This window comes from Ammospiza caudacuta, chromosome 1 (assembly GCF_027887145.1).
Source record: "Ammospiza caudacuta isolate bAmmCau1 chromosome 1, bAmmCau1.pri, whole genome shotgun sequence".
In the NCBI taxonomy this organism is placed as follows: domain Eukaryota; kingdom Metazoa; phylum Chordata; class Aves; order Passeriformes; family Passerellidae; genus Ammospiza; species Ammospiza caudacuta.
The window spans coordinates 5,671,442-5,728,683 of NC_080593.1; the positions used below are offsets into that span (position 1 = coordinate 5,671,442).

Consider the following 57,242-nt stretch of genomic DNA (forward strand, 5'->3'; position numbering starts at 1 on the left):
GTTTTGAAAAAATTAATCAATATTTCCTTTCCTATATTTTTGAGGCTGTGACACCAAAAGAACAATTTCCCTCACCTTGTATAGTGAGATACTGCTTGAGATTTTTAAAAATACTTTCTCTGCTATCTGTTGGAGTGGAGATTGAAGCATCTTTATAGCTTTCAGCAGCTTGTGCATAGTCCTGGTGCTGGTGGTGCTGGACATTAATCGGTGCTGCCAAATTCTGCTGGGAAGGAATTGGTCCTGGCTGCTTTGAAGGGTCAGGGTTCTGTGTTCTCTGCTGTGTCTCAAAAACCTGCAGCAACAAAGAAATGTGCAAAAAAATAAAGTAATAACCACAACAATTCCTGAAAGTTTTTCAGAGCAGTTTCATTTGTCTGTGTGAAGGGGAGGGCACATTGAAATCTCCTTTTCCTGTTCCAAACCAGAGCACTCAATTCAACAACTGGCTGTAAACTTCTCTCCCCAAGCTCTGAGGTGACTTTTCCCAAAATCCCAGTGATCCCAGAGTGCTGATGGCTGCATCACTGACTGCTGCCAGCCCAGCTGAGCAGCTCCTGCATCCATCCTAAAAGCTGGAGCATTTCCAAGGGCTCTGTTTGCACAGGAAATACCTTTGTCTACCAACCCAAGCAGCTCTGATAGCACCAGGACAGTGTAAAGGAGACTAAAGAATAAGCTGGGGAGGCTCTGCAAGGCTTTGCCATGAGAAAAATCAGATGTGAAACTCATATAATGCTCTACACAACTGCAATGAATAGAGCTGTACCACAACTTCCTTTACCATCAGCATCTTATTTCTATGAAATGGAAATTCTGTTTTGTGAATACAAGAGGGAGCTTGAAACACACCTGAACAACAAAATCCACAAAAATGGACATGGCTGAACCTTTGTCTCTGCCTGGCAACTCTTGAATGTAGAATTATTTTTCTTTATGCTTCTCCAAGGTTAAAAGATTCAATGCTTTACAAGTTCTGAAGAGGTGATACTGTTAACGAGGTGATATTGTTAACAAGGTGATGATAATTTAAATTCTTTATGTATGATGCATATATGAAAATGTTGTCTAATCACTGTTAGAATTCCCACTTATGAGCATCCTGTGCATGCCTTCCAAGAGGTATAAATAAATCTGACTGAGGATTGTGACAGATTTATTAATATTTAGCAGTGAAGTGGATAATTCCATCAGATACATAATTGTTCAGGACTAAATTCAGTTGTTCACATGATAAAGGTCCTGCAAATAATCTGCACAAGTGGAAGATGAAATGAATCTCCTTAAGAAAATGCAGTTGAAACTGGTTTGGTCTATGAGGTGCTCTTCCTTTTAATTTTGAATAATGACTTCCTGCAAACATTATTGTCCTCTGTAATGTTGACTTCTTACTCCCAGTTATTTTTACCACAGCATTTTTTAGGGTCAACTTATTTCATAACCCTAAAATTTATTATAGGTGCATTACTGCATAAATATTTTGCATTGATAATGAAGGAAGAACTAATATTCTATTAATATTTTTCATAATTCTTAACTAATGAAACTCATTCACAGAATTTCTCTCTGTATTTCAAGTTTACTTCTGAAGCTTACTGATTTTAGACAATCAATATTTGAAAACACGAATCCTTTGAGATTTTGAATGTTATTCCTTTTTAATTTCTGATGAGTTCTACAGTAAAACATTTCTGAAAGAAGCCAAAATCTTTCTACTACACAATCCTTCTGCCATACTGAAAAATTACTTGTACAACGGGCTTGAGAAATGTTTAATAACAGCTACAGTCAAGAATTGCCTGTTTTTTCTCCACAGACTGAAAAAAAAAACCTATAACAAGCTCAGCTGCAGCTTTTTATATTGTATCTACAGATCTAAATGTAGAGCAGCCAGCACACATTTCACATTTACATAGGAACCTTTAGAAAATACTGATATTGCAGGCAAGCTGTAAGTGCTAAGCACACAAAGAGCTTTGAAAAATAAGCATTTAAAGTGTGCAGCTCTCTGCAGGATCCGCCAGCTCTGTGTGACATTGTTTTATTTCCATTGCCATGAATGATAAATGACATTTCTTTCAAAATTCAATACCTGCAAAAGCAAAGACCTGATGTAGATATCATTGTGTGGAAATGACACAACACTGAAGTATTTGTAGTGGTTAAAGCCCTGTAACAACCACAATATATTTCTGATTTCTTGCTAGTTGTTATGGTTCTAACCTTGCATTGCCAATTACCTGGTTCTTATAATGACTGATTTTATTATAAAAGGAAAATCTTCCGTGGACAAACTCTTTTGGAGAATGCCTAAAATATTAATTTTAGCTATTTATTACCAATAATACAATTCTATTTTCACTGTCTAATACACAATTAACAGAATAAAATTTTAAAAAGTTAAATTTCAAAAGTGTTTGCTAAGAAATTTGGTAAAAATTGTCAGCAATCAGTTAAGGATTTACCAGTTTTTATGACATGAATGTGCCACCTTTGTTCAGCGTCACGGGGGACCAAAAAGTCTCCTTTGACCGTTTTCAGAAACTTTTTAAGATGCTAAAGCTTGAGCTTTTAAATGCAGACTGTTTCCTGTACAAGACAACTAACGAGGAAAGAATAATTACACACACAAAAAAAAAAAAAAAAAAAAAAAAAATCCCAACAAAACCCAAAAAGAAAGAAAAACAAACAAAAACCCAAAGGAAGAAGAGGCTGAAAAATCCTAAAGTCCTTGCACCTTTTTGTCACTAGGTCAGGATTTGCCTCTTAGTGGAACACTGAGTAAAACCTGTTCAGAAAGCTCTTTAATTCCAGCTTCCTTGCCTCTGGCATATAATTAAATCAAAATAATTCCTAAGTTGCAACCAAATATAAGTAGATGAAACAGTGTTAACCCCAACCACGACTTTATTTTCCTCTACAGAAAGAAATAAACTTCCTTCCCTGTCTGAAAAAGTTTTGAAATAATATAGAAATATTTACCAAAAAAAATCAATTAATAATCCTGGATTTTATAGTAAAAAAGAAATGCAATCTAGATAATTATAAACTAAGGTACAGTATACATTAGATTTTGCATATTTATACTTATTCATATTTGGCTAAAAGTCCAATGATCTCATTTTACTTTTTAAATAGTGAGGCCTTCTGCCTTGCTATGGGTGAAATACCATTGATACACTCCCTCTCAAGATCCAGGAGACATTTTCAGCCTTCTGTCAAGTCCTTCATCATTTTTATCCATTAGCTATAAAAAAGTTATTGTATAATATAATTAATTAGTTCCCACATTCTTCCCGTTTCTTTGATTTTCCAGCTCTAAATCATCCTCAAAATCCAAAACTGAAAATATTAAAATTCTAAAGACTGAACCAAAAATGGGCTAAATGTGAAAAATTTTGAGAAGTGAGGTAACATCAACAAGACTCAAACAAAGAAAATCCTCCCAACGCTTGAAACACACATGCATGCTTCTCAGATTGTGGTGCTGAAAGGAAAATTGTTCATCATTTACCAGATTGGAAAGTAAAGCAGTAAGTTTTCTCCTTTAGAAAAAATATTTTTAAAATTTAAATATTTTTGCAAAAAAAGTCACACTGATTATACAACATATATATTCACATACATATTATATATATGTCTCCACTGACAGATCTTTGTTTTCCCAAAATTTATTACCTCTAATGGCATAAATAACTTTCTTCTCTAGTGCCTGAAACACTCTTGTGCTGATGTTTCAGGAACACCCATGCAACCATTTAAAATAAATCTTTAGTGCAGCACAGAATCATCCTCGAGGGAGCCACATGAAAATAAAACTTGATTTCTCCCTATGAGAAGACATAATGTGTCGCTACAAATCCTGCTATGCAATGCTGCTCTTTAATAATTTATTGGAGTCTCTTTGCCCCGGCTAAGCTGACAAATTTAATATGGAAGTGCTGCTCAAGTGTTGAATAAACATGAGCTAAAGTATTTTTCCAAAAAAACAAAACTGCTGCAGAGGTGTGGCACGGGGCAGATTAGTTTTTTTTTCCATTAATTTATTGACAGCAGCACTATTTTTGGGGCTAGTTTCTTTAGTAAATTAGATAAAATACTACTTAAAACATGCTTACATTTACCAAATCACCCCTAGATTTCATTTGTTCTACAGCTCCCCATTGAACCTGCAGAGGTGGATGAAACACTGGATCATCAAATTTCAGACTGCTGGAACTTGTGACAAGCAAAATGTAAAAGCAGAAGTTAAAAAAAAAAGATCATCTTATCCATATTTTTACACCTTATGTCATCTCAGTGAGTATCTCTCTTTCCAGGCTTTTAGATTACAAGGAAAACCAGTGTTTGGGTTTTTTGATAATGCTTTGAATGATCTTTCAGTGATCCTTCACTCACATAATATATTTATCTTTTAGCCACTCATAAATATAACTCAAAGCATTGCTGCTTAGTTTCCTTTAAAAAGCCTTGATAAAACTTTGATGAGAGAGTTTTTGAAATCCAAGCCAGCAGATTGCTCCTTTTTGTGTATTTCCAGATGTGTGAGACAGGTATTCCTTTATCAGAGCCATGTGGGCTGTTCCTGTGGCATTCACAATCTCTGAAAAATCCCTTCACCCAGGATTTTTCTCCTGGGAAGTCGAAAAGCCTCAGAGAAAAAGGAAAACAAGTCTTATCTCATTTGCTTCTCCTGTGTTGTGCTCATGTGGAATGCGTTTGGAGATTGTTTACCCACAGGTGATTGTTCCATTGGATTCTGATGTAAATTGTTTTCACTCTTTGGCCAATCAGTGCCAAACTGCATCAAAGCTCTGGAAAGAGTCACAAGTTTTCATTATTATCTTCTTAGAATTCTGTAAGTATCCTTTCTGTATTCTTTAGTATAGTTTAGTATAGTATTCTTTAATACAGTATAGTATTATAAAGTAATAAATTAGCCTTCTGAGAACATGGAGTCAGATTTATCATTCCTGCCTTCGCCTTGCTGGGCATTCCCAGCAAATGCAATATCTTCCCAAGAATATAATACTCAGGTGCCCACTAAAAATATTACTTATTGGAGTTTCTCTTACTTTATTAAGGCTTGCAGACCTCCCCTTTAGATCTCTGCTAGAATTCCTCGTGTCTTATGTTGGAAATGGGTTTGTGTATTCTGAAATGGGTTTGTGTATTCTGTTCCTATCTGACGGGGCAGTTATCTCTGTCCATGGGGCAGTTTTTTCTTTCTCTCTCCCACAGCCAACCCTCCCTGCAGGAGATCTCTGCTGTCCATGGCCACTGAGTGTCCCTGCAGGGCTGATCCAATCCCAGCATCCCATGGGGAGATGCTCCGCCCAGGGGAGGAGCCAAGCATTCCTACCTGGATCCAATCTGAGCCTGGCGCAGCACAGCAGCCTTTGCCCCCTGCACTGCCAGAGGAGCAGCTTTCTGCTGCCCTGCATGGCCAGAGGGAGCCCAGGCCCATCTGCAGCAGCCCTGGAGCTGCAGAGGAAAACTCCCCCCTTGTGCAGGATCCCTGCTGCAGCAGAGCCACAGCTGGCACTGCAGGAGGGCTGAGCCCCCCTGGGATGGGGCTGGGACACCCCCTGACACACAGGGGGCAGGGACTGCTCTGACTCTGGCAGGGTTGTTCGGTATCACTGCATTTTTATTTTAATTTTCCTAATAAAAAACTGTTATTCCTACTCCCATATCTTTGCTAGAGAGACCCTTAATTTCAAAATTATAATAATTCAGAGGGAAGGGGTTTGCATTTTCCATTTCAAGGGAGGCTCCTGCCTTCCTCAGCAGACACCTGTCTGTTCAAACCAAGACACCTTATTAAAAATTTGGATGTTTTGTATTTCCCAGCGTCCTGCAGCCCAAGTGCTTGAAGCAAGCAGTAGAAAACATCTGCTTGTGGTGTGCCAGCTCATTCCCTGGTTCCTCCAGAAAGATGGGGTAATTACCATCTATTCCTGAAAATTTATTGCTTATTTTCTCTCTTCATGGGCTCTTTCACCTCCACCTTAACATAAGACAATGCAAAGAAAGGTTGGGGATAGAAACCTCCTTATTGCCTTCTGTGATAAATGCAAAGAATTCCTCTTTCTTTTCTCTTCTCTTTCTTTTCTCTTCTCTTTCTTTTATCTTTCTTTTCTCCTTCTTTTCTCCTTCTTTTCTCCTTCTACTAATTTAGTACTGGAATCAGACTCTCTCCTCTGGCATCTACTTTTGGTAAGTCTGAAGAAATGTTTCTCATTTCTGTTGTTTGTAAAAATACAAAATAAAAAATGCAACACTGCAGCTCCTCATTGGTTCACCTGTTATAAAGACACAAAAAGCAGTTTAATACAAAATACAGCTATGAGATAAGGTTCCCAAATATACACAGCATAAAAATCCCTCAGATAAATGTTAGGCATATTTTTTTTTCTGAATACTTTTATTTCCCATCTGCTCAATGAATGTGATGCACAGATCTGCAGTCACAGCTTAGAGACAACTCCAGGGAAAAGTTACTTAAAAAGGCTCCTGAGAATATCCTGTGCTTTCTCTGGATAAATATGAACCAAAGTGTGTGGATTTTCAAGCATAAATAGTTCCTGAAGTGTGACAGGGAATGTAAGAATTCATTTGGAAGTAAAGACACAGAATGGAAAGAGCAGCTTTTTTATTTTTTCTTTTTGTTTTTTCCCTTTTTTTCTGTTTTTATGCATTACACTTGAACCACAGACATTATGTGGATGGATCCTTTGAAAAATGAGATCTTGGAGGTGACAGCAGTACTACCAAAGAGTAGTACTGAAATCAGTACTTTTATACTGAAATGAACATGTTAATGCAAGAAATACAACTAACATTTTAACAATATTAATGTAATAACACTTCCAATTATTTCTGCTACTTTGAACATTTTCAGAAGTTTTCTATGACTTAAATTCATGAGTTAAAGGCAGAATCAGAAGGATCCACCCTAAGTGGAACAGTGTGGGGCAGACATGAAATTTCAGGGGGGCATAAATACCACCTAAAAAACCTCTTAAATATAAATACCTACCTACTTAAAAATACCACAAACCATCACTTGTAAAACAGCAAGATTGGACTATTGATTTAATAGTATTAATCAATGCTAAAAGTTGTCTCAGCTGGTAGAAACACTGTTCTTGAACACAATTTCTGCCAACGGAGAGGAATAGAAACATAATATTTGTAAAAAATTGGCAATAATATCTTTTTGTATTATCCTAACAGGGGGGTGATTTTTAAAGGCTGCTAGAATTAGCAATAATATCTTTTTGGATTATACTCACAGGGGGATGATTTTAAAGGCTGTAAGAATGAGAACAGTAGTGGGCAATTTGGGGATTTTTTCACAGTTTTAAGCTGTGCCAGGGGAGGTTTAGGTCGGACATCAGGAGTGTGACAAATGCCAAACACTTGGTTTTTTACAATTTTAAAAGTTTAATAGTAATAAAATGGTTATAAAAATAGTAATACAATTAGAGTAATAATAATTTGGACAATTTTAATTAGGACAATATGAGACAATAGAACCAAAGAGTTACAGGCGTCCGGGTACGTTTTTATGGGCAGCATGAGCCTGAAAAAGGACCAAAGTTAACAAAGAATTAACCCTTAAAAACAATAACCTGTTGCATATTCATACATCTCATACATGATGCATAAATTCCATTCAAACACAGGATTCTGTCTGGTCATCATCAACTTCTTCCTCTGAATCCAACAGCGCCTTTGAGGTGGGAAGAAGTTCATTTCTTCTGATAAGAGGGCAATAAATTCTCTTTCTGTGAAAGATTCAGGTGTCCTGTGGTTGCTATCTCTCTGCGAGTCCTTTCTTTAGAAAAAGTATCCTACATAGCATAGTTTCTATTTTAACATATTTTTTATAACCTAAAACTATATTTAACACACTTACTTAAGGAAATTAATACAGCATTGCTTTCTAACACAACACATATAATATTCATTGTAATATTCGCGAAAAGCCAATCATAAAATACACATTTTTCACAGGAGGAATTTCTTCACAGAGAGGGTTGATCAGAGATTGGAAGGGGCAGCCCAGGGAGGCGGAGGAGGCACCGTGCCTGGAGGTGCTTGAGGGAACATTGAAGTGCCATGGGCTGTCCCCACAGTGGTGTTCGTTGATAGCTTGGATTCAGTGATCTCAGAGTTTTTTCCCAACCTAAAAAATTCCGAAATTCAGCGATTTTGGGACTCTGGGACTCCAGCGCTGGCCCCGCCCCTCAGGCCTGACCCCGCCCCTCAGCACAGGCCACGCCCTTCGGCAATAGCCACGCCCCTTCTCCGCCCCCCACAGCAACGCCTCGCTTCTCCCGCCCCGCCCCCGTCGCTAGGGGGCGTTCCCCACCGGTCACGCGCCAGGGCGCGGAGTCGAGCCGCGTTCCCGCATCGCTCCGCCGTGTGCAGACGCTGCGCTCGGCGCTCTGCTGCTCGGGCCTGCGGGAGCGGCGTGCGGGCGCTGCCGGGGGCCGCGGCCGCCTGAGGGCCGGCTCCGCTCGGGTCCGGCGGAGCGCTGCCGGCGCGGCCGCCATGGGGCTGGGCTCCAGCTCCGAGGGCCCCGGCGGCGGCGCCGAGGGATTCCACGTGCACGGGGTGAGGCGGCCGCGGGGAGACGGAGGGAGGGAGGGCCGCGAGGGGCGGCGGGCGCTGGGGCGGCTCCGGCGGGGTCGCGCTGCCGCACCCGGTCCGCCCCGGCTCCGGCCGTTGGCTCCGTCCCGGAGCTGCCACGGCGGCAGGGGCGGGGCGGGGCGGCCGCGCCGCTCCCGGGACCCGCGGGAGCTGCAGCGAGCTCGGGGCCGCGACCTGGCAGGAATGGATGCCGAGCAGCCCGGGGGAACCTGAAATAGTTCGAGAGTAGAGCAGCGATTCTTCCCTCCCTGTTCCCCGCCTTTCCTTCCTGCTCGCTTCCATCTCTCCCTGGTCTCTCTGCTCTTCTTGTTCTCTCTCCCTATTCCCTTCTTCCCTCCTTCCCTGCTCCCTTCCCTGTGGATCCCCACAGCATCACTTCAGGGGGTTAATTCCCTTTCCAGCGGTGTTTCCCCCGTGGCTGCCTCTCCCAGATTCAAGTCTGTTGTAACTCCTCTATTTTAGCAGATGTCTGCACATACAGAGATGTAAATGAATATCTGGAAGTTTAAGGATGGGCAGATAACAGCTGTTTGCTTGAGTTATCCTTTCTTTTAGTGTGTATTTTCTTTCCCTGGAATAAGAATGGGAGTGTTGCTGCCCCGTGCTGTTTCCTCTTCATCTGCATTCTGCGTTTCTCAGCATCTGTATAAAGCCGCCTGCTCGCTTTTGATGCAGTTCAGGGCTGGGATAAAAGTTAATACTTCGGCTCCAGCTGTGGTTACAGTGCTCGGTCTTGACTGTTTAAAAATAAAGCATGATTTTTATTCTTATTTTTGCTTTAGAAGCTTTACTGCAGTAACTACGCTATTAAATATATTTTTATAACTTTTATAGGCAGTTCTGCCAGCAAAAGCCCCAATACCAATACAACTTTATCTATTAAAAAAAACTCCCATATGTATATTAAAAAAAGTTTTAAAAATTATATTTATATTTATAATTTTGGTAACACCAGACCAAATATAAGATGTAACTTTCCTAGCAATGAGCTTCCCAGTTTAGGTGGTGCCTGGGTTTTAATTTTTTGCTTAAATTGTGAGGTGGCCCTCAAGAGTCAAATATATCTCAGGTTAAGGGCTGCTGAGTTAACAAAAAAATGAAGTCAAGAGCAAACTGTCAGGGATTCCTTAACACCATCTTGCTTTGTCAGTGCACCTTGAGGTGGGTGGATTTAATGTAATTGCAGAATTTTTGTGGGGTTTTTCCTGGTATGAATGTGTTTTATGAGTGTTCTCTCTAGTGATGGCATCTCTTCTGTGACAGCTTTGGTTCTAGTGAAACTGAGATGTCCCAGCTCATATTTCTTAGGAATCTTTTGTAAGTGGTGGCAGTTTTCTTGACCAGAACTTGTGGGCAGTGTGTGTTTGTGTAAATATTCCTGTTCCAGTGGGCTGGGAATGTGGGAACCCAGCTGTCACTTGTGTTCATGGAAAAATGGCTCTGATGCAAGTGAGGACTCTCACAGTGCTCAGGTTGTGAGAACCACAGGAGAAAATCCTGCAGCAGCACCTTGAAAACCCAAATTTTCTCCAAAGTATTCAGAATTTAATAATTCCAGGCTATGAACTCTGAATCACATTATTTGTGTCTTATATGGGGTTCAAAACCTGCTTTTTACAGCTTGATTTGGATATCTGTTCATAGTTATATAAAAGTAAGAGCCTAATTATGCACTGCTGCTTGAGGGTGGTCATTTGGTGCCTTATCTCTGGCTCAGCTCAAAAGTAAATATTGAATCAAGTGTAAATATTAACACTTTCCCTTATGTAACTGGAGGTCAGTGTGGAATAACAATAAAATCTGTGTTCTGCAGGTTCAGGAGAACTCCCCAGCCCAACAAGGAGGACTGGAGCCTTTCTTTGATTTCATCATTGCCATAGGACACACAAGGCTTGTAAGTCTCAGATGATTTTGTTTTCCACCTCACATGAACTGTGGGCACTGTAGTGATGATGAAAGGTAAAAACCACAACTGTCACAAGCAGAGAAACTTTTCACATTGGACATTAAAAGTAAAGTAAAACTTGCAGAGGTTCAAAGTCTCTTTGGCTAGCCCCAAGTTTGAAGGAAAGGTTTTGTTTATGCCTTTACTCACCTTAACTTCTTAGCAGGTTAACACAATGTTTTTGTTATTGCTCATTTGGACATATTTTCTACCACAAGGTGAATACTGAACTGGTGAGTCAATAGTCAGAGCTCAATGTTTGTTTAAACAAACTTGTTTCAACACTTGATAAAACATGGAAAAGAATCAGTGTGCCTGCTTATACATCTGAGCCCAAGAATTCCTGTGTATTGAGTTATGGGAGAAGAGTTGAGTTTTGGTTTGATGGGGTTTTGGTTGGGGTTTTGTCAGAGCTGTGCCTTGTATGCTCCACCATAACCACATTCAAGCTGAATTCATTAAGTTTGTCTTGGTTTTATGAGAGGAGATGTCTTTTTTGGAAGTGATCATAATAAGGGCAGATTTTTGGGGAAGATCATTTCATTTTCTAACATGACAGAAATGAAGCTGTTCTTTCACAGTCAGTGTGCAGTAACTTTGGAGGGCTGTTGAAGAGGAATGGGGCTCAGAAACATGAAGTGAAATGTTGCTGCTCGTTGTTAAGACTACAGATGGCATCTGATACTGCTGGTGTTATTTAACAGCAGTTGTGAAGGACAGGAATGCCAGTGATGAAATGGAATAACAGGAAGTACTTATGTAAAGGGATGTGTGTTGACAGTACTGGCTGCCTTCTAGTAAAAGAAAATTGAACTGGAAATTGCTGGGATTGTTTGTGAGCCACACAGCCTAAACTTTGATAGTTTTGGCTCTTTGTATACAAATTCTGCCACATGTTAGAGGTGCAACTGGAAATAACGTTAATCCTGCATCTGCTTTACAGAACAAGGAGAACAATATGCTGAAAGACCTGCTGAAGGCAAATGCCGAGAAAGCAGTGAAGCTGGAGGTGTACAACCTCAAAACGATGAAAATCCGAGAGGTGGAGGTGATCCCCAGCAACATGTGGGGAGGCCAAGGCCTCCTTGGGGCCAGCGTGAGGTTCTGCAGCTTCCAGGGAGCCAACGAGCACGTGTGGCACGTTCTGGTGAGCAGCAGAGCTTGGCTGGCTCCTGACTGTCTGTGCAACCTTGTTTTACTGTGTGATGTTTAGTGATGTGCAGTGATGCAGCCACTCAGGGGAAGGGAACACTGTCTTGAAGGTCTGTCTGAGCTGCTTGAGTAGGGACAAGGACAAAAATAACTCCATCCCCAGCAGACCAAACAGTACAGGTGGAAAGGGTTTTTTTCCTTTTATGTTGAAGAATCAATGGCAAAAGTAAAAGGATTCTGGCCTGGTGTCTCTGTGTTGGCTAAACTTCACTGAAATAATTTTGATGTTACAAAAAGCACCACAAATTTATTTTAAAATTAACAGGAAGAGCTGAAAGAGTAGAACTGAATAGGAAAGAATGTTTATGTTTGTGGTTGTTTAAGCAAGTGCATTTTCTCAGCATCTTCAGAGGATGCAATTTTAGATTGGTAACATCTTCTTACTCATCATGTTCTACATCATTCTTACTCATCACGTTCTACAGGATGTCACAGGTAGATGTAGACTATTTGAGAACTTCTTTTTTATCCCGTTTACAAATTGTTCTTTCCCTCCTTGCTCTGGAATTAGTGCTTTTTGATCTTGCTGGTTTCTCCTGCTGGGGGTGCAGATGACTCGTGTCATTCTTTCACAGGACGTGGAGCCTTCATCTCCTGCAGCTCTGGCTGGTCTCCAGCCTTACACTGACTACGTTGTTGGATCTGATCAGATTCTGCAGGAGGTAGGGTGCACGTTCCTTCCAGCAGGCAGTGGTTGTCTTTGTGCCTGCCCAGTGTTTATTGTTTTGTATAAATCTCTTCAAACACATGGGGGTGGCAGTGAGGGATTTTGGAGGGTTGATGTTTATGGCAGAAGCTTTATTGTTAAGGTAAACATTATCTTTCTTTTTAGTCTGACAATAAAAAAAAATTGCCACTTAAGATCAAACTACATTGGTGATTTTTCTATCTCTGAGTGTTTAATATCTCACATTGAGTAAATAAGTATGTAAAATGTTGATTTGCACATATGGGTTTATTAACTACTGCTTTCTGGTTTTTTTTTTCCTAGTCAGAGGATTTCTTTTCCCTGATTGAGTCCCACGAGGGGAAGCCTCTGAAGCTGATGGTTTATAACACTGAGGCAGATTCCATCCGAGAGGTGGTTGTGACTCCCAATGGAGCTTGGGGTGGAGAAGGAAGGTACTGATCTCTCTTGGTGACAGGTTTGACACTTGCTGTAAATGAGCTCCTATTAGGAGTATTTCTGCTATCAGTTATTGGTGTTTCCATGTTAAGCCTTGTTTCCTCACACTTGTCACCCAAAACTGTTAATCTTTACATTAAAAAAAATCAGCTTAGAATTAGGAATTGGGCACATTCAGGATCTAATCCTGCCCAAGTTGAATCAAATGGCAGAACTCCTGTTTGAGTTCCCCATTAGCAGATTCTTTATCTGCATTCTCATAGTCAAAACATTCAGCTAAAGCAAGAACAAAACCCACATCTGGTCAGATTAAATATTTTGTAAAGATATAAAATAGTTCACTGAAAGCTAAGCAGTGCATGTCTCAGAGTTGATTGCAGAGCATTCCTTGAGTACTCTTAAGTGGAAATTCTTGCAGGTAGGTATTTCCTGCTATAGATAAAAGACATCAACTATTCTTGTTTTAAAAAGTTAAAATTTAAAATATTAGCTTTGTTAAGAGCCCCTTTTTGTGTTTTGATTTTTTTTCTCTTGTACAGTTTAGGATGTGGTATTGGATATGGCTATTTGCACAGAATTCCAACACAGTCCACGACATCAAAGAAAAAGCCAGAAAGCAAATCAGCTTCACCCTCACCAGAAACTGGAACTCCTCTGCCATCCACTAATGGTTACACAGAGGTAGGAAAAAAATAAATTCCAATCTCTGCCACATGCTCTGGAGTTTCAAAATTTTCTGCTGCTTGGGACAGTGGTAATACATAATGTTTGAGTACAGCATTCAAGTTTATTGAATGAAATGCAGTTGGGTGAAGGGAAGGGGAGAGCAGGTCCCAGATCAACAGTGGCAGCTGATATAAATTCTTGCCAGATATTTTCTCCCTATTTTCAAGTATTGCATCCTACAGCTGTGCCAGTCAATGGGCATCATGTTAGAACACCTACTTCACTAGGAGAAAGATAGATACACCTCCAGGAACCAAGTTCTGAGAACAGACTGGCTTTAAAAGGCTGAGCTGGAACATGTCCTGAGTGGTGTTTGTCTTTCAGTTTCAGCATCACAGCTTCTCTCCACTGGTGCATGTGGGGACAGGCAGGATGCTTTCATGGGAGGGTTGGGGACAGATGAAGCTTTTGATGTAAAACACTGTTTTTACTTCTTGCTGTCTTGTTCCAGACTCCATTGTTGGCACCTACCTCTCAGAATGACAGCTCTGAAGCAGTTCTGAACTTGGATCATTCCACAGAGCAGGAAATGAGTGCTTACTCACCCGAAAGCTCCCTTTCTCCTCCTCCCCCTCTCCAGAGAGTTATGGATCCAGGTATGTTTTCTTGGGTGCTTTTTTTCACCAGTTCTTTAGAGTACATCTAAATAAATTAATATGGTCTTAAACAAGCTAGAGATTTAAACTCAGAACTGTGAGCACTGGTGGTGGTTTTCCTTGAGGTTTTTGATTTCCCTGGATTTCAAAGCTGTAGAGTTTAGCTGCCAGGTAAGTTAGTTATTTGCCTTGAGTAAGAAGGGTACTTCACTGACTTCAGTCTGGATTGAACATGTCCTTTTGAATCTAGAATTTTGTGTTGCATCTAACTAATACTTGCTTTCTCCTTCAGGATTTCTAGATATGTCTGGAATTTCAGCTTCTGAGTTCACAAGCTTAACAGAAGTGTCCAACCTATCCTCATCTGCCCCCTTCAACATGCCAGCAGCAGGAGCTTCTGTAGGCTCTGAAACATTAATGCCAAAAAGTGAAGCCTCTGCTTATTTTGGTAAGTGCAGTCATTATTTCCTTTGGGTCTTGTTTCTGGAATGGCACCAACTCATGCTTGCTTAACATCATCACAGTTTTTGGAAACAGGCAGATTTTAATAAAAATCAGCAAAAATGGGATGGAAAAAGTAGTAGAAATCAGGTTTAGAAATGGAAAAATTGAATGTGCTTTTCCTTAAGCTTATAGCATGTGGGTCTCTTTCTTTAAATGAAAATGCTGAGGCACCGTCTGTTAGCCTGCTATGTTTTGGATTTTTACCAATTCTCTCCATTTCCCAGAAAACTCCTCAGCTTTGGACCCTGAAGGTTTAACCCCATATCCTGAAGGATCAGGCAAGCAGCCCTCCCTGGATGACCTCCTGCCTTCAATTCCATCTTTACCTTCTCTTGATCTTCCTCATGACATTTCTTCAAAAACAACACTAGGAACTGATGCTGATAACCAGGAGCCCAAGGTGCTTGTGAACAGCATGGAGAGCTCCCTACCCACTGCTCCAGACACACCACAGCATGAAACAGCAAGTGAGCAGAAAGGAGAAGCAGCTGCACAAGAGCCTGAGTGAAATGGACCCTGCTGCTGTTTACAGACTGCTGAATATTTTTCTGATCTTGAAAGAATTACAGTTACTCTATTTTGTTAGTGTAGACAATACTAGAAAAGAAATCACATGAAGTACATGGCCTGTTGTCTTTTCTAATCACTGTTTAATGGATTGATCTATGTTCAGAATTTGAATGCTGTCCAAAATCACCCAATCAATAGAGAAATTGATGCAGAAACAAGTTGGACACTGGCAGAATGTCAAGTTCATGAATTCAGATTTGCCTAAAAGTGCTCCTGAATGTATTTACAAAGGCACTGTGCCTGAAGAGTGACACTTAGTGATGATTTTTATCAGTATGTTTGATGGCATTAAAAATATTTATAGTTTTGATTTGTTAGAAAGCTTTTCTAATGGTACATATTGGTTAGACTGTTCTTGTGACTTGCAAGGCATTTTTACACTAAGATACTTTTACTTACTACTCTAGTACTCTTACTAGATTCTTCCTTTTCTTGGTTTAATTCCCTTCTCTGCAACTGTCCTTTGTGTACCTTCTTTATCCCTACTTGGGCAGGAAAGAAATACTGTGGGGTTTGAAATTGCAGTCTCAAATGGGACAAAGCCATGGTGGTGGCTCCTGTCATTCACTTCTGCTCTTGAGTGGACCAGGTGGGGGCCTTGCAGTTAAATAAACAGGGGGGGAATGATGGTGGTTACTTGAAATAAATTGAAGATGATTTTAAAGTAGGGGTGATGAATCTTTTTGCTGAAGATTGAATGTCTTGGCTGCTGTAGCTTTCCTTTGTGCTTTTCTATTTACTCATTGCTATTGTTATACAAATTATTTTAAGTTTAAAACAGGGCTGTTGTGCAGCACCAGTAATTGGTTTTTGTAGCCTTTTTTTGTTTGCATTTGTCTCCAAATCACTTCTGAATGTAAGGGCAAGCGTGACATAAACAATGGAAGACATGGATGGTTTTATAATCCTCAGGGCAGTGATTTATCATGAATTTCAAAGCTGCTGATGGGCAATAATGGAGCTACTGCAGTGAAAACCCTTTGTAAGTGAAGAGAGTGGGGTACAAGGCTGGTGTGTGTTTAGGCTATAAACTAAAGTACACTTATTTAGCACAATATTGCCTGGTTTAGTTTTCCCTGCCCTGGCTCCTGCTCTGTTTCTGCACTGTCAGCAAGGGACACTGGTGCTGATGTAGGGGGGACTCAGGGTCCCACAGCTTTACCTGTGACAGCTCAGCTTCAGCCAAAGGGTGCAGGCAAACTCACAGCACATGAGGGCTTCGGATGAGTCCACCCTGACAAAAAAAAATCTGTCTCTGATCTGTTGTTAGTCTGAAATACTGCAAGCACAGTAGTTCTGAACAGGATTGACAAAGTACCTGTTACTTTAAAGAATGTATTGAGCTCTAACTAAAAACAGTAGAATTGACAGTGCATTCTAGTCTGCTAAAGGGTCTGTTAATTGTGGGCCAGTTTTATTTCCCATGTTGCTAAAATAAATTTCCTATTTTGTTCCCTCAGCTGAATGTTACAAGGGTGAACAGCCAAACACTAAAAATAAATGTAATTTAAACTATAATTTAAACTATTCCTAGGCTTGTTTGATCTTGGAGCCTGATGCCTAAGACACTTAGGTGGTGTTTTATTCACGTTGTTTATTTAGGACTGTTTCTAGTCCTTTATCTTTCTCAAAAATGGCCATGAGATGGCAATAGCTTATTTAATTGACTCTGTACCATAAACACCTTTTAGAAATCTAAGAGCAGGGAATGTCAAAACTCATGCTAGATTTCAAATGTCACCATAATAAATGGGTTAAACTTCAGTCTGTGTCCAGCCTCTGTGTGTTATGTTAACTGGCTCTGGGAAGGGGTTTGGAAAACCAAGTAGTTAAACCTTGAGCCAGAGAATGTTGTGTTCTCCAAACTTGAAACATGATCATTCAAATGCTAAATGAGGTGAAGAGTTGGAGCTTCTCATCAAATTTCTTTTCTCTTACCAACTTGGATATTCCCTCACAGCTGCAAGTGGAGAGTACTCCTGTTTGTGGGTGCAAAGTGAGAAAAGTGACTGAAATTTTAGTTTCAAAATAAAACAAAAAGAATGGGAGAAGCACCTGAGGGTGGCTGGATTCAGAGCCAATACCAAACAGCGACTCAGGCTGCTGCTGTCACAAAGATGTTTCCAGGTAAGCAGGAGCTGGATGTGACCTTTCTCCCACTGTGAACTTTGAGAGCTCTTCTGCAGACACAAGGAGGATTATCTGGGCAGCATCAGAAGGGTAGAACAAAGGCAGGAGGAGAAGGAGGTCACCTCAGAGGGCACAGCAGCAGGGTGGTTTGCATGGCCAGACACAACAGGATGAGCTGCCAGCCCTGAGCTGCTCCCTAGAATTAGCAGCTGAGCCTGAGGACACAGGCCTGGCAGGCATTAAATTCACAGAGGCTCCCAGCAGCTCAAGCATTGGAGTGAGGATTAGGCAAAGCCCATCTCCCCTGAGCCCTGCTCCTGCCAGTGCCACAGCACCCAGGCATGGCTGATGGGGTGAGCCAGGAGGAACCTCTGAGTCCCAGCATCTCCTCCCACCTCTGCTCAACAAAGGCCACAGAGAGCTGGCCAAGCTCTGCCCCAGCTGAGGCTGACCAGATCCATGGGAACTTTCCACAGCATAACCCTGTATAGGAATGATTGTAACCCCCCAAGATCATGATAAGGAAATAGAGATAAACACACAAATCTCATGATTAACAGCAATATGGATGCTGAACTTGAACGAGAGAATGTGGATGTGTTTATTGTCTTTAAGTTAAGCCTACTAGTAGAATTATTTTAAGACCAAATTCAGGCATTGATGATTTAATTTTTCCTCTTAACCTTCCACAACAGGCCTGACAATCTACTGAAGTTCCTGCTGGACTGCTCTAGGCTCTGTGCAGAGGCTGCTCAGTCACACTTGGCAGCGGAAATGCTGCAGGAAAATGGATCTCTGCAATGCTGAGCACAGATCACACCACTCACACAACTGGTGGGCTCATGTACTTCCACATGCATTCTCCATCTTCCCCCAAAACTGAGCAAGGATTTTCACCTCCAAGCAGTAACACAAAAACAGGCTCTTAAGAGAAAGCAAGTTACTCATTGCATTGATTAGCATGGTCCATTTCCTGGGCACTGCCACACAACTTCCTTCTTGGCTTTTGCCTTAAGCAAACACTTAACTGGCATTGCTTCTGCTGTAGCAGAATTTCAACTGCTTGCTCAAAGTTACATTTCTAAGCTACAATACGTAATTAATATGTGTCACAGACATCTTTTATGAAAAATCCTTTCCTTAGGATTTTTCCTCCTAAGAAGCCTCAGGAACAACAGGTAGATCTTTGATTAACCCATGTTGGTTGTTTCTAATTAATGGCCAATCACAGTGAGCTGGCTCAGACAGAGAGTCTGAGCCACAAGCCTTTGTTATCACTCTTTCCTATTCTATTCTTAGCTAGCCTTCTGATGAAATCCTTTCTTCTATTCTTTTAGTATAGTTTTAATGTAATATATATCATAAAATAATAAATCAGCCCTCTGAAACATGGAGTCAGATCCTCATCTCTTCCCTCATCCTAAGACCCCTGTGAACACAGAGACAAATATGTAATTATTACATATGTAATTAATATGTAATGAAGCATTCAGAGTCCCCCAAAAAAGACATCTAGAATAGTGTCACAGTATCCTCAAGACAGAGATCAGACATGTCCCACCCAGGCTCTAGTCAGCACATCTCCTCTGCATGGTGTTTGCACAGCTCTGGACAGAAAAACCTCCACTGTAGTACAGGGAGCTCTTTCAATCAATCACTTTCCTGTTAAGTGTGTGTGTGCTCCCAGCAGCTCTGTGATCCAGCTGGGAAGTGACTTTTCCTGCCTCTGTTCAGGAGCCAGCACCACATCCACAGTGTAAGAGCATGTGCTTAAAGACTGATTCTAAATGTCATGATAAATAAATTTCTAGGGATAAAGTTTAAATCAAACAGGACCTCTGTGAAAGGAAAAATCATCCCTTGGTGTAATGTCCCTAAACCAGTAACTGCCCTGCCAGCCCCTGGCTGCCCCTCTCCTGGGACAATCCAACAAATAAATCCTAAGACCAAGAGGCAGAACTACACTAAGGTTCCTTCCAACCCAAACCATTTATGATCCTGTAATAAACTCATCCAGTTCCAACCCCCTGCCATGGGCAGGGACACCTTCCACTAGAACAGGATGCTCACAGCCCCATCCAGCCTGGCCTAGAACACTTCCAGGGAAGGTGAGTCTACCACCTTTCTGCCTAGAGCTTATTTTGAATTTTTTTTAGTGTTTCTTAAAGTTACTGGTAAATCCTTCAAGCAGTTCTTCTCATCCTAAAATGGTACTTACACTTCAGCTACAAGTTCTGAGCCAAGCTCTCCTGTTCTCAGCCCCACCCCATCTAAGAGAATAAAAAATTACCTGTCATACACAATTTAAATGCTTCTCTGGGAGACAGGCTGCACTACCTAAACACCAGATTTACAACTTCTTCCCATTAAGAACATGGAAATTAATTAACTTTTGCAAATCTGCAGCCTTCTCTATGATTCTGGCAATCAAACTCTCTGCTCACAATGTTCCCAGGGGCTGTGACTCATATTAACTCAATGCTCTCCTCTGCCTTCAGGACTTTTACAGACAGCACAACTCCAGAAAAGGTGACAATTTTAAAGGTAATAGCAAAAAAAACCCCTTCTCTCACTTTATACACCATGTAAGTCAGAGCTGGGAATCTGGGAGCACATTTGGGCTCTGAATTACTGTGAGCTCTGAGAGAGCAGCTCAGCTGACAATTCCCACAGCAAAAGCTCTGAGCATTCTGTCCTGGCATTTTCAACATCAGGAAACCCAGTTTGATTTCCCATGTGCCTCTTACAACCTTTCCACACCCAGACAGCTCAGCAGCAACTTGCACAGGTCACCTGTTAGCACAAAATACTTCCATGGTAAAAAAGCAGCACAGCCCATGTGACATTGTCCCCTCAACAGGACTCAGAGCTCACATCTGAAGGTCTGCTCACCTCAGAAATTTTTACATCCAACCACATTACAAGGTTATCTTCACAGAATTCTGCTAATTCTGCCAAGGCATTGCCATTTCTTCAGCCATTGCATTACTTGAGGCTTCAAAACACTCTGAAGCCCTTTGTTAAATTCAAGCTCCAAAATCACACAATTTATCTAGTACACAAAACAACTTGAAAATATTTTAACTAAAGCCTTTTATTCTATACAACTGTGAAACATCATTTACCCTTCTGGCATTGCAGACTCTTCCATTAATCTTTCCTGTTACTGTGTTTTGGGATGGTTAGAAAGAAAAAAACAGAAGGAAAGTTACAACCTTGGGCTGATTTCAAACAAAAAATTACTGTGAGCAACTCCAATGTATACAATAGGACAGGAAGACAACCAGGAAACAAAACATAACCCAAACAGTGCCTATTGGAACAGACAAAGACCCTTGCTAGTAATAAATACAAGTCAGGACAGATTACCAATAAAAGTTACAGTTCTGTTTAACCATTTAATTCACAAACAGCACGAAAAATGTGCAATTAAAGCACAATTGTGTCAAACTAAGCATACACAGAAATGGGGATAGACAACTGAACTTGATTCTCAAAAGATGGGATAAGACATGCTAGCTTGATTCTGAACCATGGTTTTGTCTAAGCAATGAATTTGTTTTGCTGGGTTTAAAGTGCAGAAGGGAATGACTATTTTGACTCTATTTTGACTATTTTTTCAAATAAAACATGATGAAAAATACTTTACTTTTTGTCTGACCAATACAATCCCAGTAATAGAATTTATTCGGACTTTCCTTAGGCCTCAACCTAAATCTTGATCACAAGATACAGGAAGGGCTAGAGCATGTGTCTCCTGAAGAAACTCAAATATTATACTGCCCCTTGAAGGCACTTGTGCTTCAGACAAGAGTAATTTTTAAACCATTTCTCTATGAGGATTTATGATTTGCTCAAATCTGGCTACAAATGGTTTTCTGGGATATCCCCACATTTTCCTCACAAAAAGCTGAAAGGCCCTTACCCTCCCTCCCCCCAATAAGTTAAACTTCTATAAAAGATTACCATGAGCCTATGACAGTCACAGATTTTTAGAAATAGCAGTGAAAACAAGATCTGCATAAATCTCTAACAAAAGAACAATTGCATATAAAACCTCAGAAAAGAAGAATCAATATTTTTATCTCATGAATATGAAATCTGCTGAGAAGCTTTTAAAGTTTAACATTAAACATATGAAGTTATAATCAGAATGGTTTGAAGTTTTAACAGAATGTCACATACTTTTGGAGCACAGTTACCAAAAATTAGACTAGTGTGTCTTTAGAACACCTAGGACACAGTGCAGGAAGAAGTTATATATATTTAGGAAAAAAAAAATCTATAAGTTGCTGCAAAGCATGTTCACTCTATTATGATGCACAGCATCACTGGACTCGCATTGCTCTGATATTTTTCTAGTGTTCTTATCTTGCATGTCAACAGCTCTCTAAAGCAATTAAAACAATTCTCATGTTAACCCTTGGTTTGCAATTAAATGGGCCCATTCATTCAAGTATGAAACATCTATTTTGTGGTGTTTTCTCTTCCAAATTTCTTTTAGTGGTAGAAATGCTTAAGTAACCTGTGAGAAATCATTGCTGGAACTTTATGAATGGAATGTACTAAAAATACCTCATGTGCAGTTCTTAATTACATTGTGAACAGTGACTAACACGGCCAAACCTGTTTGATACCGAGCACGAGCAGATGAGGGATTATGTTCTGGAAAAAAACCAAAAGCCAAAAGGAGGAAGCAAAAGTCTGCACTGGGTTGTCATCCACTCTCTGTACACCTCACACAACACAAACCACTCAGGGACCTCCCATCTCATTGACTGAGACTAGGACAGACTTTAGTTTAAGTCATATAGATTTTTTTTTGTTCCTCTATATTACAGGTCTATTAGTCACTTCAATTAAATGTTTACTTCCCATCCATACTGAGGCATTAGAAGTCTCATCTACCTTAGGGGTTCAGGGCTGCTCTAGAACTACTCTTGGAACCAGCACAGCAAGGTCAGGTCAGAGATGGCTGCTCTGGGTCCGCGCTGCCCTCACGTCGATTTCTGGCGGTAGTGAAGCGTCAGGTCCCCGCCACTCTTCCAGATGAAGTGCTTGACAGTCCGAAGGTCCATGTTGGGGTCCAAAACCTGCACAGCAAAAAGGCAGCTTTTACTCAACAATTCTGCCAGGCTGGCAGAAATTGAAAAAAAACAAAGCAAACCAAACTGAAAACTGATACCAAGATGAGCCATGCTGTCACCATCATATTTCCTAAAAAATCCCTTCACCAGGATTTCTTCTCCTGGGAAGCTGAGAAGTCTCAGAGAAAAATGAAAATAATAATTATCTGATTTGCTTCTCCTGTGTTTTGCTGCTTTGGGATGTGGTTTGAACACTGTTTACCAACTGGTCATTGTTTGATTGGTTTAATGTGAATTGTTTTAACTTAATGACCGATCACAGTCCAGCTGTGTCAGGACTCTGGAAAGAGTCACAGGTTTTTCATTAGTATCTTGTAGTATATCCTTGTATCATTAGTATCAGTATCATTAGTATCCTTTTTAAGCCAAAGGATTGTCTGTATCCTTTCCCTATCCTTTAGTATAGTATTCTTTAATATAATCTAATACAATACCATAAAATAATAAATGAGCCTTCTAAGAACATGGAGTCAGATTAATTCCTTCCTGCCACGGAAATACCACACCATGCAAAAGCTCAGATTTTTCAATTAGCAACTGAGCCTGATACATTAGTGAAGGATTTTAGCAGAGTAACATGTAACTTCAGATCACAACCACGTCCTCAGTGCCTAATCTCCATTACACTTATTAGGCAATTAATGGTTTTGGACCAATTTTGAAAACTGCCAAAAAGGTAGAACTCAAAACATTCAAGAAATGCTAAAAATACAACTCTATGGAATTGTATTAAGCCCATTTGTTGACTACGAGCATGTAACCCCATAAGGACCCCATGCCAGACCAAATTAAACAGGTTTATTATGAAAACTCCTTCATCTACCTATCTGCAACTGTCAGAAACTTGTGTCAGCTCTAAGTTAACACAGTCAAAATATTTACTTAAAGTTAACAGGTAATCTGTAGCATATTTCAAGCTCAGAACTCAAAAATTCACAACCAATTTACTGCTAGAGCCTGGTCTTGATCACAGGGAACTTACCTGGTCCTGGCACAGAAGTTCAATCTTCTCCTCTGCTAGCACAGCAATGTCCTCCTCCTTTTCTTGTTCTCCTGCTTTCTCGTTGTTGGAGGAGCTTGTGGTCTGAGACTCATTGTCCAAGTTGATGATTTTCTCATACACATGTTCCATCACCTTTCTCACCTGAAGCATGTCACTGGCTGACAGCCTGTCTCTGCAGGAGTTAGAGGAGTTTGTCAGGAGAAAACTTGAGAAACAAACTCTATTTCTTATCTTCACAACACCTCCCTTAGCTGTAGCAAAATATGCAGCTACATAGAGATCATCTTTATATTGTCTGGTAGTAAATTATCAGGATCATCCACAATGCCATGATCATAACAGCAATTTAGTCAAAGAGTCACACAGCAAATAACTCAAAAAAGGAGTTGAGATATTCAAAAGATGAGATAAAAATCTGCATTGATTTCTAACCAACCCAGCTCCCAGTTACAGCTCATGTGAGTGGCAAACTCGTTTCCATTCCCTACTGATAGTTTTTGTCCCTTTTCCTTTCAAAAAGCAATTATTCATCTCTGTTAGCAACAGAAAACAAAGCTGTGGTTCTGAACAGAGAAACAATCTATAAATTCATCTGTTTTCTGATTAAATACCACAAAAGACAAAGTGCCATTTCAGCAGGCACTTCATAGACATTTCTTAGCATAAACTTGAACAACTGCCTGTTGAACCAAAATCCACAGTGCTTTTAAATATTCTGATATAACTTAGAGCTTTAGAGCAATGCTGCTAAATGACTAAGAACTTCTATAAATCCATCAAGCACAAAACAATTCTCTGGAAAAAAATCAGTGAATTGGTTTGGTGGTTTTTTTGCTGTTTGGTTTTTTTTTCTCCTTGAGCTTGCAGGTTTTTTCTGCAATTTGGATATTCAATGTTAATAAGTCATATTTGCATTACTTACTTTTTTAGAGTTTTTGCCCCTGATGATGAATGAGGTTGGAGGTAGAAGGGAATCTTATTGAACTTGGGCATATTTTTCTAGAAGACAACAAGTTTCAGAAGAGTTAATTTAAGATGAACCATTATCAGCTCCTACTTGCAGCAGCTGCTATGTGAAGTATATTCAGCTCCTAATTATCAAAACTCATGAGATTCCTAATCAACATCCCCACCACAGCTAAATTCCAAATTACTCATACTCCTGAGACACTTCAATTTAGATGATGCACAGATCATCTAGCTTTTGAATATAAATTATCATTTATTTCAAAGGCAATTAGATAGTATCAAAAGGCAGCAGCAATATGAAGTGTATTCTCTATTCCTGAGTTCCTCACTAGGAAAGGATACCAATTATGCACAGGACTTTGAATTCTTTATCTAAGACAGGCTGTCAAAAGAAATTGAGCAAGAAGTACTTTAACTAGAAACATCAAAAAATGATGCATCTCAAAGGGTCTTGATTACAGACCTTGAGACCACTTATTTTAAATACAAACACAGCAAAAATTTAAAATGTCATTTCAGATGCTGCAAAGTTAATTGTACTACATCTTAAAAAAACCTAAAAGAAGCCAAACTTATACACCCAATACTCACATCCACAGTGATGTCAATTACCCATTGTGGCACTGTTTCATTAAGAAGCATGGATTCAGTTTCACCACCTGAATCCCGACATAGCAACCTGAGACACAAAGAAATAACCTTTATTGTAACAACAATTATTGCCATTTGCATTAAAAAGCTTTCAGGAGAAGTTCTGCCCTTTTAATGGGCAGAGAGCCTGAACTCTGTTAGGATCATGAACTTACTGGGGAAGAAATTATTTATTTTCTGTAAAGAGCAGAAGGAGCTGTAGGAAGACAGATCCCAGAAACAGAGAGTAGGATCTCAGGAGACTACAGCTATGACACAGAAAATAGATAAAAGTACTTTGCTCTGGATTGTGTTATGTTTGTGTGTGAAGTACAGAACTGTCAGGAGAAGGGGAGAGGCACCTGGCATAAAGCAGTTCTCTCCTCTTGAGAAAAATGAGCTTTGCATGTCAAACATCTGCTAAGACCTCACTTGAAGGAAAGAATAAAACCAGTTTCAGATAATGTGCGCATGCAATGATGCAAAAAAGCCACATTTCATTTCATACATTGCATTTAGGTATTTTGTCAGAGTCCTGCAAGCCACCTTTTAGCTCCCATAAATGTGGCTTGCTCCCTCCAATGGGGCCTTTCCAGTGCTCCCTTGAGGAGCAGGAGCAGCTGCATAAGAGGGAAGATCCACCAGAACAGAATGCAGGCAAATACTAAGCCCCAAGCACAACACATTGATACATTGATACTGCAGGGAAAAAAGTCAGTTTTCCAAGCTGAAAATGGTTTCCCTGTTTCACTGACTAAAAGTTACATCATTTGGGGCCTGTTCAGCCTGGGAAATAAAACCAACAAACCAAACATGCCCCATCCCTTAAAGTTAAAATCCAGTATGTCAGTAAATATCAAACAATTCACAGTGTTTGCAAGTTCAGCATTTGTTTTGCAGCACTATTAAAGTGTCTCTGATGTATCACACATCACAGTTGGGTTTTTCAATGTAGAACAAGAAGAAATAGAAGGGTACCAGTACACACATTGCAATACAGAACCTGTGTTCCTCCCTGCCAGAGATCAGGACCTTCTACTGGATTTATCAACTAATTTTGGGAGCAGAAGTCAATTCTCTAGTGAGCAGCAGCTCCTGAATAATTCATCCTCAGAGATCAGCACAACACACAATCTAAAGTAGCACAATTTCATTCTAAAATACAGTTTAATTTCTCAGTTTGCAGAAAGAGGGCACTCAAAAATATCACACACAACTAAGGACTGTACACAACTCTTACTGCTTTAAAACCCCACATGATGCTCAAACTCACATGCTCAGCTGGACAAATCATCAACAGCTGCTTATTCTGCCTGGCAAGGGCATGTCTTAAATGTACAGAAGAGAGTGAAATAATATTTTTGATAACATGCCTGCTTGCACTAAGAAAGGGACTGCTCAGCCACTGGATTTATATTTGTAAGTTTTTATACCTGAACAAAGTGCGTCCTCCAGCCTCACCAAAAATAACTGGTGTATGTGGTGGCACTTGGAAGTATCCATTTCCCTTCTGGACTCTGTTCTCCTGTTCCCCATTCACTGTTGGGAAAAAAACACATAAAACAGCAGTGAGACTGCACTAGGCCTTAAAAATGGGCACACATTCCACCTACAGCAGGTGCATTTTGTAAATTAATAAGATCATGAGCCTCATGAAAACCAAGGAAATCCCCATTTCCAAGATACAGCAAGTATATAAAAAAACACTAGAGAGTAACAAGATCCATACAGGTTTGTGGCAGACCTATTTCAAAAGCCTGTGAAAAAAGGAAAATAAAGTCCAGGAGTCAAAACCCAATCATGAAGTTTTTCCCCATTTCTTTTGTCAAACTGAACAATAGTAAAATTAGGACTCAGCTAAAGAGACTCTGCTAAGACAAGACTGTTCTGCCCTCTAGAGTGACAGTACAGAACTCTGAAGGGTTGTTTGCACTGCTCTTCTACCTGGATTTGCCAGATGTCAAAACACCGTACTGGGAAAGCTCAGACTCACAGTGCCTTGAACTTCCTCTGTTATAAATTCAATTTATTATAGCCAATTACAGCAGTAGGGTCTTCAAAGACTGAAGAACCTGATTCTATATCAGGTGGATAGGACAAGATTAAAGAAAAATCAGCATTATTTATACACCTCTTGAGCAGTGCAGCTTCTAATCAGTAGGTATCTTGAAACAATGTAGAAGAATTTGGATGCCTGACTTGCACTTGGGAAAATCATCTCCATTACACTGTAGCACCTCATTTGTGTTGAATTCAAGCAACATTAAGAAATTTAAATGGCACAGACTGAAGAGATGAGTGATTCCTCAGCTTTCTAACCAGAAACATATGTATTCAAAGAAAGGTCAGAAACTGTAACAAGCAAAGAAAGAAAAAAAGAAAATTTGTATTGGAAGGGGTAAACATGATACTGAAGTTACAGCAAGTGAAAAATCCTATAGTTTGAAAGATTTTTTTCATAACACTTCTCTGAACAATTGAGAGGAACAACACTGCACATAATTTGTGTTTATTTAAATTTGTATCTCTACAAAAATGCCAGTGCCCAACAGGTACCCTTCACCTTCTCAAGTCACTGCTCAGTGCCAGTCTCCTAATTTTTTTTCTTCTGGAACAGCAAAGAAAATATTCTGTTGGAGTACTCCAAACATTCCACTAATCCACAACTCCACGCAGGAAGAAGCAGGGTAGCATCAATAATCCAACACCACAGAAGCCTGTGAGTGACCCTTGTCAAACCTTGTCTGGCTCTAAGCTGCAAACTGCCAATACACAACAGTCTGAGAATCAGCAGCTGGATCCAGAATAATCTGCCAAGAGCTCTAAACCTCCTTGGAGGCCAGTTTTGAAAGAAGAAAGCAACTAATTCTTGGCACAGTCCTGTCACAAAGCAGTGAGATATGCTGAATGTGCAGTTTTCTTAATTGCATCATCTATCTGTAAAAAGCAATTTCTTAATCACCAAAAATGAGACTTCAGTTAACTCTGACCTGGGTTGAGTTGATTTCCAACTCAAGAGTTAAGAGAGTTTCTTATTTTGCCAAATTCAGCCTTTACCTTACATTTCACATGGCTTTCATCTAAGGCCTGATTAGGCTTGGCATTATTGCCTTAAAAATGCTAAGGACTTGAAGGACCACTTTAAGGACTTCTCTATGGAATTACTTCATGTATTATTACCCTGAATGTATTTTTTCCAATCAAGCTTTTTTTTGTTCACAATACCTAGAAGAAAACTGGAATTATGTCAAGAGAATACTTGCTAATGTTGGATAACTGAATTATTGCTATTTCCTGTCATTATCTAGTGTTTCTTTCCCAAGTCAAGCCTCAGTTTGCCAGTAATTGTTTTTCATCAATATTTTTCATCATGTTTCTGTAACTTCAGAATCATTTATTCACCTACTTTTTTTACAGACAGAGGGAAGATTTTTGATGATACTTTCAGAAATACAACAGTTTCTAGTGTAAAGCACATTTAAAAGTGCTAAAAAACATGAAGTCTATAATGGACAGAGAGAAAGGTGTAAGACAACAAATGTATCTGTTAAAGAAACATATAAACAAACAATGTAATAAAAAAGAAAACATTAAAATACTAACCATGGTTTATCTCATTTTCCTCTTCATCCATTGGATTGATATGTGTTCTAGGCCAATACTCCAGAAGTGCTTGCAGCAGAAGCCCTCCAAGGTTTACTGTCAACACACAGTGAGGCAGAACATCAATCACACAAAAAACCATGGGCAATACAATATTGTCCATTTGATCCACAGCTGAAAATTCCCCATGAGTTTGAGCAGGTCTGTTCCCAAAGCAAACTATTTATGGGCACAGAAATCTGCTTGTCACAATCTGGGAGCTGCATGTTACAATTTTTCAGGAAAAGCTGATTTTAGAATCCCTGCTGTTGGATCACTCCTGTGCTTTAACATTCTCTACATTAGGTTATAATTATTTTTTCCCTATTGCATCTTGAAAATTTAAAACAAAATTAAATGTAAACCCTGAAGACGACTGTTTCAGAAAGAAAGGAAGTATTTTCTTTGGAGAATATGCTACAGAATTTATTATTTAGAAAGCCTCACAATCCAATCAGATACTGACATAGGTGGTACTGGAATACTTCAAAATATATATACTGGAATTTATTCTGATTTCTTTGTTAAAATAAACCACTATTATTAGTTAAAACTTACATTTTGGATCAGAACCATCAGGACTGCTAAATCCAGCATCCTTTGCTGAAACCCAGGCTGCAAAGCAGTCACTTTCATCCAAAGTAATTGTCAACATCTGTTGGCAAAAAACCATGAGAAATGTAATAGTTGTTTGGGATTAAGTAAGTCTATAAATCTCTAACTTTGCTCCAATAAATCAAAGAAGTTTTGAAAGCATGACAGCACAATTTGTTTACCAAACTGTATTAATTCATAATTGGTATTGGTGGACTGTACCACAAATTAACTTAAAAATATGTTACTCCAATTATTAAGAAATAAAATTTGCTGTTTTAATTGAAAATAAATTTAATCCATCAGATAAGCAATTAATGTTCTTCTAAAGTTAACAAACTAAAATATTTTTGAACAAACAATACATGAAAAAATGTGAAACATGACATTAAAGCAACAGATGTAGGAGCTGTATCTCACCCCAGTTTTCAAGTCCACTGAGAACCAGTTTGGCACATAAACCATTTTAAACCTCTTCTTAATTTCTTCTTCAAAATCTACTTTCCCAAGGTCTTCAACTTTACATGCCTGTTCACCAAAGGAAATGTACAAGTACTGAGTGATATCAACACCTCAAGACTTTTCCTTGATTTTCATACACACTTGGAATGATTGTTACTTATGATCTCTCCCTGAGGACTGCAGTCCAAAATCATCCAAGTTAAAGGTTAAATCTTTTTTAAGAAGTCAAACTGTGATCTATATTGTGAGTAATTTTTATTCTTCATTTATTTCTGAGGTAGTAGAATCAAGCCAGTAGAGAGGTCTGGAAATGTTACTTCAGATTATTAGAAAATATTTTCCCTACACTGAGTAGGCTGCTGTCTTCCAATACCCCCTGTCATTTCTCTCCCCACCAGTACCAATATTTCAGTACTCCATCAAACACCAATATTTCCAGCACATCAAGCAACAAATTCAGCTCAACTACTGCAATGGGAACTGTAGTGAGTGAATTTCTGTGAAGATAATTTATTTCTGTTTTTTTCATACTTTTACTTTAAAAGTCCTCTAAGTAATTCTGTTTAAATCCAAATTATTATAATCCACTTGCAAAGTCATCCTGAAATACTTGTTTTAGGCAAATTCTGAGGACTGCAACCTTGGAATTTATTCCCTCAAAATCCAGGAAAAGTTACAGGAAGCAAAGACTGAAAAGCAGCTTCAGGTAGGAAAACCTCCCTTTCTTCCAGCATCTTCAATAAAGTCTCAGCTTTCAAGTGCAGGGAGCAACACTGACCTGGCAAATCATCTCACCTCTACAGTGAATATGGATTTAAACATGTATCAAATGACACTTCTTACAGCCTTACTAAGAAAAAAATACTTGAATGAAAGTAAAAATTACCATTAGCATTTAACTTTGGTCCTGAGATCTAACACTGCACACTTAAATACAGACTGAAATAAAGAAAACTTTAAAAAAAAATCTAGATAATTTTTAGTATAAATCTATATCCTCCAACTTAATTTCTTTTTTGCTTCAGTCAACAACTCAGTAAGTTGGCTGAGCATGCTTTACCTATTACTGATCTTGGCTGCTGCACTGCATAGCTCAGGAAGGAAAATATTTAGAATTTAAACAGGCTTTTGCCAGAGAATAAATTGCTGACCACCTCACTGATGTGGGGTTTGAGTCCTTTCTCTCTGCACTCTTTCCCCTCTCCTCTGAGCAATCATTGGGTAAAACAACATTAAGAAATGTCACACCAAGTCTCCCCAGGCAACACCTGGCAGGAGCCAGGCTTCCTTCTGTTCATTTTCCTGCCTTCCTGACTTACCAGCAAAGACAAACCCCCTTTGAAACAAAACCCCATCAAAACACACATTACTATTTCCTGGAAAAAATTCAAGGGTCTGCACTTCAGGAGAATGCAGATGACAATACTGGATTGAACTCAGTTGCATGCAGATATCAACCTCATCTGGGAAAGCTACAAAAAAGCTCAGAAACGCCCCTTTTTCTAAAAGCAAACTTTGCATAACATCCTGAGACAGAAAAATGACTTACTTTCTACAACAGAAATCTCAGACACTAAAAAAGTATAGATAAAAAAGTGACACAAAATAATTAAACATCCAACAGTAGAAAATCTGAAATCACATCCTTACCTTCAAGACATCCCAGTATGCCACATTATTATTTGTGTCTTTGGTTAATATGTGCCTCTTGTCATTAAGAATGTGGCACTGAATGATACTAGCACCCCCTGGCAAACAAACAAGAATTAAGGTTACTACTGTCATTTTAATATAATATCACATTCAATTAAATTGCATGACATGACATATGCTGTTCTTTGGTTTCACTTTTTTGTGTAAACCTTGGATACCACAAAAGTTTAAACATGATTTTAACTCTAACCAACAGTGGATAGACAATAACCACATTGTTCTGGTTGAAATCATAGTAGCAAGTTTTTTAAAAACTGAGTCAATCTTAAAGCTCTATCACTTGTGCTAAAGAGAACAGATTTTACAAGATTTTTTTCCTCTGCAAAACAGCTGTTTACCTTTTATAACTTGGTCAGGCTGTGTACACAGGGGTGGAATGGGATTGGTACAATCATTATCATAATCTCCTGAAGCTCTAAAATTATGGATTCCCTTCAAAGTCTAAAGAAAGAAAGAAAATAATGACACATTCATAATCATCTAAAAACTCTGCTTTAATCTATGAGTAACAACTGCCAGTTCATGCTGCTGTTTAGATGTTAACTACACAGTTCCAAGAAATACAATTTGTTTTTAAAAGCATCATAAACACAGAGCAAAGAAAGTAATTCAAAGCTTCATACCTTTTGAGCAATTTCAATATTATTATTTTATGATTTATTCAAAAGAAAACTTACACATCACAGTACATCCAAATCCCATGACTACTCCATTGTATTCACAGACTGCAAAATGTATCACTTACCCATTTATTCACAGAGGATTTAGTTGTTGCTACCCAAAGTGCTGGAGGAGGATCAGCTGATCTATCCAGTTCCATCTAAATAATGAAACAAATTTTCAGTCATGCTTAACTTAGTTTCCCTTTGATAATTTGTATTGTCTTGTATAGAGCCACTCCTATAATCGAGAGTATCTCAGAAACAGCACTACTTTCAGTTTACTGCAGAAATACAAAGTTTAAATGAAAAGTAACTAAGATGAAACTTGTGAAAAATCAAGAGGAATTATAACAAATACTCAACAAATGAATTCTAGACACGGGCAATCATAGATGCAATGTGTATTAACAAAGTAGTTAGAGTTACTTCCAGCATGATGAAATTTTGCCTAATGGACAGTTTCCTAAGTACAGGATTTTCTCAATTACTTTGTGTTCAGACACTTCATATGGTTAAAATGAGAATTTAAGAAGTTTTATCCAAAAGAAAAAGCAGAATTTTATATATTTGGCTCTGCCATTACATTTCTCAGATCACTGTAGCCAAGATTAGAGGCTCCTTCTGACCTTTGTACAGCTGACCAGCACTTTCATTTTCCATTTTGAACTGAAATCTCACATCCTGACTTTTCCAGAACTAAGTTAAGGTATTCAGGATTTTATCTTAACACTCCAAGCCAGAATTCACTCCCAAGGAAAGCCAGGCTGCTCATATCTATTAGCATATGTTTTGATTGCACACTCCTTATACTTTTGAACCTTATATATAAAAGATTCAAAAGTCATGTCATTAAAGTAAAAGACAGCAAAAAAAATTAAAAAACAGCCTCTTGGAAAGATTCAGACTTGTGCATGCAAATATCATGTTTAGGTGTTCAAAAAAACCCACAAACAACTTTACTCCTGGTTCCCATGAGTATGTAACAGATTCTAAAGCAGTCCTGTGCACATATGCTGCTGCTAAGAAAAATCCACTTTTTGTACAAAACCTTGGCAATGCCAGCTCAGTTTCTTAAAATTTCTTAAAACTGTACTAGAGCCTGATAAACCAAACTTCTCATGTGTGAAGCATATTCAATTTCAGTAATATTCAAATTTGCACATTTTCAGTAGCTGCCAGGCATCCATCTTCTTCAGGCAATTAAACTTCAGATGCAATTTGGGAGACAGAGGCAATCTGCTGAAGATGTGGTGTAGTAAACACTTGTTAGCCAATGTGAATTATGTAATCAATTTATACCTCAAGCCACTGTTTCATGAGAAAACATGCAATTATCCTTTTATACTGTGAGAGTGACAGAACACTGGCACAAGTTGTGAATTCTCCATTCTTGGAGATACTCAAAACCCATCTTGATGGGTACGGGGGGAAAACTGGGGGGAAAACTGGGGGGAAAACTGGGGGGAAAACTGATCCAGAGCTCTTGGGCAGGGCAGAGAACTGGACCAGATGATCTTCAGCCATCACTCCAAACTTCAGACACTCCACGATTCCCTGAATTAAACTCATTTACCTTAAGAACTGGTGCCTTTTCTTCACAGATCAGCACCCTGATATCAGGATTTCTTAGATCTGTACAATAAATCTTCCTGTCTCTTCCTCCTGAATAAATATGAGTGAAGGCTTCATTGACCTGCAGAGCCCAAACACCCTCATCATGGACTCTGTACGTGGCTATGCACCTCTGCTGCCCAAGGGACCACAGGCGGATTGTCCCGTCCGAGCTGCCTGAAAGACACTGAGCAACAACCAGCACACTTCAATCAAACAGTTATTTAAGGATTTCAAAATATTTTTTAATAAAAAAAAGATTTAATCATTTATGTAGTTATATTTTTCCTCTAAAATGGTATTAAATTCTCGTCAGGATTTCCAGTATTTTATGTAGTCCCAACACACATCTGGATGAACAGCAATAAAAACAACTTTCACCCATCAGCCTCTCCACCTTAAACCACTAAATATCTGCAATCTATGATAATAAATAATTACATTGAAATGGATTAATGACTTTTTTCTGCTCTCTGTAAAATGCCTCTGTCTCAGGTTAAAGCACATACCTGGGTGCCATCTCTGTTCAACAACAAAGCTTTGACATTGTCTGTGTGCCCTTTGAGTTTCATGAGTTTTGCACAAGTCCTTGGATCCCACACCCTTAGAACCTATGGGAACAGACATTGGATAAATGACATTAACACCATTCTTCCCACCAATGTGAGAAATTGAGCCTTTATTCCCTTATTCCAAACACGTGGACATTCATCACTGAAAACATGTCAGAACAAGACAGACATAACTATATCTCATCCAGCTCTAATAATCAGATGTGATCTTCTCCTAATTTCAATTTAATTTGTTCTGGCTTCTTTTGTCATAAAGAAATTAAAGAATGGAAGTGACTGTAAAAAGGACAGTGTGATGAGGACATAAAATGTGCTTCTGAGAATCTTCTCAGATGCTTCACTGGTGTATCCTAATTTCTGTTTTATATTGTCTTGGAAATAAAATTCTCTCAAGGTTAGATTAGGTAAAAAAAATAAAAACTCAGAGATTTAAGTCTATCTTATCTTCCTTAATAAAGAGCAAGGGCTGTCTCTTGGGAACATTTGAGTTTCATTAGCTCACTTAATTTCCCACCTCCTGCAGGGATTTTGCAAATTGCTGGTACCTTCTCTCCTACCTGCAGCAACTGCTTCAGTTCTGATAATCATCTGAGTCATGTGTCCTCAAAATCAGAGCTCTTGTGGGGAAATGTAATGATCCCTGACAAAGAGGGTTACACAAGATGATCTGATTGTCTCCCCTATGTATTAAAGCTCTATGGATACATCACATCTTCAGACTGAGGCAGGGTTTGTATCCTACACTTGCACTCCCACTTAAGAGAAGTGTCTGCCCTCACTATTGAAAACACAAAAGCTGCTACAGACATGACATTGAAAATGAATAAAATTGTCTCTTTATATTGAAATTGAACTGAAGTGAAATGAACCCCTCCAAATTTTGCTTACCTTTTCAGTGGACCCTGATACAATAACTGTTCCCATTTGATTCATTGCAAGGCTGTAGATTGAGTCTTTGTTCCCACTCAGGGAAGAAGCTATTTCAAAATAAAATGCACATTTTCAATTTTAATGCTGTTATTTGAAGACCATACTTATTGACTCAAAACTGGTATTTCAATACTCTTTGACTCATGAAAATAGTGCCACTCTGCCCCATATACAGAGTTGCTTTCAGAAAGACTATATATAGTCAGCATAGTGCTGGGAAAACTCCATTCCAATTCTAAATCTACTGCTGCATAAAAACAAAGTAACCCCTCAGATTTATGGTTATTACAATGTTGGTGACCTTTTGGCCTCACAGTTCTGTGCCAGGACCATCAAGCCACCCTTGCTAACTTATATCATTGCAATATGAGACTTCTTTGTCATCTTGTAACACACAGCATTTGGATTTAAGTGCAGAGGTTTTTTTTTTCCAAGCAACAGTAAAAGTCTATATTTTGTATTAAAGGCTCTTCTAGTTCAGAAGAAATGCAGAGAAGTTACACTGCAGCACTGAAATGTGTTATTTGAGCAGGGATGCTACCTCTGCACTTATGAAAACCATATGGCAGCTCCTTAGCATCACACCTACCATCAGAGCTGAGGAATTCCATACCAACCAGCCTAACCCCCTTTTGGAGATTGAAGTACCAGTCCCTCAACTCAGAAAAGCACAGACAGAGCAAATGAAAATCATCTATTTAGAGAGCACAATCAGGCATTTCATCAAGCCTCAAATCCATACCATCAGTATACCAAGAAGGCTGAGAATAGCAACAAACTGCATGGCCAGTAAAAATGTGAAACTCCACAATGATTCATTTATATGATGGAGCTAAGTTTCCAACACAGGATTTGTAACCTAATATCATAATTTAATATTACATTTTGTCACAGTGGAGAAACCTGTGTCAGGAGGGTTTAGGCTGGAAATCATGAAGAGGTTCTTCCCCCAGAGGGTGGTGGGACACTGAACAGGTTCCTCAGGGCATTGTCACATCTGCCAGAGCCCCAGGAGCATTTGGACAACAGTCTCAGGCACAGGGTGAGATTTTTGGGGCTGTCCCATGTAGAGCCAGGAACTGGACTCAATGATCCTTGAGGGTACCTTATAATTCAGGATATTCTATAACCCTATACTCTATAGATATTCTACATTCTATAATGCTTTTCTGGGAGAGAGAAGCAGGACAGGTGACTTCCTAAAAGATGAGGGTGACATTGAGAATTAACCCTGATGAGTAGAATTTACAGTTTCTCCTTGCCTTCCACTCTCTACTGAGTTAGATCTCACCAGGGTTATCCTTATATGTAATCAGTGCTTTGTGTTACTGTGGGCTTTTTAGTCTAGTTTATCTAGTAACTATTCTTCTGACAGATTTGACAAATGTATCAAAATCCTGCTTTATGAGCTGCACTTCCTGTTTTTTTTTTCAGCATCTATACCAAGAAAAAACCAACCTCAAATCACAAAACACAGAAAAATGTAGCAACAAATAAGCTAAGAGAACATTTCTATAAAAGGCTGGTTGAGAGGTTAAAATCTTCTCAAGTTAAAGTTCTATCAAGTTTCAGAGAAACCAGCATGTCACAGTTCAGGAGAAACAGTTCAAAGAGACTTGTCCTCTATTCTAAATGCCATGACTGTTGGCTGCTCTAGATTTCCAGCTATTACATAACACAACAAATGGACTCAATACATGCAAACTCCTCCTTCAAATTTCTTGCCCTTTTTGTTATGTACAGACAGAAAAAGGCATCCATAGTTTTAAACTGACCTCACAGGTTATGCTACTTAATAAAATGGATTGCATTTGCCTCCCTTCCCCAGGTACCTACTTGTGACAGTATTATTTGAGGCAGTCAGTGCTGTGAGAGTATTTACATCCCAGAGGAATATCTGTCTGTCCAGCCCAGCAGATGCTACCAGCTCCTTATCTTTTGCATATGCTAAGGCTTTCACATAGTCCTACAATAAAATAAATGGAACAATATGAATCAATGTTATCATCTTGAGGTCTACATCTTAATAATAGTAAGAATGGCACTGATCACACACAGTATTTACAGATAATGTTTTTCACCTTATGCGTCCTTAGTGTTGACATGCAAAATCCCTTATGTGCATTCCACACTTTAACAGTAGTATCTGAAGAAGCAGATATCACTAAATTGGAAAGAATAAAGACTAAATTTTAATGGCTTATATATTACTTTAAAGCATATTCGTACTACTCTAATTTGTTTTTCAAAAGAGATTAAAACAATTCATATAACATTTCAATTTTCATTAGAACAGCTGCTTACACTATTTACCAAAATTAAAATATACATCAAAAATTAATTTTACATGCTAAGAAAAGATGGAAAACAATTAAAGCAGCAGATAATTTACTTGTATACAGTTTCTGAATACTGCAGTTCTGAAACTTTTAAGTACTTACATGTTTTGCCATTGCAGCAGAGCACAATGTCATTTACCCAATCTGTGTGATGTTCCATAGATGCTATATAAGGGTCTTGCTGTAAATTAAGAAAAAATAAACTCATCACCAATGGAGAAGATTGTGACTATCTGTCCTGGGGTGACGTTATGATGCTTGTATCCCCATTCATCTGTTCTGTGCCTTAAAGACTGTCTCTGAGGAGTGAAAGTTTTGTTTGGGTTTCTCTTATCAGGGACACAGAGACGGGCAGTACATAGGGCTGCTTTCGCTTTTTGCTTTTGGCTTTTCTGCTTTGCTTGCTGTCTCTCTGCTCATTAGCTAGTTTAGCTAAACAGTCCAAATTCCTTCCTGGACTGTTTCTCCTCTCCTGTTCCTGTGACCATCTCGAACCTGCTCCGGACTGGGACTGGGAACACCGAGGGTTGGCACCGTTTGGCTGCAGCAGCTGCCCCAGCGCCGGAGGGACTGAGAACAGAGCAACCACCCCCGAAAGAGACTTTCTGATTTTGTCATCTTTCTCAGAGCGGTGTCATCGGGTATTGTTCACTTTGTGTGCTGGGGGGTGCTGTGCCTGAAATAAACAGGTTCTTTCTACTTCTCTCCAAGAAATTCTTCCCGAACCAGTTGGGGGGAGGGGCCACGTGGGTTTGCTTTTTGGAGGGGCCCTCCTTTGCACATTCTTTAACAAATTTGCCCTAAACCAGGACACTATCACATCCTGTTGTGGTACCTTCTCCAACCTGCATATGGGTTCAAAGTTTCCTAGTGCAGAGTTGTTTGAAATCACTCTCCCAGAACCCTTTTTGTGAGAACTGGAGTTATGTAAGACACCACAGTACGAACAATATCAAAAGGATTCTGTGATCGCAATAACTGGCAGCTGTTAAAACACAGCATCAGGTACGGCCCTGTAGGCAGCTTACCAGCAGGATAACTTGGAAAAAAAGCAGGTTTAGAGCCAGGGAGGCTGTCCTGACTGACCTTGTGCTGATTGACACTCCATATCCTTATGATGGAGTCCCGCCCTGCCGTGAAGAGTCTGTTTAATGCTGGGTCCAGCTGAAGCGCATTCACCCCGTTCCGGTTGTACTTCTCCACTTCATCTCTAATCACATAGGAGACCTACAACACATTTGCACAAATCCAATTATGGTACTAAGATATTGACATGGCCATAAAATCTGAGCATCTAATTTCATCTTTCTAAGGTTCTTGAGTAGAAAATGCAAGGAGTTTTACAAGCTTTGTCTGTCAGCTTGAGAGTTCAGCACCACCAAAGTCATTTGCTCCCAAAAATGGGGAAGAGTCAGAGGAGATTCAGCTGGAGCCCAGTAGATTTTTTTAATCACTGCAATTTAAGCTCAGTTAGACCCAGAGAATCCTCAGTTCAATTCCCTGCTGTGTGTGCACATTCTGGGTGATCTTACACAACACACTGGGTCTGTGTGTCACTTCCCAAGTGGGTCCCACAGTTTCCATAGCTGCAATGCCAGTATTTCCCAACCTCACAAAAGAGGGGATATGGTCACTGTGGATTACAAAGCACTGAAAGACTGCAGATACAAATTCAATAGGTGTCTCTACTAATTTTAAACCAATTTTTAAGAACTACCTACCTGCCAATATAATAAGAAACTCAAACTCTTAGTGCTCTTTCAGATAAATTATCCCATTAGTTTCTTTCCTTCCATGTTTGACAGTACTGTGTGTAAAGGTTATTTCATTGATTTGTTTAGAAAAACTAAGAGGAAATTTCAGGAGACCCTGAAAGGCCACAGCAGTCTCCATTATTAGTGTTCAGTAAATACAATTCTAAGACACTGCAGTTGCTTCAGAGCTACTGTACTCACTTTCCTGATCCCTGGGTTTACACACTGCTCTGAGGAAAGCCCTCAAAAAAAAAAAAGCTCAAAGCTGAGGGAAAAGGAGGGGAAGACGCCAGTTATGCATCGTCCCAGATTCTATAAAATATAATCAGAACAAGGTAAAATTTCATGCTTGGTGTAATCAAACCTGCTGAAAACAGGAATCCTCTGGATACACAAGCACCAGTGTTCTGAAAATGCTTACAAGGAGTAGTCATGGGCTAGAGATCTGAAATCAATTTTTCACTCCAGTAACTGTGTTAAAGTAGTATAAAGAAAATGTTTTCCAGATCAGATCTCAGTGACACAAAATAAATCCAACAAATTATGATGTTCAGTGGTCCTTATCACAGAAGTATTTCACAGCAGCTCAGATTCTGTACCATGAGAGCTGACAGGTCCATTTGGTGAATGTGGGAAACATCTCCACCAAATTATCCCATCCTCAGGCAGCACAGCCAGAGCACTGATGCTTCCAGAAAAAACATGTCCAGTGCTATTCTCTGGTTGAGAAACAGCTGCAGCAGCTCTACAGACCAACACTGAAGGACCAAAATTAAGAGCCTCCTGCCTCAACACTCTCCATTAACATCCCACAAGTCCTTCACTACACTTAATAATGTACATGATACATAATTGTATATGTACAGCACCATAACTGTATTATTATATCCTCAATGCTCTTAAAGACCTTCTGTCAGCCACTCTCAGCCCTTTTAGTACCACAGCTCTTCCAGCTTTAGCTTGTGTCCTCATTTCCAATACTTTCAGCTTCTCTCACCCATTCCAGACTCATCCATAACATTTTCACTCCCCATGCTCAAGTTTCCACCTACACACAGCTCCAGAGATGCTGCTGCAAGGAGACACCACCAACCACACAGAAGTGCTCTGATAAAGCACTTCAAGCACTTGAGGTATTATTTCTTTGTGAGACGCAGGGAGCAAGATCTGTGCCAATCCTTACCTGGGCTTAATCATATCACGGCTCTATTGCTGAAAGACCCACAGATTATGTGTACAAAAGTCAAGGTTTAACATCATTCCAAATTCACATTGCTGTCAAATTCTTTGAATAAAACCAGTGAAAACACTCAGTTAAAAATACTAAATGTCAGCAGCAAGACACAAACCTAGAGGTCAGCAGATCAAATTTAATATTATTCATTAGAGAGAACAACATTTTCCTGACACAGTATCAGATTCAAGATCAGCAGGGCCCTCCACTTCTTGTTTTCCCAAATGCTACCAGGATATTCTTGGAGAAATCCTCAATTTCTGGATTTGTTCCTCCTCTGTCAGTCACCTCCCATATTTGTTATATGATAGGGCCCTTCACCTTTCATTTTCCCAAATGCTACCAGGATATTCTTGGAGAAATCCTCAATTTTTGGATTTGTTCCTCCTCTATCAGTCATCTCCCATATTTGTTACATTTTCAGGTATAATTTAAGAGCTCTTCATTCCACTCATAAGTTAGATTGTCAAACTATGTTAGTCACCTAAGCATGATAATGCTGATGCTTTCTGCACATAATGTTACTTCTTTTTAGTTTAAAAGAAGTCAAGAAAAACACAGCCATAAATATTTAAAAATGCAAAAAAATCCCCAAATGGTGGCTTACTTTAGTAAATAAGGTACTTTTCATGTATGATTAAGACTTTCACAGGACTTTGGAAATTGAGTCATATTTCTACATTAATCTTGATGAAATTAAAGTCAGCTCAACCAAATGCTGTTTTTCCCTCACAAAGAGACATAATCAGAGGAGAATGACAACCATTTCTCATTATCAACAGCACTGAAATAGTCAAAGTTAATTTGCCCTCTATTGCCTTTAATGACTTCCACATATTAATTCAGTCAAACATCTCTTGGCAAGTATTGTTTTTATTTTAAAAGAACTGGGATAAAGAGAGGGGTTATATTTTTTCAGTGCTATTGTTCCCTGGTAGATTTGAATTGGATCTCAGCAGAAGTTGAGCAGGAAATCCAACATCATCTTTCTTTCTCCCTGTGACAAACTTGAAAATAACTCTGCTGTAACAGAATTAAACAAGATTAAAATCTTGTGTTCCTTTTATTGGTGTAAATACAAGAGATCTTTGATGCAAAAAATATAGCAAAACAACAAAAAGAGTTTGATACAAAATTTCCCATCAATGACTGCTACTGTGCACAGAATTCAACCAGTTATTTTTGTCTCTCATAATTTTACAAAGTGTTATTTATTGTCCAAGAAGGAAGAGCATACATGTCCTGATAAATTGTCTTAAAAATTGAAGAACTAACAATAAAAAAAAGAAATTCCTATTTTATTAGGTAATGATAACTTCCTCCATGTCATGTGGAGAAACCATGACAGATATTTTTCAATCATAACAGTAATTCTAATCCAAATTAAATAAGGACTTCTTATTTTTAATTTCTGATACTACAAGGAAAAACAAAGAAAATTATTCTGTGGTCAGCAAGTTGATAGGACACAACATCAACACTTGAAATGAACACTGCAATTTGAGCAGCTGGCTAAGGACAAGGCAAACCATCTGACCTGAAAACAGTATGAGCTGAAAAGGACTACAGCAAAAAATGCATTCTCCAACTCCTTTTGGACACCTAATGATGTCCAAGTAACTGTCAGTTGTTTACACTGAAAATACTGAATAAATTTATTTGCTCATCCAAAATAATAAATATTGACTGGTCTACTCCTGGTAACCAGGCATTGGGACTGAAATAAACATCTTGTGAATTAACAAAACTAGAATAAGACATGCAGCACATGTGGCTGAACTAAAAATAACCCCATGAGACATCTGTTGCACACCACATGGAGCCCTTTGGAAAGGGAGGTATCACACCAGAAACATCCAGGCTTGTACTTAAATGCATTAATTCCACATTAACACAGAGGGAAAAATTGGGGGCTCCGCAAAATCTGTTGAAAGGCTGTTGAAATGCATGGGGAACTTAAAATGTATCAATAAAAGCAACAGCAAGTTGACTAAAAGAGCTGAAACTTGTGTAAGAGTGGTGGAGACACAGCCAAGTCCACAAAACCAAAACATTCACAAAGAAGGGAGGAAGATTGCTGAAAACCCACACGTGTTTGTCCATTATGTTCTTATTTGGGGAGAAAAAGGTGAAAGTGCTTTTTTGTTTGGTTGGGTTTTTGAGTGACACTTAGCAGAGACTTAAGAAATATTAGAAGATTTAGTAAATATACAAAACTACAAAAACAAAGTATATTTTCAAACCTGCGTGTACAGAAACATATCTAAACAATATAAACGTAGTGAAGTTCTGGCTGAGGAGAAACTGCTGGGATAAAATTCACCTCTGCTCCTGAAGAGCACAGATCTTATCATTGAAGATAAAGCACTGGAAAGGAGTGTGGAGACCCCAGAAGTGAAGGCTCTGAGACATCAGTGGCATTTTCTCCATGCAGGACAGGATGGAGCAATCCCTGCTGTGCCCTTTCCAGTAGGGGCAAACCACAGGGGCAAAACAAAAATTGGGATTTAGATCAGCACTGGCTGGGAGGAGCAGAGCTTGTGGCATGTGAAATATTTAATAACAACCAAAGCTGTGCCATTGACACTGCTGCAGCTTTTATAAGCTCCCAGAATGAGTAAGAATCTTCCACAGCAGCACTGCACAAACATCCACTCATCATAAAGAGTTTATGGGATTCAGGAGCCTAAATGGACCAGGAGTAATCATTTTAATGACTACCTGAGAGCTCCAGACATAAAGCTGCTGCCCACAGATACATTTTGGCACACAAAGCCAAAGGAATTTGTTGCAGGACTTACACTTATCCATGCAGGAAACACTTATATCAACTGATGTGGGATGATGTTACCCTCGTTACATTACATGCATTATAATACTTTATCTTCACAGATAGGTAAAATCTGCTTTTACAACAGCCCACCCAACCACACAGAGGAAACAGTAACCAGCTGAGCTCTGAGGACACTCATTCCTTGTTTCTACGTGAGCAATTAAAAAAAAAAAAAGGTATTTCTCAAAATCATGGGAGGGTTCTATGAGATCTGAATGAATGAGATAAGCAGCAGTGAAGTACCAAGGAGAAAAAAAAAAATCAACATTGCTTTACTGTCTTGGTGGAGCATATGTATCCCAAAACCATGGTTTTTAATTAAGTAGATTATTTGAAATTTTATCGAGGCTCCAGAATAAAAGTCATGGAAGGCATTAAGAAGCTCATTTCATTTTACCCTTTTAAAATGGAATCAACATACCGGTTATTTGTTTGCTTAAGCATTATATATTAAATCAATACATTTGTAATTATAATTTTTATATTTATTATATAAAAATAACAGATATCACATCTAGTAAGCTGCAGTATTAGTGCACAAATATGACAAAATCAGTTCAAAGAGATCACAATGGTTTGGGTTGGAAAGGACCTTAAGGACCATCTCATTCCAAGCACTGCCACAGGCAGGGACACCTTCCAGGAGGCCAAGCTGGTCAAACCCCCATCCAGCCTGGCCTTGCACACTCCCAGGGATGGACAATGAGATTTTCTTACTCTGTACAAGATGTGAAGCTAAAAAATGCTTAAAATTCATGCAATCATATTATAAGGATGCTGACCCTTATAAGGAAAATTCTCTATGCTGTTCTGAGTTTGGGAGGAAATTTATTCAGGCCAGGGAGCAACTTTGGGAGAGCAGTTACCATGCAACCCCTCCAGGGCAGCTCCTTCAAGGCACCTGCTGGGAAAGCTTCACCTTGACTTGACTGCCAGGACATCTGAAAGCTGCAGCACATGGCCAACAGCAGCATCTGACACAGCCCTGCATCCTCACTGCCTCCCTCCCAAATCAGTGTCTGACACAGCCCTGCACCCTCACTGCCTCCCTCCCAAATCAGTGTCTGACACCCTCACTGCCTCCCAAATCAGTGTCTGACACAGCCCTGCATCCTCCCTCCCTCCCAAATCAGTGTCTGACACCCTCACTGCCTCCCAAATCAGTGTCTGACACAGCCCTGCATTCTCCCTCCCAAATCAGTGTCTGACACAGCCCTGCACCCTCACTGCCATCCAAATCAGTGTCTGACACAGCCCTGCACCCTCACTGCCATCCAAATCAGTGTCTGACACAGCCCTGCATCCTCCCTCCCAAATCAGTGTCTGACACAGCCCTGCACCCTCACTGCCACCCAAATCAGTGTCTGACACCCTCACTGCCTCCCAAATCAGTGTCTGACACAGCCCTGCATCCTCCCTACCTCCCTCCCAAATCAGTGTCTGACACCCTCACTGCCTCCCAAATCAGTGTCTGACACAGCCCTGCACCCTCCCTCCCTCCCAAATCACTCAAGCTCACTCCTGCAGCCTTCAGAAAGGCAGGGCTAAGCTTCACAAACACCTGCCACTGGACACTTCAAATGCCTGACTCCCATTTAAAGATTTTAGCTACTCTTCTTTTTCTATACATGGAATTTATTTTGAGGCCTAAACTCTGATTACACCATTAGAAACTAAAATTATATGCAGAAGCACCCTAAACTGGCTATTTTGGATGGCTTTGCTTACCAGCAGAACAGGTGGATCCAAGCTAATAATAGTTCTGATTTCCATAAATTTCCACCAGCTCTCCTGCCACATAATGAATCAATGTTCCTTCATGCCTGAGAGGTGTCTTTTGTAAAAGCCTCTTCTTCCATCCCCACAGGTTTGGAACAAATTTCTCCAACTCTGTCTCTCTCTCAAAAACTCTCTGTGGAAGCATCCTAAATGCTCAGCCATTGGGAATTAAAATAAATCATGAGTGGTTTTATTTGTTCATTTGCAGCTGATGGATAAAACAGTCACTTAAAACTCCTTTACTCAACAAAATCCTGTCACTAACCAAGCAGGTGAAATAATAAGAGTGAAGAAAAGAAAAAAAACAGCTTCTAGTTAAGCTTTATAAATGTTTATCATGGAATGGTTTGGGTTGGAAGGGACCTTAGAGATGCTCTCATTCCACCTCCTGCAATGCACAGGGACACTTTCCACTATGCCAAGTTGATCCAAGCCCTGTCCAAGATGGTTTTGAGCACTTCCAGGGCTGGGAAACTTCTCTGGGAAACACAACCAACCTGGATCTAAATCACAGTGCACTGCTCAGACACAGACCAGTGTCATGTACAACAGTGTCATTAGTACATGAGGTGAAAAAATACACACAGCACAATGAGAAGAGACAAAACATCACAAACCAGCACAAAACCACCTGTAAAAACAAACTTGGACAACAAAAAGTAGTAGTGACAAAAGGAAAGAGTGAGCTCTTTGATGCATGCTGCTGTCAGGGAAATACTACTTCATAAATAGGAGTGCATCAAACAAATATCAAGGTACAATAAAATCCCCCTGCTTAGGGGTGTAACCTGCAGAAACTTGTTCACAGCACAGGCATTATTTATATTTTAAATCATATCCCGTTTTTTTCTGTCAAGGCAAGGGAATTCTTTATATAGAATTGAAAGAGTGCTTTCCTTAACCACAGAAAACACCAAATGCTCTAAAAGATGCCATTTCCTCTGTGTGATAAATGAAATGTCAATAACCAAACCCATCTCTGTTTTTAAAGTTCCTAATGCTATTTCAAGCCTAATCAATATTTCATTTGATCCCACTGTATAGGTACAGCTGAAACTGGCACTTGCCACTAGGCAGCTTTGCACATTGATAAAGCATTAAATCTTTTCCATAGTGAAAGCTGTAAAAACATCTGAAGGCAGGCAACATCACAAACAAGAAGAAAAGCATTGAGAACCATAAAATAAACCCATTTTAATGGCTTTTAAAGTTAAGTCTTGACTTTTTATACATGCTTTAGTAATGCCAGTCTCCACCAAGGGTACAATGAAACACTTGGGTCCAAACCACAGGGTTTAATTCTTCCTCAAGTGTGTTGAGAAAGTCTACACCCACCTGGCTGCCTGTACCACGGGTTTCCTTCAATAAATGCTGCCTGGAGCTGGCAAGGAATATTTCTGAAACTTGAGAAGAAAAAACCCTGCTCCTTGCTCATGTGTGCAAAGGTACAGAGTGTTTTACAGAAACTAAGCAGAAATATGATGCAAACAGATCACAGAATCATGGAATGGTTTGGGTTGGAAGGGACCTCGAAGATCACCCAGTTCCAACCCCTGCCCTGGGCAGGGACAGCTTTCTCTAGACCAGGTTACTCTGAGCCCTGTCCAACCCGGCCTTGAAATATTCCAGGGATGGAGGAGCATCCACAGCTTCACTAGGAAAACTATTTCAGCGTCTCACCACGCTCGCAGCAAAGAATTTCTTCCCAATATCTAACCTAAACCTACTCTGGCACCGGACACAGCCGAGACAAGAACCGCAGCTCTGTCGCTGCTGGGAACTCCCGTTCCACCCAAGCAGGTCTGGGGACACCGTTCTCCCTCTCTCCTCCCGTGCTCCGCCGCTTTTGATCCGAGCTGCTTCAGCTCAGCCTCCGGCGGGCTGCAGAGCCCGGCCCGGTTCGGCAGCGAGCAGCAGCTCCCCCCAAGCGCTGCCTCAGGCGGCCGCTCGACCCCTCGGCCGGCGGAGGGACCCCGGGGGCGTGCGGCGCTGCCTCCCCTCAGCGCGGCGCGGCTGTGCGAGACGAGGCGACTGCGCTGCCATAGAAACCCCCAAGGGCTGACACCCTGCAGCCGCTGGCGCGGCCCGCGAGGCTCCGGGCTCCCTTTGAGCCGTGCCGGCCCCGCCGCGCCCTCACCTGCACTTTCCGCCGCCCCGCTGTGTTCTGCCGGTGATGCGCCGCCATCTTGCATGTTGACACTGTGGCGTCATGTCCGACCGGAAGTGCCGGCCCCCTCACCCGGCCCGCGCGAGGCTTTTATACGCGAGCGGCAGGGGTGGGCGTGGCTAAGAGGGCGTGCCCAATGGGGGCGTGGCCGTCGTTCCCGCCCTCACGGGGTGGCCGCCATGTTGCCGCCTCATGAGGCGCCGCCTCAGCCCGGCCCCAGGGCGGGTCAGGTCTGTTTCCTTCCCCGTCCTGCTGCTCTTTCTCCGTCCCTTTTCGCCTCCTGGTGCTCCTGAGGTGTGTTCGTCCGGCTTTGCTTCGTCTCGAGTGGTGGCGAAAGGCCAATGTTGAAATAAGAAGGGCCCGCTTGAATAAACTAAATCAGCGGTTTCAGGTGTTGGTAACAGTGAAAAACGGCAATCACTTGTTTTTTAAAATTTTAAAAGTTTAATGATAATAAAATGATAATAAAAATAGTAATATAATTAGAGTAATAATAATTTGGACAGTTTGGATTAGGACAATATGAGACAACAGAAACAAAGAGTTACAGGCGTCCGGGTACCTCTTTCTGGGCAGCACAAGTCTGAAAAAGGACACACATTAACAAAAGATTAACCCTTAAAAACAAAAACCTGTTGCATATTCACACATCTCATACATGATGCATAAATTCCATTCAAACACAGGATTCTGTCTGGTCAGTGTCAGCTTCTTCCTCTGAATCCTGATGGCATCTTCAGAGCTGAGCAAGGCAGGAAGAAGTTCATTTCTCCTGATAATTGAGCAATAAATTCTCTTTCTGTGAAAGATTCAGGTGTCCTGTGGCTGCTATCTCACTGTGAGTCCTTTCTTTGTAAAAAGTATCCTACATAGCATAGTTTCTATTTTAACATTATGTTATAACCTAAAACTATATTTAACACACTACTTAAGAAAATCAATACAGCATAACTTTCTAACATAACACATGCAATATTCATTGTAATATTTGCCAAAAGCCAATCATAAAATACACATTTTTCACAGTAATAATCAGTCTTTTAGCAGTAGTTTTATACTTCATTAATAATAGCCAGAGATTTCTCTGTGTGGGATATATCAATTAAGAAGTGGGGATGTTGGTTAGAGCATGTTGCTGATGGGTTTGATCCCCATATGGGGCAGTCTCTTAAAAGTTGGACTCCATCATCCTTGTGGGTCTCTGCCAACTCAGAATATTTTGTATCTCCTTCTGTATCTGCTGGGTGAGGAGCTGTATGAAGTTGTGTGCAAGACTCTATTCTCAGCACACCATTTCTTAGACTGGTTACTTTATGGTAGATCAGTAAAGGTGCTAATAGTTAATCAGTGAAAGAAGAATGCTGTGAGAGATGAAATGATGCATTCAGGTATTCCCATTCAATGCTGGCTGCAAAGCTAAGCAGAAGATAAGGATATTTACTATTTCTGCTGATTTAAACTTTGCTTGTTTTGATACAGATCACTTTTTCTAGCAGTGCAGAATTCAGTGTCCTCGTCGCAGTTGCAGGTGGAGTGTGGGGTTGTGAAATGAGATCTGCCTTGGCCAAAGCCCTTCCTTCACTGAAGTGTTTCACAGAATCATGGATTTGGATTGGAAAAGACCTCAAAGCTCATCCAGTGCCATCCCAGGTTGCTCCAAGCCTTGTCCAGCCTGACCTTGGACAATTCCAGGGATCCAGGGGCAGCCACAGCTTCTCTGGGCACTCTGTGCCAGGGCCTCACCATCCTCACAGCGAAGAATTTATTCCTAATAACTGAACTAGAATCCAGTATTTACTGGTTAGATTAAGCAAATTAACACCAAGTTAATGCTGCAGTAGTAATTTCTGTCCATTAATCCATCAGCAAGAGTTGCAGTTACAGACACAGCACTTCCAGAGAGCCACTGCAAACCCTGGGCTCACTGTACATTGTTATGTGAATAACAGTGAATATTTTTGTGGCTTTTACAGCAGATTTTGGACATGATGGAGTCTAAAACTGTGGGTTTACTGGAAAGCCTTGCTTATGCAGATGTAGAATATGATATCTCAGGAGATTTTAGTCACACAAAACATTTAAGTCGTATTTTAGATCACCAAGTTTCACATCCCATAAAGCACAGCCTAAATACAGTATTTTCAAACAGTTGCATCTGAGTCATGCCATAAATTATATATAGCCTACACTTTTGGTTTCAAGCTATATAGAATCTACCATTCCTTTGGGTATTTTTTCTGTGATTATCAGATCTTAAAATGCATGTCTTATATCTTGAACTTGTGTAGCTCTTATCCCAAGTAGAGACCTATTACAGCTTTTCCTGCAGGATTAGAGAGGTCTTTTTTTTTTATGCAAAACATTTTCTACTTGTAGTTGTATAATTATATCTTTTTAAAATGGATTTGGGAGTGATGTCCTAAAACCAATTAGTTCTTTTATCCCAAAACAGCATCAACTCCACTGATGTAATTCCTGGAGAGATCTGTTTAGTCCCTAGTTGCAACAGATGGTGATTCCAATACCTTCATCTGCAATATATTCTATTCCTTCACTGTTCTTATGCCAAAAAAAGGTTTTCTTGTGCTTCATCTGAATTTCCTGAGCTCAGTCTCAGCCTTTTACTTCTTGGTTCACTTCTAGTGGACATGAAATGAGTTTGTTCCACATTTCTTCCTAACTATTTGTCATGCTGTCATGTTTCCTTCCATCTTCTCTCCCCTGGACAAAATCATACTTCTCAGGCTGCAAATCATTCTTACAGTGTATTCCTAAAATCTTGTAACATTTTAATTCTGTGACTGTCAAGCTTTATGAGAGAGAATGCAGCAGCACACAGAGGAAGCTGGGAAATCCCACAGCATTCTAGAAGTCACTGTTATTAAGGAAATACAATCTCTATACTCTTACTTACATTGCTTGCTCTTCATTACAATGTTTATTCACTCAACGCTGACATTCTGGGCACTTCCATTCTTCCTTCTCTCCCCATCTCAACATCCTGCCTTCACTCCTGAGACCTGCTTGGCTCTCCACCACTTCCTTTTTGACTCAGCAGCAGTTTGCTCACTGCAGTGTTCTCAGAAATTCACAATCTATCTTAGGAATATCAGATTTTCATGGAAATTGAAAAATAATCCCTAGACTCATATAAACATCAAATTCTTTCTCTTCCAAAACCTAAAGCAAACAGCTAATGTTATATACCAGATCATCTTACCACTTTCCTACTAGGAAATGACACAAACATGATGAAAGGCTGGAAGGTTTCCTGCATAACAAAGAAAACATTATCTACAATGATTTTTTTAATGTAATATTGCCTTTATTTGGGGTTTGGTACACATACACACAAAAACCAGAAAATTATCACTATTATGATACTCATATTTTTAGCTGCCCTCAGTAAATGTGATCTTTGTTGGAGCAGGCAATCTCCAGAGATCTCTTCTGACCACAATGGTTCTGTGATACAAAGGCATCACTGTACAGTTTTTCTTCTCCTTAAATTTAATGTCCTGACAAGTTGAACAAGCACTGCATTATATACACTAATAGCAGCCACAATATACTTAAAGTTCCTTGTTGCACCAAAAAAAAAAAAAGAGGAAATCCTATTTTAAAATTGCATAGAAATGTAAAAAGCAAACTTCTCTGTCTATAAACAAAGTCAATTTCAAATCAAATGTACAAAAGATGCTGACTTTTGTACATTATGTACATTTGTACATTATGTAATACTGACACAGTATTATCTTTATGAAATGAATAATCCATTGGTGATTATGGATAATGAAGTTATGGTTGGGGTTTATGAATGAAATTATTATTTCATTTATCAAAGAATAACACAAAATTAACATCAGAATTTCTCTACCTCTAAGACAAGACAAGAAATCACTTAAGTGTGTGCATGGAAATGACTTTGTTATGAGAAGAAGTAATCTGCTTCTTAATGGACTAATGTATAGTGGAATGTAGTCAGGCACTTTGCTCAGTATTTACTTACAGGGAAAACTTCACTTTGCCTCATTCCTTTCCATCCCAGAATCCAATAAATCTCCATGCTTTGTGTATGACAGCATCTGAAACACTTTGGTAATTACCTCTAGCCTGAAGCCAGCACACATCTAAACAGAAAAAAACAAGCCTTCATTTAATATTTAAAAAAAATAAACAGTAAACACATTTCAAGTTTGTCTTAGGAGATACCTTAAATCATAATCTCCCACTGGTGTAACAATCTTCCCAGTGTGAGTAACAATCAGGTTCATGACAACTGAATTTACCTAAGTCTATGTGACCTGATGGAACACATCCAAAAGCCTGAGGGATTTGTCTGATGTCTCTCTCTAAGTATTTGAAAAGTCAGGGGAAGTCCCAGGTAACTGAGAAAAGGGAAACATTTTTGCCCATCTTTAAAGAGGGGGGACAGGAGGCTGCTGGAGCTCCCACCCTGTTCCCTCTGTGCCTGGGGAGATCACAGACAGATCCTCCTGGAAGCTGTAGTAGGCACACAGAGGACAGGGAGGTGACTCAGGACAGCCAGCATGGCTTCACCAAGGACAAGTCCTGCCTTGTGGCATTCATATTCTCTGGAAAAATCCCTTCACTCAGGATTTGTCTCCGGGGAAGCTGAGAAACTTCAGAGAAAAAAGAAACAATTCTTATTTCATTTGCTTCTTTTCTGTTCTGCTCATGAAAAATGTGTTTAGAGATTGTTTACTTGCAGGTGATTGTTTCATTAGATTCTGGTGAGTTGTTTTCACTCATTGGCCAATCAGGGCCAAGCTGTGTCAAGACTCTAGAAAGGGTCATGAGTTTTCATTATTATCTTTTTAGCCTTCTGTAAGTATCCTTTCTGTATTCTTCAGTATAGCTTAGTAGTATGTTCTTTAATATAATAAGAATAATATAATAATTACTATATAATAGTATCATAAAATAATAATAAAATATTTATAATAGTATAATAAAACAATAAATTAGCCTTCTCAGAATATGGAGTCAGATTCATCATTCCTTCCTTCATCAGGGCACCCTGCAAATACCATACTGCCTGACCACCCCAGTGGCTTTCTGTGATGGAGTGACCACATTAGTGGATGAGGGAAGAGCTCTGGCTGTCATTTCTGTAAAGCCCTTGACATGGTCCCCACAACATCCTCTCTGTTATGCCTCAGGTTTTGGCTTTTCTATTTTTCAGATTCTGGGCTGCTTTAGTGTGTAGTTCTGAGCTTCATATTAGGGAACTGTGAGGTCTCTACACAGAGTAGGGAGACAAAACAATTCCTGCTCCAGCTGGGCACAAGGACAAATGATCCAAATCTCAGCCCAAGAGCACAAACAATGTGAACTGAAGAGAGAGAAACAAGAAAGATGGGACTGCATGGGCTAAAGCTGGAATGGGACAACGAACTGCAAGATGCAAATGGAGCAGAACTGATCAAAGTGAGAGACCCTGTGACCGGGCATCCATTTTGTGACCATTTTGGTTCATCTTGGGTGCAGCCCTGGCTGGGCTCTTATGCTGCCCAAGGTAGATCCATGGGGGCCTTCTAATAAATCCCTGCTTTATTCTTTAACTCTGTTTAGCCTCTGTTCTAGGTCAGCCTTCACAAGGCATCATTTGAACTGGAGAGAGATGCATTCAGTGGGTGCAGTGTTTAGTGAATAAGGAATTGTGATTTCACCCCAGCCAACAATCAAAGCTCCTCAGAGCCACTCGTTGACTCCCCCACCATTTTACCCTCTGATTCAGGGAGGGAATCAGAAGGTTAAAAGCTGGAAAACTCATGGGTTGGGTTAAAGACAGTCTAACAGGGAAAGGAAAAGCCATGCCTACAAGCAAGGAAAACCAAAGCATTAACTCCCTGCTTCCCATGGCGGGGCAGGTGTTCAGCCATCTCCAGGAGAGAGGGGCCCCATCATGTGGAACAGTGACTTGGGAAGACAAATGCCAACACCCTGAATGTTCCCCCCTTCCTCCTTCTTCCCTGCACTTTTTCCTGAGCATGATGCCACATGGGCTGGAGTATCCCTTTGGTCAGTTTGGGTCGCCTGTCCTGGCTGTGTCTCCTCCCAACCTCCCATGCCTCCCCAGCCTCTTTGGCCAGCGTGGCCATAGGAAAAGCAGGCTCTGGGTAAGCCTCACACAGCAATAACAAAAACATCTCCATTTTAGTTTTTTTACAAGTTGCACTCTTGACATGTTGAAGTTTAGACTTTAATCATACAGGGAGGTACAGTAAGAAATAGGTGTGAAACCAAATCACTCAACCTTTCCTGGCCTCTTGGTGTTTCTCATTTCATGGTTGTGTTTGGAGGCCGTGCATTAGAAGGGGATACTTCGTAAACTGTGTTAACGAGACTACATCAGAAATGCTGGAAACCTTTCAGAGGTTGTAACAGCAGGATTTTGCTCTTAGCATCTGACTCTGGAGAAATGTTAAATGCTTCAAAAATACAAATACTGTTTTTCAGAACACTAAGAAGAAACAGATGGAATAACTCGAACTTCAGGCACTGAGATAATTTTCAGACTTCTTCAGTGTACGTTAGGTCATTAGGCAGAAAGCTATTTTGTGTAACAATGCCTTTAATGTGTACTTACCATAAAAGCTATTTCCTGTTGTTCTGTAAAGTCAATTAGCTATTTACCAAATACCAAATTTCATGTCTGTCGATTTCTTATTTCATTGTGCAGCATGAGAAAAGGGAAATGGCAATCATGCAAATTATTGTCGTGATAAATACAGCATGTCCTTTACACTCTTAGATTCTTTTCTAAGAAATATTGAGTTGCACATTTTGTTTATCTCACAGATAATTTGCCAAAGCCCCTCCTTTCTTCTGGACTTGTGCCTTTGGAGATTTTGTATATTACTTTCTCTGTGCATTGTTTTGGTTTTACTGTGTATGTAATATTTAGTTATTCTGTGTTCAAGTGTAACAACCAGATGTATTTCTGTATTTCCCCACCCCTTTTTTTCTCTTTTCCTGATATCCCCTATTACTCTTGTTCTTGTTCCAGGGTTATGATGTTTTATAAGACATTCCAGGAATCTCCTCTACGTCTTGAAATTAGTCACCCTTGAAATTAAGGGGAATCCTGATGCTTCTGACCAGCAGCTGAATTAGCTGGCCCACAAAGGATACATTTGAGTTTGCATTGTAACAAATGTGTGTGCATTCCTTAGAGATCACTCTTAATGTGATATTCCAGAGGTTATAGTGCTTCCCAAATTGTGGGCACTGCATTCCCTGTGTGCCAGTTTCAGACAGGAAGGAGGATTGAAAATTCTCTGAAGGTGCAACTGGAGTAAACAGAAATCTCTGCAGATAATTTTCATTGCAAGTGTCTCCAATGCAAATCCTTGAATTACCAAGGACTATGAAGTTTTATTGCTGAGCAGTGAAGTACCTTTTTAAGATAGGTTTGTAAGAAATATCATTTATGAGCTGTTTGCATCAGAGTTAGCAACTGTTACACTTGATGCCTAAGGAGGCTACCTAGAACAGAGGCTATAAAGGAATTAATAGGTATTTATTAAAAGGCCTTTAAAGGATGCACCTTGGGTAGGACAAGAGCCTGGACATGGCCCTACCTAAGATGGACCCAAGATGGACTCTGTCATGAGTTTTCACACTTTTATAAGTTTTGATCCATTTACATATTGGGGTTAATTGTCCAATTACAGCTTCAGGTTATGCAGTCCCATCCTCCCAGTTTGCTCTCCTCAATTCACTTTTGTTTTGACTTTTTGGGCCTGAAGCTGCAATGGTGTCCTTCTTTCTCAGGCTGGGAAAAGATTGTTTTGTCTAATTAAACTGTGAAGAGAACTTGCTAACATTTTATATAAAGTTCAGTTATATACCAATGCAGTACAGAATCTGGAAAATATGAAAGCTAAAACTTAAGGTATCACACTGCTCAAGATCCGTATTATAATTAATTATTGCCCTATGAAAATCAGCTGTGAATTTCTTGTCTACATAAAGCAAGGTGGAGATGCAAAAACAAAGGTCTGCTGATGCCATCAGACACCAATGATTTTGGGTATTTGAGAAGGCCACAGGTGCTCACAGGCTGTTTTGGTAGAAAATGATCCATCCTTTTAAACACTGGTGCCATTTTATTGGTCTGCATTTGACGAGTTTTAACTTCAACTTGAAAAGCCATCCAATATTAAAGCTCTCATTCATCTCAAATCAGTCTTTATGATTTTCTGTTGAGAAATTCTGTCTGTCACAAAATCACTTGTTCAGGTTTACAACATTTAAACAGTTCCTCCTCTTTAATTCAACTTTCTGATTTTTACCTCTAAAGTTACTTGGAAACCTTTTTTCTTTGCATATAGTAAGGAGACAAAAATAACAACTGATTTTTGTTAATAAAAGCTTTTTACTATGATTATGACTTGTGTTTATTTTCATTATGCCTAAAAAAGACAACCTCTATTCCTGTGGTGCATCTATCTTTAACAAAACTCAAAATCTGCCTGTGCTCCCTCTGACATGATTCCATTTCCTGCTCTCCAGAGTCTGAGATTTTGCTTTTAGGAGACTATTTTGGTGTCTGTGTTCACACCTCTTTGCTTTTATGTGCACAGCTGAATTTTCTGTGTTTTGTGGGGTTTTCTATGTGAAGAGTGATTTGCATTTGCTGATTCTAATGGAAATCATTGTGTTTGTCTCAGACTCACTTGTGGTTGGTGCTGGCTAATGGACAGTGAACCATAACCATAAACTCATAACCATAAACTGTAATTAACAGTTGTGATTTGCCTCTGTGAGAATCTTGACCTAAATTAAAACACTCAAAATGATACTTATATTTAATAGCGTTCTTTGTCAGTGGATGACATGATCTAGTTATGGATTGTATGATTTTGTTTTGCAGAAGCCATTTCTTCAAAATATGAAATATCTTTCCCAGGCTTTAGTAGTTTTCCTTCCAACTGTTATGCTCAAAGCTACTGGATGTTTTAAACTTGCAAGTAAAGGAATGTTGATTTCTCCATGAAATCTTTGGTAAATGTATTTTTATTTTGTCTCTGTAAAACACTTCTTTGCTCAAACTTTCTGTGCTTGTATGAATCATACAAATACACTGTTGGAGAGATCAGTGCACAGATTTCAGGATTAGGCTTACAGATACATTGATGGCAATGATTTGTTTGTTTGAAATTCTTGTTCCATTCCCTCTTTTATCCATCTGGAATCTCGTGTCCAGCTTGTGATTTTAGCCAATTTGAGAAACAGAGTACTTTAATAATACAGATATATCTTGGAGGATAATGTAGTGATAAAGAGATTTTTGATGATCTGAATTTCAGGTGTCCCACAGCAGGATTCCATGGTCAGCAAGTTATTGAGGGAAAGTCTCAGTCACACAGGAAAAGGATGGAGGTGGCTGGATGGAACCTGAGGATGAGAGGGTCATGCAGTGTGCATGAGCTGTCAGATGCCTTGAAATCTTTCATCACTGCATTTCTGATCCATAATTTAAAGCAGCAACTAATGTTTAGAGTTATGGCACAGTTACAAGATACATTTAATTATGCAAAAATCTGGTTTATTCAGCTCTTGACATTTGTACACTCTTAGTCATTAAGCTAATGGTGGTGTGCTAATGCTACCAAGAAGAAATATTTGTCTTGTGCTCTGGCAATAAAAAGGAAAAAGAAAAGGGCTGTACTTTGCAGTTAATGGAGGAAATAGATCCACGT

At 39.7% G+C, this 57,242-nt stretch overlaps 2 protein-coding genes across 3 annotated transcripts; one reads left to right on the forward strand and one right to left on the reverse strand.

Moving 5' to 3' along the window:
- The first annotated feature begins 8,480 nt into the window (after positions 1–8,480).
- GORASP1 (golgi reassembly stacking protein 1) lies at positions 8,481–17,085 on the forward strand. The gene is made up of 9 exons (XM_058807965.1): positions 8,481–8,625; positions 10,475–10,555; positions 11,550–11,753; positions 12,394–12,480; positions 12,810–12,940; positions 13,484–13,625; positions 14,122–14,266; positions 14,559–14,714; positions 14,995–17,085. Exons 1-9 carry the CDS (start codon positions 8,563–8,565, stop codon positions 15,276–15,278), a joined length of 1,293 nt encoding a protein of 430 aa, XP_058663948.1. The 5' UTR covers positions 8,481–8,562; the 3' UTR covers positions 15,279–17,085.
- Positions 17,086–20,548: 3,463 nt separating this feature from the next.
- Positions 20,549–47,564, reverse strand: WDR48 (WD repeat domain 48). Of its 2 annotated transcripts, XM_058824741.1 has the most exons (19): positions 47,482–47,564; positions 38,831–38,971; positions 37,847–37,925; positions 37,487–37,569; positions 37,242–37,371; positions 35,364–35,452; positions 34,413–34,514; positions 33,866–34,090; positions 32,376–32,450; positions 31,969–32,071; positions 31,568–31,665; positions 29,876–29,983; positions 29,420–29,516; positions 28,823–28,918; positions 26,653–26,758; positions 25,181–25,268; positions 24,543–24,619; positions 23,600–23,792; positions 20,549–22,563 (listed from the first exon to the last, which is right to left on the reverse strand). In XM_058824741.1, the coding sequence occupies exons 1-19, from the start codon at positions 47,527–47,529 to the stop codon at positions 22,468–22,470; spliced, it is 2,034 nt and encodes a 677-aa protein (XP_058680724.1). In that variant the 5' UTR covers positions 47,530–47,564; the 3' UTR covers positions 20,549–22,467. The 2 variants fall into 2 exon arrangements, with proteins under 2 accessions (XP_058680724.1, XP_058680732.1); XM_058824749.1 differs by lacking the exons at positions 37,487–37,569; positions 47,482–47,564 and having other exon boundaries at positions 38,831–38,939.
- Positions 47,565–57,242: the final 9,678 nt, after the last annotated feature.

Excerpts from the sequence above, each read along its gene's own strand:
- GORASP1 (XM_058807965.1), top strand. The coding sequence starts at position 8,563 with ATGGGGCTGGGCTCCAGCTCCGAGGGCCCCGGCGGCGGCGCCGAGGGA. Across the intron at positions 8,626-10,474 it reads AGGGATTCCACGTGCACGGG|GTTCAGGAGAACTCCCCAGC; the intron begins GTGAGGCGGCCG and ends TGTGTTCTGCAG. Across the intron at positions 11,754-12,393 it reads AGCACGTGTGGCACGTTCTG|GACGTGGAGCCTTCATCTCC; the intron begins GTGAGCAGCAGA and ends ATTCTTTCACAG.
- WDR48 (XM_058824741.1), bottom strand. The coding sequence starts at position 47,529 with ATGGCGGCGCATCACCGGCAGAACACAGCGGGGCGGCGGAAAGTGCAG. Across the intron at positions 29,984-31,567 it reads CATACTGGGATGTCTTGAAG|GCATGTAAAGTTGAAGACCT; the intron begins GTAAGGATGTGA and ends TTTGGTGAACAG. Across the intron at positions 25,269-26,652 it reads GGAGGACGCACTTTGTTCAG|GTTGCTATGTCGGGATTCAG; the intron begins GTATAAAAACTT and ends TTTGTGTCTCAG.